The following is a 60948-nucleotide window of genomic DNA, read 5'->3' as shown; positions in this document are numbered from 1 at the left end:
GGAATAAAGGTTTAAACTATTGTATAGAATTTAACGAATGTCTTTTAATTTACGTTAAAGATCCAACCTTATGGCTAGTGATTTTTCTATTTATCACGTATTCTTTGAAAGAGAACATTTTTAGTGAGACTCCATATTTTCCACACTGTAGGGGCATGAAATGGAAAATGTGGAGTCCATGTTAGAAGTATCAATTTTTGCATTAGGAGAGACTCCGCACTCCGTCTCCGCAGTCTGCATTTTCCACCATGTCTGTTACGCCAAAATCAAAAACATCTACTGTTCCAAAATAAATAAGTACACAGAGCGTACATGTGGGTGACATAGAGGTACACAGAGCGTACATGTGGGTGACATAGAGGTGGGTAGTCACCAAATAGACGGCCAATACTTAACACATAATTGTATAATCCTGTTCTTTGTTTGTTAATAATAACTTTATTTAAATCACGCAATTATTTTAATGAAGTAAACGAGACTCTAGTCATGGCTTTGAAAAAAAAGGCACTCAAATTCATAGTTAACGCATTAAGCACCATGATATCTGGACTGGCCATGCAGCAACGTATTTGTAGTAACTTTGTAGTATGTGCAGTGACTCAGCTAACACTGGTTAAGAGGTGATAAATGCAATGAAATTCGATATGCTGATGAAAACAAAAAAAATATGCTTTCTCTCTTAAGCTAACTATAATATATAAATATATATATAAAAATATGCTTTCTCTCATAACCCAGAGGGCTCTGTGGTTAAGAGGTGATAAATGCAATGAAATTCGATATGCTGATGAAAACAAAAAAAATATGCTTTCTCTCATAAGCTAAAAACACGCTTTACAGCTCGGTACTGTATTACGATTTACAAGGAGTACGTATTGAAAAATGAAGAAATGTCTAACACTGGTGTGGAGGTGAAGTATTTTTAATAGTTCTTCTTATTTACCATTTTATGGAAGGTAGAAAGCGTTGCATGGTCACGACTTACTGTGTGTGTCTCAATCAGTGTTTGTTTATCATTTTAATAGAGACACTCTACAATCCTATTCCGCTCTCCGCATTTTTCATACTACCACAAATTTCATACACAAATGACATACCTTAATGCTAATAGTCGTCATAGGGGCGGCATTTGAATTGTAGTATTCACGAAGCAAACATGTCTTCAGGCATCTGTATTTTCAAACTACTTGTTACTGTAAATTTACTTACATTTTTAGAGTGTAAGCCAATTGACCTTAGCTATGTTTTTGATAATGAAACGATGTATTGGGGAAACAGCAAGCGATTCAATCATCCAGTTGTATTTGATGGTCCTGTAAAAGATGGCAACGAGACAATCGTTCCCTATTACTCTAGTTATGAATACGAAGCAGCTGAACACGGGGGAACCCATATGGATGCGCCGATTCATTTTGCACACGGAAAATGGACATTGGATGTCATTCCGATCGAAAATTTTATAGGTGATGCTGTTGTAGTTAATATATCAATTAAAGCCTCCACAAATCGCAGTGCTCAATTAACTGTCCAAGACTTGAAGGATTGGGAGAGTGTTTATGGTGCCATTCCTAATGACTGTATAATGTTTGTGTTTACTGGATATGGAAAATATTGGTTGAACAACGAAAAGTATTTTGGAACAAATACAACCAACCCATCATTGTATACTTTTCCAGGTAAAGTATAGTTGTTTTTCTGCCAATAATGAAAAATGTTAATCTCTCAACCTTGACCTCATATCGGAAACTAACTAGCAGTACAATATATATTATATAATTATAATTACACCGAGATATTGGCGTTTGTAGATAAAATAATCTGTTTTCATAGCTGCTTTTGCGACCAAATGTTTAATAGTAACTTTTTCAATAACCTTAACCTTAACCCTAGACTTAAACTTAACTTTTTGTCTTTGGTAAAAGATTTTCTTCAGGTAAAATAAATTTTCTTTTCAACATCAATGCTTGCATGCCTACTTCTCGAACGTTTTCCTTCTGGTGGTCAATTTTATTTTACTGCATATTTCACGTTCATTAATAATCGCTTTGATAACATCAAACAAACAAATCAAAACAAACGCCTCAATAGCTCACGAAAGAAGGTAAAAAAGTCTTTTACAATGTTAGCAAATCTTTTATTAAAGACAACAAGACGATAAGCACTTCAGAACACTACGCTTTTGTACATAAGTCATTTCTATTTCCATAAAATTTAGGAATTCACGAAGATGCGGCAAGATGGTTGGTGCAAAACCGTAAGATTAAAGGCATTGGCATCGACACACCATCAATTGATTATGGAAAATCTAGGAATTTCCCAACTCATCAAATTTTGTTTGGAGAGAATATATATGCCCTTGAAAATGTGGCTTATTTGGATCAACTACCAGCTACTGGTTATGTGGTATATTGTCTACCAATGAAGATAGGAGGGGGTAGCGGTGGTCCAACAAGGATCATTGCGATGAAAAAGGAATCTGGTGGTACAAATGATGCAAATGTTAACTCCTTACAGAGATTTATAGTTATGCTTTTGACATGTTATTATATTTTCTTTTGAACTGTATGCTTTCGAACTTCGTGTTTCTATTGACGTTTCTAGAAATAAGATTTATTATGCACTATTAATTCAATAATAAATACATCCATAGAATTTTGTAACCATCTAAATTTTCATTTGTCATGGATAAAGATTATTTCAAATCATATTACAAAAGAAAAAAGTCTCATAAAACATACAAAGTCATAATAATCAGGACGTCAGTTGGACGTCAATTTGAATATTTCTTTTAAAAGCAACTACGTTAGTGTTTATAAAGTGTCTTTTTTTGCATGAAAACATGAGTTCGTCTCATTTTGTTTGGAAATCATTTTGTTAACCGATGTTAACCAGGCTTGTTGCTTGCTTGTGCCTATAATTGACAAAACCTTGTGTGGTGCCTGTAATACAGAAGCTGTTTACCGTTAACATACGGTCGATGCTTACAAAATAACAATTTTCAACACATTTTGATGGATGAAATCCAGGGAGTTTTTTTGCGCTCAATTTAAAATGGCGAGTCGAAGATCAACGAAACGATCAAAGAAAGTCGATAATTTTCGTTCAAAATCCAAAAGTCGTAGGAAGCCACCGTGGGATGTAAGCTATTATTTTTGAATATGTTTAGAGACGAATGCATTTATATAATTTTTCTTACTTCATCATTTTTAGAGTACCATATCAGATTTGTTAGTTCATAAACCTACAAAAGAAGAACTGGTGAGTACTGATTATAAACTTTTTAAAGAATCAATGGTTGATAAATTCATTTAAAAAAACACTGTTTCAACATAAATAATTTTTTTCTCAGCAAAAAAGACATGACTTACATCAACCCATATTAAGATGTTTGCCGTGTGGTTGCCGGCTTAGAATTGCGCCAACGTATCCTCTGCGTGTCGTAAAAGACGACTAAAAGGGGTTGGTGTAAGGAAGGGCATCCTACCGTAAAACTTTTGCTCCAACAAAATTAATGGACTTTGGAAAAGAAGATATGGCCCCCAGTCCCCGGCAGCCCTTCAGTGGGCAGGGGGTGCGAAGAATCTCCGGATCGAATGGTTGTGGAAGTGTCACCCTTCGGGTAGGCACAGTGAACGTTGGGACAATGAAGGAAGGAGTGCAGAAGTGGCGGACATGTTGAAGAGAAGGAAAGTTGATGTGTGGGTTTCAGGAGGTAAGGTTTAAAGGTGAAGGTACGAGAGTCATAAAGGGTGAAGATAATGGAGCGAGATTTAAGTGGTTTTGGAAGGGAACGGAAGTGGCAGAATGGTGTTGGCTTTGCGATAAGAGGATTGGGCGAAGTCAGGAAGAGTTTCGGACAGAGTCCTGAGAGTTGATGTAGTTAGGAGGCCGATTGTGATTCGTGGTGTATGCAGAAGGAAGATTCCCGACAACGTGTATGTGAAGACAAGGGCGGATTGAGGTGATTGGATTGGAACGGTCATGTGGAAGAAAAGATACTGTGCATGGAGGTTTTGGAGTTGGTGATATGAATGCTGAAGGCGAGGCGATATTGGTTAGCAGCGAGTTGTGGGATGGTGGTAGTGAATACGTGGTTTATAAAGGAAGAAAGCAAGCTTGTAACGTATGAATCTGGTGACAGTAGGACGGTGGTGGATTATATACTGGTGAATGAAGAAGAGAGGAAAACGTGAAGGATGCAAAAGTGATTGCAGGAGAGAATGTGTGACCCAGCACAAGCTGCTGGTCATGGACTGGAGAATCAGGAAGGTGAAAAGGAGAAGGTTGAGGGTAAAGGCAAGCTATGGAAGTTACGATCGAATGAAGGGAAGCAGTGTTTCCGTGACGAAATTGCGACATTGAATGTTGAGGGTGAGACGGTGGAGCGATGGACGATGGAGAAGGGTGTTTAAAGGCAGCGGAGAAGGTATGTTGTAGAAGTAAAGGCGGTGTAGTAGAAGAACAGGCATGGTGGTGGGATCAACGAGTCAGCGAAGTGATTGGCGCGAAGAAGTTGGCATTTAAAAGGTGGAGAAAGTCGCGGACTGAAGCTGATAGGATCGATTACATCCGATTCAAGAAAAAGGCGCGAAAGGAGGTGGCTAAAGCGATAGAAAGACATCAGAAAGAGCTTCTCGTAAAAATGCAGGAGAATGGACGAAAAGCGTTGTTTAGAACTGCTAGAAGGAGCAAGAAGGAGAGGAACGATATTTTGGTGCTCCGGCGTGCAGAACCACGATGGGGAGTTGAAGGTGTTATTGGAAGACAGGTTAGAAGTGTGGAGGGCGTACTGTGACCGTTTGATGAATGTAGAATGAGTGGAATGGAGAAGTTGAAGCGGATGAAGTTTTTGGGCCGTGGGAAATAGTGACTGTTGATGAGGTGGCGGCGGCTCTGCGCAAGATGAAGAAAGGAAAGGCGACGGGACCGAGTGAAGTGGGTAGCGAAATGTTGGACAATGAACTATGCGTGAGAGAGTTGTGTAATGTAGCGAACGAGGTTTTGAGGGGCTCAAAGATGCCGAGTACATGGAGAAAGAGTCTAGTGGTCCCGCTGTACAAAGGAAAAGGAGCAGCGACGGTATGTGGGAATTACAGGACTATTAAGCTGATGGAGCATGCGTTGAAGATAGTAGAGAGTGTTTGAAAGAAGGTTGAGGGAAGTTGTTCGGATGGGGGAAGAGCAGTATGGATTCATACCGGGGAGAGGAACGACGGATGCGTGTTTTGTGTTGAGGCAGCTGCAGGAGAATTTTTGGAAAGGACAGAGAATTGTATATGGTGTTTGTAGATTTGGAGAAGGCGTTTGATAGAGTTCCGAGAAAGGTGATCGAGTACGCGCTGCGTAAGAAAGGTGTGACAGAGAATATGGTTCGGGCAGTTATGGAGACTTATGAAGGTGTTGAGGCGGTGGTTACGGAGGAAGGTGCTAGATCTGGTGTTTTTGAGGTAAAAGTTGGTGTTCATCAAGGTTCAGTCTTGTCGCCGTTACTGTTTGCTTGTGTGATGGATGTACTGACAGAGGAAGTGAGAAGAAAAGAAGGATGCTGGTGTTTGTTGTATGCAGATGACATTGTCTTGGTGGCGGAGTCGAAGCAGAAAGTCATGGAATGGTACCGAGAATGGAAAACGGCAATAGAAGTCAAGGGACTGAAAGTGAATGAGGCAAAGACGAAGGGCATGAGATGCTCGAGGCAGGTGGAGGTGAAGGACAGTGATAAATGGCCATGTGGTGTGTGTGGAAAAGAGTTGGAGTGAATTGATAATGTGGGGAAATGCGGTAAGTGGGTTCATGGAAGATGTTCAGGTGTCCGTGGTGCATTGACAAAGTAACTGATTTTGAGTGCGGGACGTGTCGAAGTGGTGGGCGAGTCGCGATTGAACGGTTTGAACTGGGTGACGTGAGTTTGGAAGGTGTATCGGAGTTTAAATATCTGGGCGATGTGTTAAATGATGGTGGAGGGTACGAGCAAGCGGTGAGGAACAGAGTTCAAGCAGCGTGGTGGAGTTTTAGAGAGTTGTCGGGAATGTTGTGCGGAAAGTCGACTTCGTTGAAGCAGAAGGGAGAATTGTATAAGGCATGTGTTAGAAGTGTTTTGGGATATGGAGCAGAGTGTTGGGCGCCGAAAGCAGAGGACCTGAGAAGATTGGCGTCGACGGAAAGGAGAATGCTTAGGATGATGTGTGGTGTAACGTTGATGGATAGGATTCGAAGTGAAGAGATTAGAGAAAGAGTTGGTGTTGAGTGTATCGAGAATTGGGTAAGGCGCCAGCGTTTGAGGTGGTTTGGGCATGTGGAAAGGAGGGAAGAAAGTGCTGAAATTCGTAGAACGTTGCATATGAATGTTGATGGAGTCCGCAAACGAGGTAGACCGAGAAAGAGATGGATGGATGCTGTGAACAGTGATATGAAGGCGATGGGTATAACGAGAGATATGGCGAGAGATAGAGACGTGTGGCGTGGAAAAATTCATGGACCGGTCAACCCCCCTGACGTGGATTAATACTGGCCGGTATATAAATGTTGTTTGTTGTTTGTTTGTATATTAAGATGTTCAAACTCACCAATGGATAAAGTTCCCAATAAATCACTTGGTGAATGATTTTATACTTCGTCTTGATTCATGCTGCCTTTTCAAGATAAAATATAGTAATGCACAGACATTTATCTGTAGGAAATGGTGAAGAAATATTTAAAACACCTGATAACAAAAGAAACATTTGGTTTTTGGAAAATGCCAGACAGACACAACCTTCCGTTTTGAAGGAGATCATGAATTCCAACAAGAAGGTTGTTTTTTTGTAGTTTAATGTTTCATGAGTGTCTGGTTTTAATTTTCTTTGTTATTTTTGTATGTAAGTGTCAAGTAACTTTACAAGTTCATTAAATTTATATAATATAATAAACTGATTATCTTACTGTGAATATTTATGTCTAATATAATGTTGCAATAACATTGTTACAGTTGCAAGAAACTTTAACGTACAGTGAAAAAAAGCTTTCGTCAGTTCCAGATATATTTGGTGATGATCCCAATGTCAGTTAGCGGTATTTCAAAAAGTAGTGAAATTTTATAACTTATTTTCAATCACCTAAACAGGTAACATGGTAGAAAATGCGGAGTGCGGATGGTGGAAATGCGGACTTCAGAGTCGTAGTGCAGAGTCTTTCCTAATGCAAAGATATACTTCAAACACCAACTGCGCATTTTCCACTTATCAATATGCCCCCACAGAATGGAAAATGCGGAGTCGCACCTCGAGCCACACTGTTCTATTAAAGTCTATGACAAAAGAAAAACATGACAGTCTTCGGTAAATCCTTTAATTTAACGAATGTCTTTTAATTTACATTAAGCGATTCAACCTTAAGGCTAGTGATTTTTCTATTTATCGCGTATTCTTTGAAAGAGGAACATTTTTAGTGAGACTCCATATTTTCCACACTGTAGGGGCATGAAATGGAAAATGTGGAGTCCGTGTTATAAGTATCAATTTTTGCATTAGGAGAGACTCCGCACTCCGTCTCCGCAGTGTGCATTTTCCACCATGTCTGTTACGCCTCCATCAATAACATCAACTGATCCAAAATAAATAAGTACACAGAGCGTACATGTGGGTGACATAGAGGTACACAGAGCGTACATGTGGGTGACATAGAGGTGGGTAGTCACCAAATAGACGGCCAATACTTAACACATAATTGTATAATCCTGCTCTTTGTTTGTTAATAATAACTTAATATAAATTACGCAATTATTTTAATGAAGTAAACGAGATTCTATTCATGGCTTTGAAAAAAAAGGCACTCAAATTCATAGTTAACGCATTAAGCACCATGATATCAGGACTGGCCATGCAGCAACGTATTTGCAGTAACTTTGTAGTATGTGCAGTGACTCAGCTAACACTGGTTAAGAGGTGATAAATGCAATGAAATTCGATATGCTGATGAAAACAAAAAAAATATGCTTTCTCTCATAAGCTAACTATAATATATAAATATATATATAAAATATGCTTTTCTCATAACCCAGAGGGCTCTGTGGTTAAGAGGTGATAAATGCAATGAAATTCGATATGCTGATGAAAACAAAAAATATGCTTTCTCTCATAAGCTAAAAACACGCTTTACAGCTCGGTATTGTATTACGATTTACAAGGAGTACGTATTGAAAAATGAAGAAATGTCTAACACTGGTGTGGAGGTGAAGTATTTTTAATAGTTCTTCTTATTTACCATTTTATGGAAGGTAGAAAGCGTTGCATGGTCACGACTTACTATGTGTGTCTCAATCAGTGTTTGTTTATCATTTTACTAGAGACACTCTACAATCCTATTCCGCTCTCCGCATTTTTTATGCCACCACAATTTTCATGCACTAATGACATTGCTTAATGCTAATAGACGTCATTGTGGCAGCTTTGAATTGTAGTATTCACGAAGCAAACATGTCTTCAGGCATCTGTATTTTCAAACTACTTGTTACTGTAAATTTACTTACATTTTTAGAGTGTAAGCCAATTGACCTTAGCTATGTTTTTGATAATGAAACGATGTATTGGGGAAACAACAGGCGATTCAATCATCCAGTTGTATTTGATGGTCCTCTAAAAGATGGCAACGAGACAATCGTGCCATATTTGTCTATTTATGAATACGAAGCAGCTGAACACGGGGGAACCCATATGGATGCGCCGATTCATTTTGCACACGGAAAATGGACATTGGATGTCATTCCGATCGAAAATTTTATAGGTGATGCTGTTGTAGTTAATATATCAATTAAAGCCTCCACAAATCGCAGTGCTCAATTAACTGTCCAAGACTTGAAGGATTGGGAGAGTGTTTATGGTGCCATTCCTAATGACTGTATAATGTTTGTGTTTACTGGATATGGAAAATATTGGTTGAACAACGAAAAGTATTTTGGAACAAATACAACCAACCCATCATTGTATACTTTTCCAGGTAAAGTATAGTTGTTTTTCTGCCAATAATGAAAAATGTTAATCTCTCAACCTTGACCTCATGAAGTTACCTGTGCATGTGATACAAGTACCGGAAACTAACTAGCAGTACAATATAAATTATTTAATTATGATTACACCGAGATATTGGCGTTCGTAGATAAAATAATCCGTTTTCATAGCTGTTTTTGCGACCAAATGTTTAATAGTAACTTTTTCAATAATCTTAACCATAAACTTAAACTTAAATTTTTGTCTTTGGTAAAAGATTTTCTTCAGGTAAAATAAATTTTCTTTTCAACATCAATGCTTGCATGCCTACTTCTCGAAAGTTTTCCTTCTGGTGGTCAATTTTATTTTACTGCATATTTCACGTTCATTAATAATCGCTTTGATAACATCAAACAAACAAATCGAAACAAACGCCTCAATAGTTCACGAAATAAGGTAAAAAAAGTTTTTTACAATGTTAGAAAATCTTTTATTAAAGACAACAAGACTATAAGCACTTCGGAGCACTACGCTTTTGTACATAAGTCATTTCTATTTCCATAAAATTTAGGAATTCACGAAGATGCGGCAAGGTGGTTGGTGCAAAACCGTAAGATTAAAGGCATTGGCATCGACACACCATCGATTGATTATGGAAAATCTAGGAATTACATATCTCATCAAATTTTATTAGGAGAGAATATATATGCCCTTGAAAATGTGGCTTATTTGGATCAACTACCAGCTACTGGTTATGTGGTATATTGTCTACCAATGAAGATAGGAGGGGGTAGCGGTGGTCCAACAAGGATCATTGCGATGAAAAAGGAATCTGGTGGTACAAATGATGCAAATGTTAACTCCTTACAGAGATTTATAGTTATGCTTTTGACATGTTATTATATTTTCTTTTGAACTGTATGTTTCCGAACTTTGTGCTTTTATTGACGTTTCTAGAAATAAGATTTATTATGCACTATTAATTCAATAATAAATACATCCATAGAATTTTGTAACCATCTAAATTTTCATTTGTCATGGATAAAGATTATTTCAAATCATATTACAAAAGAAAAAAGTCTCATAAAACATACAAAGTAATAATAATCAGGACGTCAGTTGGACGTCAATTTGAATATTTCTTTTAAAAGCAACTACGTTAGTGTTCATAAGGTGTCTTTTTTTGCACGAAAACATGAGTTCGTCTCATTTTGTTTGGAAATCATTTTGTTAACCGATGTTAACCAGGTTTGTTGCTTGCTTGTGTCTATAATTGACAAAACCTTGTGTGGTGCCTGTAATACAGAAGCTGTTTACCGTTAACATACGGTCGATGCTTATAAAATAACAATTTTCAACACATTTTGATGGATGAAATCCAAGGAGTTTTTTTGCGCTCAATTTAAAATGGCGAGTCGAAGATCAACGAAACGATCAAAGAAAGTCGATAATTTTCGTTCAAAATCCAAAAGTCGTAAGAAGCCACCGTGGGATGTAAGCTATTATTTTTGAATATGTTTAGAGACGAATGCATTTATATAATTTTTCTTACTTCATCATTTTTAGAGTACCATATCAGATTTGTTAGTTCATAAACCTACAAAAGAAGAACTGGTGAGTACTGATTATAAACTTTTTAAAGAATGAATGGTTGATAAATTCATTTAAAAAAACACTGTTTCAACATAAATAATTTTTTTCTCAGCAAAAAAGACATGAATTACATCAACCCATATTAAGATGTTCAAACTCACCAATGGATAAAGTTCCCAATAAATCACTTGGTGAATGATTTTTTATTTCGTCTTGATTCATGCTGCCTTTTCAAGATAAAATATAGTAATGCACAGACATTTATCTGTAGGAAATGGTGAAGAAATATTTAAAACACCTGATAACAAAAGAAACATTTGGTTTTTGGAAAATGCCAGAAAGGCACAACCTTCCGTTTTGAAGGAGATCATGAATTCCAACAAGAAGGTTGTTTTTTTGTAGTTTAATGTTTCATGAGTGTCTGGTTTTAATTTTCTTTGTTATTTTTGTATGTAAGTGTCAAGTAACTTTACAATTTCATTAAATTTATATAATATAATAAACTGATTATCTTACTGTGAATATTTATGTCTAATATAATGTTGCAATAACATTGTTACAGTTGCAAGAAACTTTAACGTACAGTGATAAAAAGCTTTCGTCAGTTCCAGATATATTTGGTGATGATCCCAAGGTCAGTTAGCGGTATTTCAAAAAGTAGTGAAATTTCAATCACTTATTTTCAATCACCTAAACAGATAACATGATATAAGAGACAAACATCATGTTTAATTTTCACAAAGGTTAACTTCCTGCAGCATAATGTCATGACTAACACACTGTTACATTATTCAGAAATTTAAAGGTTTTCCCAATATAACTCTTGCTCCTCAAAGAAATAAACATGAAGTTGTTCAAAATCTTGCATTCACCAGTCATCCATCAGTTGGAGCTTCCACCTTAGATGTTTTGAGTGAAAGTGTCATGGATAATATAGCATTGAATGATTGGTCTATGATTCAACAAGGTACAAATTTCAAGATCATTAAAGAAAGTTTATATTTGCTTGGTGTCTTCAATCAATAAGATGTTAATTTTATGCATTGTTAAAAACAACAGAAGAAAAATACTTTTTGCTGGGTAGCAAATAGAATTTGGGGGACCTGGGGCAAAACGTTATCCTTCAACCTATGACATCATTATATTACTCAATTGCACCTATTGTAAATAACTGTCTCAAAGTAATGTATAAACTTAATGTGAAAAAACTTAACAAATGAAATCAATGTATCAAAATAACAAACATAGAGAAAGATTCATGATGGTTTTGGGGGTTGCTCAAGTTTGAATTAGATTATGCTTGTAGGGATGCACATCCATCCACACTCCTCCCCTAAATGTATCCCTGAAAATTATTCTCTATCCCTCTGTTTCCTGTCTGTCCTGACTAATTGTTGTAATACTGACCTTTTACCATGAAGTTGACGTTACAAAATTTATTGTCTTAATCACATTTTAATAGTAAGAAACATGATTTGATTCCTATTTGTCACTAATTTATGAAAATTAATTCAACTAAGGGAAAGATGTGGAAACATTCCAACGAAGACAGTCTCAAGAAAAAGAAGAACTGTCAGAAACGTACAGGTAATGGTTAAAATTTGTGCGCATTTGGGCAACTTTGAGTTTTTAAAGAAATCTATGAAAATATCTCTACACTCATGTTAGATCTGGTATTTACCAGATTCACGCGTTTTACTCATCTTTTATTGCACAGTTTTGTGTAATTTACACAGTTTTATTATTTTGTCTTTAGTTGTGGTGAGTCTTATGAGAAATGCAACACAAGCCGAGTAAATCCTGGGAAAGACGAAGTTTGTGATAAACGTAATGTAAGAATTAGTTGACAGTTGCTTCTTTTGATATCGTCTCCTATAAAGAAATATGCATTGTGTCTTTTTCAGATAGTCAATGAACTAGAAGACGAAATGGAACGGTTCATGTTAAAAATTGACCAAGAACCAACATCATTTATTTCTGTAAGAACTAGACTCAAAGATATGCATACTTGTTCATACATATGCTCAGAAACCACGCCTGTAAATACATTTACCCAGATGCCAGGCTTGTTCATATATTTACCAAGTCTCCACGCCTGTTCATACATATACCGAGAAGCTAGACCTGTTCATACATATGCTGAGACACCAGACCTGTTCATACATATACCAAAACGCCCTGCATCTTTTCCCATTGTGAACAAGGTCGAGCATACCCTAACAAAAAACTGACTAAATTTTATCTCAAGTTTTGTTTAAAAATGGAAGTTCCGATGAGAGTACTTTGTTGCCTGCACATTTATCGTAATACAACGTTCAGCTGTGTTCCCATCAGGCTTAGAACAAACTTCTTCTACTTTATCTGTTCTATTTGCATTGGATATAACGTTATTTCGAAGTTGTCCTGTGTACATTTGTGTTATGTACGTCTACAGTAGGAATAACTTTATTACTCTGTTGTACTATATTATTGCGTTATATTTACACTGGGTCGACGTTTTTTCTGAAAATAAAATATTTTTTTACAGAAAGCAAGTATTGATGATGATATGAAAGATTTTGCAACATTCATTTTAAAATCGTTTGTAAAGATTACGGAATACTTAAGTAAGGTAAGACAAAATATTTCCTCAATGAGCAGTAGCATAAGGAAAATTTTATATTTTATGAGTTTTTAATATTTGATACAGTGTGAATCTGAGGAACAAAAGAACAAAAAATTCAAAGAGGAAATTTTATTTACAGTTCAACAGCAACAAGTATTCATAGACACACTCACTGATGTAAGTAAGATTCAATATTTTCTTTGTTATTTTTTTAAGCTTTTACTTTAAAATTTTGGTAATCTGTCATTTTTGGTAGTCTGTCTTTTTTTTGTAGTCTGTCATATTTTTGCAAGCTTGTGGATCAACTTTACTTTAATGAATGTGTCGTGAATACACAAAGATGTCGATGTAGTTTTTGAAAGGATAAATTGAGATGATAAGGGAAAGAAAGATGTACTCTTTTTTGTGTCCTTTTTAGGAAATGATTTTTTTGCAAAGTGAAAATGAAAAACTAAAGAATGAAATAGAAAATGTGAAGAATGTATCAACAAAAGCTATCAACGTATGAAACGCAGTGGAGAGCTTATTCTCTTTAATGCAGAGACGTATTAATGACTGATTTCTAAAAGATTTAATGCGCATTTTAGGTAGACGAATTATCAATAAAAGAATCAAGCCATAATAGCAATTATACTCCTGAAATATCGAAGTCAATGGATGATGGTGGCTCATTGAACAATGAACAAAATTACCATTCAGTTGCACCAATTATAACCATGCCTATAGCTTGTGGCACAAAAGCTGTCGATGTAACCCAGGCATTAGATCATAGTACCACACCTGTTAATGTAACAAAGACATTAGATCATGGTACTACACCTGTTGATGTAACAAAGTCGTTAGATCGTGATACTACAACTGTTGATGTTAATAATTTTTCTCGTCACTTCCCTCAATCGAATGTAAAAAGTATGACAAATGGCATATTTTCAAATAATGTTGAAGAACAAGATAATGAGATACCTTGTCGTCTGCATCAAATTGGTGCAAACGCCGGTAATGAGAATATCCATGCGAACATATTCAGCCACTGGACATATGAGGACAAGGGAATGTCTTGGGATAACCAAAGGACATGTGAGGATAAAACGACGTTTTCGGATAAAAAATCGACATGTGAGGATAAAACAACGTCTCGGGATAACCAAAGGAGATGTGAGGATAAAACAACGTCTCGGGATAACCAAAGGACATGTGAGGATAAAACAACGTCTCGGGATAACCAAAGGACATGTGAGGATAAAACAACGTCTCGGGATAAACGAAGGACATGTGGGAATAAGGAAATGTCTCGAGAAAATATTATAACATCACCTCTATTTTATAATTACGCCAATCCAATCAGTGCGAATAAACTCGATACCAAAAATACATCAATCACAGTTAATGATAAAGGATTTCAACAACCGTGTGTTTTTATTGGTCGAAATCAAACAAACGCTATTGGTCGCTTTGATAATGCAGGTATAATTTCATATTTTATAAATAAAGCACATGACATTGCATTGTGTTTGTAAGTAAAACATATATCATTCTTGTTTATTGTGTTGTAGTTATCCTTAGAAAATGTTGTTTAAATATTGGGCAAATGTAATGAGAAAGTTTTGTCGTAATTGATACACCTGTTCTTGCCGAAAGAAGAATATTAAATACTTAATTACATTATTACCAGACAAAGAGAGTGCCCAGTCATCGCAAACTTCGCCATTTTTACCGTATACTGATGAGATGTCTACTTGTCAAAGATTTCATCAACCAAAGCATGTCTCGATGTGGCATGACCAACGGTAAACTACGCTGTTTTTTCATTCAATTGTTTTAACTTTATTTACGGCACTATATATATTTAACACTATGTTGTATGTATATTTCATTATGTCGTTGTTCTATTAAAGTTACTATCATGAATTATATAATTTTGTAGAAGTTGCACCAAAACAACAGATATATCTCGTAAATCTTTGCTGAGTAATGTAAGTTAACAATGTTGAAAGATGACATTTACATTGAAATATGTATTATCATTGCGAAATATTTGTTTTTAGAAATCTGGTAATGGTTGGTTTGCTCTTTCTTCTCATGTCAACTGCAAATGAAGAAATGGGTCCGTGGTTATTCTGGAGTGAGAAGAAATAACTGCGCATGCGTATAATTGTGTTTCAAACGCGTTGCTAGGCAACAGCTAAGCTAAGTTTATGTCTTACTATAAAAATTTTTCATTGTTGTCCTTCACGTACAGTCTTCATTGTTGAAAAAAAGAAAATATTGAAATATGAGGTAGCAACAGGCAGCGAACATGTATAAAATTTTTAGATTTTAAGTCCTCCAACATTTCTTAGTGAGTCGTTTATGAGAAATTACTCTTGATAAAGTGCATATATCGTAGCAACAGCAAACAATTCAGCGTTTTGATAGGAAGATGAAGCAAAATTATCGGTGATTGTATTCCAAAGACAACGACTGCCAAACATAGCATTTCCTAAGATTGAAAATTTAATCTCTCCCAAGTTAACAATACAAATCAACTTGAATCTCTGAAGATCATAACATGTTTTCACTTCTCTCTTTATTTCATTGGACAAACTTTTGCTTATTTCCTTTCCAAACGTTGAAGAGTATTTGGTGTTTTTCAATCGACGCTCCAATATTTCACTGATCTTTAACTCAGCCATTATGACAGGAAAAATGTTCTCTGGTCTCGTTATAAACTTCCCAACTTGTCGAATTCTTCTATCATGCTTTTGTGTTGAAGGAACTTCTCTGCTTGCTGTTGTTTTTCCGTCGCCTGAGGTAAGATTATATCTTTCATTATTTATACCGAAGATATTTCTATGAAAATAACTTTGTTGAGGAATATCATGATGAATTATTGCCGTAGTACCAAAGTTTTCACGACGATTTTTATGAGCAACAAGAAACTGTGCTCGACGTTTCAATTTGATAGCCAACTTTCTAGTTCGTATCATTCCTATAAGACTAGTCTTTGCTGGAGATCTTTGCATTTCTCGATGAATGTTATAGTTATTCATTGTAAAGAAATACAGGACATCTATTTTCCGTTTCAATTAAACAACAGTTAACGAAATATTTTGTAATGGATGTAATTTTTGTTTCAGCATTTATAAAACTGTTTTAGCAGGTGGCCATTTGTATAGACCACATACAGCTGCAATTTTTCTTAGTGACATTTTGGTGTTTAAAATGATTTTTAATAAAGTTTTGTAATGTGGCTAGTGGTACATCTACCCTAGATGGGCGATGGCGATTTGATATGGCCCAATGAGAAATGTTTAGCAGCATTAAAGTTGGGCTAAAGTTAATCCAACTTCAACACTTTGGTGTGTGCAAGTTACTTTATAAACGACTGCAGTATTGACATATTAAGAAAGAACAGACTTTTGCCTATGAAATGTCATATTGTTTGTTGCATGGGTAGAAAATGAAAACATATGCCAAAAGTGGGAGGCCTGGGGGTATGGTTTTCCTCAATTTGAAGGACACTCATTGGCGATTTCTGTTGACAATTTTTACAAGAGCAACTTTCTTTTGTTATCTTGTCAAAAGGTGTTCAGTTGAATCTTATCAGCGAAGTTTCTTTCCATGCTTATTTGACGCGCTTGAAGAAAGCTGTCTGCACTTTGCTATCTGTTCACATGAAGCAACAAGTTATAGCTATTTTAAAGTGGAATCATCGTCATGAACTTAACATTTAAGAAAATTAGTAACGATAACATTTTTAGGAATGGTAAAAACTGGAGAGATACTTTTCTCATGTACCCCCCGTGATAAGTGGGCAACGTAACTGGTGGATATCAACAAATAAAATCCAGAATGCAAAGATAAATTTCATAAAATTAAATCCCTGTGATTGCTCCAAGCTCCACTCCGTAATGACTTTCCACGTTCTGTATTTTGTAGAAAAACTTTAGTGAAATGTCAATTTTGGCCTCAGCGATTACGTAAGATCTTTTATTCTTACATCACTGAATAATTGAATGAGGAGTGATGTTTTTGCGCATACGGTGGACTGGATCGAGTAATTATGCCACGTTTCCGTTGCTCACCGTCAATGTGTTCTCGATGATCATGTAAACGTATTCCACTCCGTCATAGATTGTAAACGTCGTTATTTTTATTCAATTTGATAAGTAAGCTCAATGTCTACAATGATTCCCGTACGTATAAATGATGGCGATAAAAGCGATGAGTATAAACCTGGAATGAACTTCAGATCAAAGCTTCTGCTGTGGATTAGGTATATTTGAATATTGTGTTGTTCCTATCGAGAAGACTTCAGAGTCAAAAGTCTTTGAATCATCGCTCGATTGTTAAACTTTATTTTCATTTTTTAGGCAAATATTCTCAGATGATAGTTCAAGAAATTTGTTTTGCTTTCTTTTACTGAATCTGTCGTTTGCGTTTGTTGAACTGGCTTATGGAATATGGACCAACAGGTTGTTTTCAAGGGGGCTGATTACATGAGCCCGGGTAGCCGCGATTCAGCGAAGCGATAAATGATTTTGGCAAATGAAAAAATTAAAAACTTATCATCATTTTAATCTTCTTGAGCATTTTCATAATATTCTAACTTTATAAACGCGCAAAGCATTTAAAATGAAAACAACTTATTTGGCATAATTCTAGAATTACAACAGGAATGACTTGTTGCGCGTAACGAACAGTTATAATTTTCTCGCTTGAAGTTTTGACTCATTTTAATGCTTGGAAATCATTTCACCCCTCGCTGAATATTGGTTAGCCGGCATCATGTTAACAACCTCCAAAAGTGTGCTTGTATTACTGAAAAGAATTAGTTTACGATTGCATAATTTTGTTGCTTTCTATGCATTAATAGTTAGGTGAACATGTAACATCTTATTGAATCAAAACTTACAAAATTGCCTACTATTCCACCACATTTATCCTCTATTTGACAAAATTATCTATGAGCACGTGGTGTTTTCATCATTTGTCTACCGTAGAGCTTATATCCATATAAATTGAAAATGAATTCTACATGTTTTCACAAGACTTATCATGTTTATTTTCTGATATACGTCCACATGTTTGGCAGTTCCATGTTTAAATTTACTTGATGATAATCTTTCAAAATGTTTTCAAAAAAACTATAATGTATTGAAGGAAAGAGAATATTAATTTGAATGTTGCTCCAAACTATCTATTCTGTATATTCTAAATGTGTTTATTTAAAACAATATTTATGGTAAAAAATTGCGTTATATTGCATGTCTTATCTGGTGTAATGTTCGTCATATTCATAAATATTTCAATTATTGAAAACTAAGCAAACTCCTAATACAACACTTACATTGATGTATTTAGGGAGTTTTAGTGAGTTTTTTCTTGTTGAATTTTAAATCATTTTAAATGAAAATCCCTGAGTCATCACCATGTCTGCCAACCACCAATATAAACATTTTAATGTCCATTATGTGGAATTGAGCTTTAATGAAATAAAGATGAATAGTATTTTTTATTTCTTTCTAATCAAATAAATCTTCATATTTCAGTCTTGGTTTGATATCTGACTCATTTCACATGTTCTTTGATTGCACTGCGCTTATGGCTGGAGTGGTTGCTTCTGTAATTTCGAGATGGAAGAAAAACGAAAGATATTCTTATGGGTATTAGTAATTGAAAACGTTAATTTTTATTTGCAAATGGTGCATTTATCTTTTCCTATTGTTTATTGAATGAAAATTTATTAGATATGTACGAGTTGAAGTTCTTGCAGGATTTGTCAATGCACTTTTTCTTTTATTCATTGGATTTTTTATTCTTTCTGAAGCAATGGAGGTAAGAATCAATATTATCGGGTATTTGCTTGTTGTAATGTGTTATTTCATATCTTCTTTCTGATGGTTTGTTTCCACAGAATATGCATACTTAACCCCTAACTCACTTCCCTCAGGAAATTGAAATATCTCTCTTAACATCAACGCTGCTGCTTATGCTTCCAAATGTATTCTCACATTTAAGTTTCTCTTGTACGTAAGTATTAAGGTTCTTTCTCATCTTTCAAAGTATAAATATGTGCACTCACAAAATGGCCAAGTCCTTCTACATGTTAACATGTGCATAAAACAAATAGAATTGTGAAGAAATTTTGTGTTTTGTGTTTGATATTTTACTTGTTTTTCTTTACATTAGAGAGTATTTCATCCTCCTCATGTTGAGCACGAGAGATTGTTTGTTATTTCTGTTCTTGGTTTTATTGTAAATTTGATTGGGATTTTTGTTTTTCATCATGGTGGAGGTAATTATACATACCCAAGTTCACTGCATACTAGAATTTATACATTATTCAAGTAAAATTACACGTACAAGTAGTCATGAATGTTAATTAAGTTTAAACTATGCTTTTGACAGTTTATACTTTAAGTATACATTATGCTGTGTAGAATTTATGTATTAAGTGTAAATTTGTGGTTTTCAGCTCTCTAACATAGTTTTTTAACATTGTAGATTGTCATGGACACTCACATGGTGGTGGGAGTCATGGTCATTCGCATGGTGGTCATTCACGTAGTCATGTTGAACATGAACATTCCTTTGCCAACTCCTTACAACATAATCATTTGCATGGTGGTGAAAATCATGGTCATTTACATGGTGGTGGAAATCATGGTCATTCACATGGTGGTGGAAATCATGGTCATTCACATGGTGGTGAAAGTCATGGTCATTCACATGGTGGTGAAAGTCATGGTCATTCACATGGTGGTGAAAGTCATGGTCATTCGCATGGTGGTGGAAATCATGGTCATTCACATGGTGGTGGAAATCATGGTCATTCACATGGTGGGGGAAATCATGGTCATTCGACTGGTGGTGAAAGTCATGGTCATTTACATGGTGGTGGAAATCATGGTCATTCACATGGGCTAGGTATGATTATACTGTGATATTTATGATGATTTGACATAAATCTTGGCACTACTTACTTTGTTTGTTTGTTAAATCAAATTTATTGCAACATTGTTTTTATTATGTATAAAGTGATTTGTCACTTGCTGTCAAGGCTTTTGTGAAATAGATAATTTTCTTTCAGCATTACTTTATTTTACAAGTCTTTTTGTAATGACAATAGAATTGTCAAGTTTATCTCAATTCAAATGTATGCTTTCAATATGGAATTTATGCAGGTTTTGGTGATTCAAATCATCTTGAAGATTTACCTTCATCGAGTAATCAAATCATTCAAGGTTTGTTATTTCAATGCTATTCTTTTTTGTTCATCTTCAGCTAAGCTTAGAAAATCTCAATACCAAAAATAATGAGATTGTTATTAGTACATTTCTAAACATTAAAGCTGCCAAAATTGGAAATATTGGAAATCAGAGACAACACCAAATGTTATAATGGATAATAATAGCTGAAATTTTTTCAAATTTTTTTTATTGCTTTTTGTGTTAATTTATTAAAATACATAGGTGTTTTTCTTCATGTATTGGCTGATACTCTCGGAAGTGTTGGTGTTATCATATCTGCTGGACTTATAAAAATGTTTGGTTAGTTTTTTGGTGCAATGAATCACATTATCCTTAATAATTCACCTTTGAAAGAAATGAATTATGCTATTGAGTATAAATCCCAATCTATTAATGTTTTTTATCATATAAATATGAGAATTTATGAAAAAAGAAACTTAAAATTGAGCACTTAGTAAAGATTTAGATTTCTTTCCACTGTTCCCTGCCATTTAGTAAATATCTCTGTTCTTTGTATTTTTAGCATATTGTTGGCATAGATAAAATAAACAAATATAATTTCAAATAGCACTCATGTTTGCCAGCCATTTTTATCCACAGTTGCTCTCTATTGTACATGTATTCATGTCATAGATCAACATATGTTTACTATCCATTGTTATCGTCCATTGTACATCATGTTCCCATATTTACTGTCCACATTTGTCTTGTTTTTTCTCTATGAAGGATGGATGTTGGCTGATCCAATCTGTTCGTTGTTTATAGCAGTTTTGATAACAATAAGGTGATGTAGAATAAATTGTGTGAACTGTGAAAGTTTCAGTCTGAATTTGAGATTGTTGTTTTTATGCACCCAGTTGTTACAAAGTGTTTGGTAATGTGTTTTTTTTTAAAGTGTGATTCCTTTATTGAAAGAGTCAGTGGGAATTTTGATGCAAAGGATTCCACTTGGTTTAGAAAAGGACCTGCATTTAGGATATCAACGAGTAAGAACTAAGAAAATATTTTGTCATATTTTTAGACATTTAAAACTTTGCTGTGACTTTGTTCATACAGTTCATTATAAATTTTGTCAGTTTGCGAGTTTTGATGTTCACTATACACTGTCATTTTATACACTGTGTATTTAAGAATTAGGCACTATTCCAATGGAACTGCATTCTTTCCTTAGTAATATTATTTACTCAAAGATTACTTCAGTTCCTTTTGATCTATAAAACTGATATAATGTTGAGTTATTCATTATTATATATATATATACGTACATGATCTTTATAATCTATATTCCAGTCTATATAGTGTGTATGTGCAGGTGAAGATATTTAATCACAACAGGTTCATATATAATGTTTTATAATGTATATAGGTTTATCAAATAGAGGGTGTTCATAGTATTCAAGATCCTCATTTTTGGACATTGTGCAGGTTAGTGGCTATGATACCATTTTGATATTTTTTTGAAGATTTTGAAGATTTGTCAATAAAACATTGATATAATTACAGCTTTCAGCCTCTGTTTGAGAAAAGAGTCTGTTCTTGAATTGAACATTGGCAGCCAAATCGAGTTCATGGCACTCTGATGATATATATTAAGTTAATGTTTTGATGTTTTTGAAATCGCTGAAATTCTTGCGTCTCGGTAATGATAACGTAGCTATATGTCGATTTCATACACACACACACACATTTATCACGATTTGTAAGAGAGTGTTTTCTTCTTCGTTGGACTCCTTTCATCAGGACCACGTTCACTATAACTTATATACGTTTTTATTTGAAAACGCAACTTTTCACTAAAGACTTGCATCTGATGATTTCGCCTACTGAAAACGTTACTTTTCAAAAACGCCTTTAAGAATGAAACTTGAAAACGCAACATGATCTTATACGTCTGGACGTGTAAAAAGTAACTTTTTCACTTTCTAAACGCTTGTGTACGTACCTCGCAAATGTTGGATCAGCGCTTTTGAGCAATAACAAAATTGAAGATGGCAACCGACCAGCATTTTTGTCGGCTTTATTGTTAGACATTATATAAAACCTTACAGCGTTTTTAAAAACAAATTTAGCGCGTTTTAGTATCAAAATGATTTAGATAAACAGCAGCTATGTATTGTTTAGTTATTGGCGTCGCAATCTTGCTCTTACATGCGCGTATAAAATGACATCGTCGAAAACTGCTCACTGTGTTTAATTAGCAGGCTCAGCTACGCCACGCATGCGCCTTAAGCCAAAGTATCTTGTGGAACAAGCAAAAATGCCATGCATAAAAGCAGTAGCGGATCCAGGGTTAGGCAAAATAGTTATAACCGCTAAAGTATTTAGTCATGAATTTTTAAAAAATACAAATAAACCAATCAGTAAGTTGTAATAATTTATTTTGCCTATAGCTGAATCCGCCCCTGCAAAGCGCTACGTGTGGACGTAATTTATTTCAAAAACGGATAGAAAAAGTTGCGTTTTCAAATAAAAACGTATATACGTGAATACGTGTCCAATCTTCTATGAAGAAATATCGCACTTTTCATAAGAGTGTTGCGGCCCTTTGATATATGATAGTTTTATGCTGAAAATTTTATCTTTTAGCATTATATTTTTGCTTCATTATAAACCATGTTTAGAAAAATGTGTATTGCAAACTTTTTAGTGGAATTTGGGTTGGTAACCTGCGACTATTGGTTGCACCTGCCACTGATACGCAAAGAATCTTAAGTCAGTGTCATAAAATATTTTCTCAGGTAGCTATATGCATATATGAAATATTATTGTATTAATTATTGTAAAGTTTTACCCTATAACCATTCAACTCGTACTTGCCTACGCATTGGAAAGTCCATTGTTAAAGACCATATACAAAATGCTTTGTTATCTCAAGAAAATAGGTAAAGGATGAATGAGGAGAAGTATGAGCCACGTAGGCTTAGTTTCAATGTCAATTTTTCACTGCGACAAAACAAAACTTTGTGAACTGAACTCATAAGGAATTACTGTATCTCTAGAAGAATTTTTACAAAAATAATGTATTTATTTTTGTGTGTCAAAGCCTGTTACATTTTGACTGTAAATTCATGATTTCTAGAGGAAAATTTTGATAGTCTGTATGTAACCGCCGAAAATACAGTAGAATCGCGATAACTACAACTTTTAGATCGAATTTTTTGTTAAATGCAACGAATTTTAATTTCCTTTGGTCAAATCTCCCTCTATAATACGAACTGTAATATCATAACTCTCAAGGGTGGACATAAAGGCATAAATTTAACAACTTGAACGTGTAAACACTAAAAAACTAGAAATCGAACCATTTATATACATTCAAAACAGGTTCAAAGGTTCATAATGGACAATTTGTCCGAATGGCTCTAAAATTTTCATATTACTGAATTAAACGTATGCACTTGTTATATCTTCAAAGTATTATACGAAACTTGAAAGATCTGTGTACGTCTTTGTTGTAGCTTACAAAAGCACGTGAACAGTTCAACTGCCACAGTGTTCGTATTTACCGAAATTTATCGATTTTCCGATAGCTCAAATAATTTTCATTTCCTTTAAAAGTTGAGTTATCGTGCTTCTGCTATATTTTTCATTTAAAAACGTATTTTTACTTAATTGTTGAGTCTTCTCTTCTTTTTCCTCCGTTTTAGCTGGGTGTCAAGCAACTGTATGTACAGGTCGAGTTTTCATCTTAACGTATATAAATAGTTTCTTTTGCGAGATAGAATGTAGATTTATCCACAAGAAATTATTTGTACAAAGAAGTGGTTGACAGTGTACTTCAATTGCATGATGATTCTATTTCGTAAGAGTAAAAAGATTCTTTGATAGAATTCTTAATATTTGTTAACAGTGATATTTTCTGATGAAGAAATGCTATTATCCAAGTTTTACACTATTGCTCATCATCAAATATAGTTCATAAGTTGGAAGATCTTATGAACCCTTGCAAAAATGTATTAAGTTAATTCAGTTACTTTTGTTTAAGTTAATAAGTTTGGTTATTAAAGTTTTTACCTCATTCAACGTATCTAAAATTGAAAAAAGTTATTAATTTTATGTTTGATGATTTGAATTTATATCCGTTGACCAACGTGTTGTATTCTTTATTGATAAAGCGTCGGTTCAATCGTAATCGTCATAAATTTCATCCCTCCCTGTTTCATCATTATCATTAGATAGCAAATCACGCCCCCCTGGAATTCTTTTTATTGCTTTGGGTGACCTCTGCAAATGACCATCACTATATGGACGACGACTTCGACCGTCACGTGACTCCGTCATGTCGTTTATTTCTTTGATAAGCTGCCGTATTTCTTCATTTTGGCGATAATTTTCATCCATTGCAAAGGATATTTCCTTTCTTATGTTCTTTCTTAGTGTTTCTATTTCCAATCTTTGTAATTCCATCTCATTTTTAATGTGCTTTTTTAACTCAGACATGTCTTCGTGTGTTTTCTCAACAGGAAAGCGATAGGCTTTTAATGCTTTGTTTTCGTTTATTTTTTCTCCAGTCTTTGATTCCCTTAGTTTTTCGTCGAGTTCCAACTCGATTTCACAAATTCTTTCATCTCGACTTTTAAGATGCATCATCGTCATTGTTTTTTGAACTTTTCTTTCTATGTTATCTAATTCTTCTTGATACTTTATTTCGGCGAATCTTTGCAGCAGCTTGTGCCTTACGTCACGTTCTACTTCATTTAATCTCATACCGTCACTCATGTCTCGTTGAGGTTCCTTTTTTAAAAGTGAAAGCTCTCGACGAGTGTTGGCTAAAACTGGAATTCTGCTTTTTGCAGGAAGTTGGCGGTGATTTCGGGGACTTAATTGAACTCCTTCTACAATGCTATCCTTATCATAACTTGATAAATCTATTCCTGATTTTTCGTAGTTTTTCTTTCGATTCAATTTCTTCCCTCTTTCTTCTAAAATACCATATATAAGTTGGTAAACATCGTCTTTGTCAACTGAACGTACATGACACGCGTGTGTATGGAAAATTTGATCATATTTGGTGTTTGGAACATTTGCTGCGAACTATGTTGAAATAGTGTTTGTATAAACTGAATAAAATAACTATAACATTGCAAGGTATTATTACTCAAAATATTATAAAGTTATTTCAATCGTCAATGAAGATTCATTGATGACCGATTAGACAAAATCTAACCTTCTGGTAGCTTGTATGTTCTTTTTTCGCTAGGAAGATTGATGTTTTTCTTTTCATAATAATTCCACTGTCTTTGCAAAAAGTTTGCACATGAATTACATACTGGTACACGACCATAACTGAACCAGTGGGAGTTCTCTTCGTTTTTTAAGTCTTCCAGCACTGGGAAAAAAGGCCCATGAAGACGCCAACGATAAGACAAGAGTTTTATTGGTCCTGGACTTGGATTATTGCAAGAAATACATATTCTCTCACGAAATATCGATCCAGCTATCATTTTTATTGAACGCGATTCGTTTCAAATGGAAGTGTTTGCTCATAAATTAAGATTCTGCAAAGTCTGAAATAGATGATATGTCTGTAATAATTGAGATTTCAATGACTGTACAAATATAGGATTAACTCGAAACGGACCCTTGAACTGGATGCAGAATACTGTCAACAATTTATCTTTTGTTTTTCTGTTCTTCGTTGTCGCTGTATCGATTACATATAAAACAAGTTCTACTTCCAACTTTCATGTTTAAGTTTTTTAGTGATCAAAATATTTAGTTTGAGTGGACGAAGTAACCTTGACGATTATAATGACGAATGCTGAGGCTATTGTCATAAATTGTTCTAATTACTATCCCACGCCGGTTAATAAATTAAGTATTATTGTACTATAAAATATAGCACCTGCAAAAATTCTTATGATGTTTTAGAGTTTTGATACAAGAAGTACAACGTTAGAACATAGCATGGCAAACAATCTTGAATGCGTTGAGGGTTTTATGTTTGCCTAAAATCTCTTTACAATAATTATTTTTTATAACTAGAGAAAGGAAAAATAAAGCAGCTGTAATTATTTTTGTGTTTTATTACCCTCTATTCATATGCAAATCTTTGCCAAATCTATCGTTCGAAAATCAGAGGCTGCCTGCACGAAGACACTAGAAATAGTCAAAAGGAGATTTGGCCAAAATAAAAAAAAATGTCCATCTAAACAAAAAATATCGTTGATCCATCAGGGAGTATAGATGCCATCGACGATTTTTTTCAAAATCCAGCTAAAAGTCAACATTGTATAGGTTTCTTCTTACATAGGCTTTTAATGAATGTTATCTAAATGTCGATCAATTTTGTTTTTGTGCAGGGTATTATTAGGAGATGTTGTTTATTTCCAATTTAATTAGTACTGCAATGCTTGTAAATCCTAGTGTTGTATGTATAAAATTGTTGAGCGACCTACGAACAGCTTCAACTGGTAGTTTATGAGCTGAAATTCGAATTCTCATTTCATTGTTCAGTAAAAGATTCAATTCATTTATTTTGGAAATAATGGCAAAAATTCTCACGCCTTTCTGGTGATAGTACTAAACTTTTAAAATTGTTTTCGATATCAAATAACTGAAGTAAATATGAGAAGAGTCAGGAGACACTGACATACAAAGTACATTTTATTAACATGTTTGATTAATTGATAACAGTTCAGGAGAAGAATGATAAAAAAGAGTTTCAGAAGAATATCAGCCAGTTCGAACTAATCAAAAAAACAGCATTAAATATCGTTAAGTATAGAGCTTATGTCATAAAAATGAGTACTTAACGTTTGACTAAGAAAATTTCTCAACCAGGGGAAATCGCGTAAAGATTGGTAAGCGTTTGAAACTGGAATTTTAGACTGTGCTTGAATGATTACAATGTAAATACTCTAACCTGATTGGTTCAAGGACCCTGGAAAGTCGATAATTGGAGAGAAGGTAATATTTATATATGCATGCTCTACTTTATTAGTTTTTATTAAGGTTAATTGTGAATTAGCCATTGGCATTAACCAATCAGAGTCATTGAGTTCTATTAAATTTCTATAGTTGTGGTGAGAAAATTGGCCAGATCAGAAACGCACAAAAGACAAAATATTGCAAAAACTGTAATTCTGTAATACAAATCTAAAGAAAACGGGCCCCCATCTTCGACTCGGGCAGATTTACTTTCGGCTTCAAAAAAGCCTTCAATTTTTACTAGAAATTTTGTCTAATAGTTGCGCTATCCAGTCTTTCAGATCAGTGGCATTAACCAATCAGAGCTCGCGAGGACTGGGTACAAGCTTGACGGGAAAAGCAAGAACAGCATTGTGAGACAGAGGCAGAGTTTTGGGATATATTTGTTGGTTTGTCTTTTTTTTTATTTCATCGTTTCATTTCGATTTTTTGACTTCATTGTATTTTCTTTTATCCTACGAAACAGATTTCAATAGTTTATATTAGAAGGATGAGTTTGTTAGATGATTACAGTTCGTCCTCGGAACGAAAGGTAAATTTCTTGTTTGTAAAAAAATGTTTTTTATACGGTGTTGATAAACCCACAAATGGGATTAGAAATTTAGGTTTGTATGTTGGTAAAGCTGAATTACATTGAAAGATATAATGATCGTAGCATAACATAGAAGTTGATTTCGTGTGTCAGCATTCAGTTGTTTCTTTGCTGTTGTTGATTTACACTAAGACCATGATGTATTTTGTTCAATCTTGTGCTTGTGTTGGATCTTTTGTGATAATCTACATTGACCTGTTTTAAATTCGACGTTGTGACTCTTTTATATTAAAGTTTGTTTGCGCATGCAAAATGCTTTCCATCATGTTTATAACAAACACAAATGAACCAACTATTTGCTAATTTTAATGTAAATTTCTTTGCTTTATTGGATGATGCGTGTATTGGAAACAGTCATAGATATATTTTTTCGTGTAATTGCATGGAATAATGCTGCTTACTGGAGAGTGTATGGGTGCTCTTTTTGACAACCTTTCAACCTTATTATGTTATCACATGTGAATTTGATAGTTAGCTCCTCATACACACTACATTTGTTAGTTTTGGTTTGGAATTTGTTATTTGTCGTACATAGTATGAATATAAATTTCTCCCCAGAGATTTTCTTCTTTAACGTCCTTGGCAACATTATGAAATTTAGTTCTTAGAAGAAATACAAAAGAAGCTCTTTCTTCATGACTTTTTACCCCTATTGATCAAAGTTTTTATTGGTCAAGTATCAGCTATTTTCTTTGATTTTTGTTTTATATAACAAGTGTTTAAATAGCAAATATTACATAATATAATATACTTTTCATTATTTTGTAATGTCTATAAATTTATTCCTTAATGCCGCATTGAAGCTTTACATTAAAGAAGAGTTTATAACAACAAGATATATCTAGCTTCTTCATTAAGTAGAAATTTTGTTATTAGAGATTTAATGGTTTGCTTTAAGTTCAATATTTTTCAACCACATTATCTTCTATTACATTAGTTAAGGTAGTCCTGTACTTATTTAATGAACAAATTGTCATCTTCATTGGTATGAATTTGAATTTGAAGTCTTTCCAATATGAAGTTAATTTTTAATGTCATTAATAATTATTAATGTTTGTTAGCTCCATTCATGCCTACTTTGTCATATCTATCACTTACTAAACAACATTTCCCATTATCTAGATGAATTTACTAGATTCAAAATATGGCTTGATGAAATATTTTGCTTTGTCTTTTGCTTTTAGCGACCTTCAGATGGTTATTCTAATATTGATGAAAACTTTGGTATGAAAAGGGTGAGTGAGTCTTTTTTTACCTTTAATTTCCATTAAAAAAATTCAGCAATGATTGAGTTAAACAAAGTTCTTTTGTATTTTAACTTTTTTTATTGATTTGCTAATTTTTCATAATTAGGTTATGTAGGTTTCTCAATGTTCAATGCATAACAAAGTTTGAGGAACATGCTGCAGTTAGCAAATTGCTTTAACGATGTTGAAAATTGCAATACATAGATATTCAGAATGTAAAAATTTGTATTACAGTATATTTATTTTCATTGTTTTTGATGCATGTGTATTTCTAATGTTAAAATAATATATAAGAAGTCTAATTTATTTTTGGAACACAGAAATTTTTTCAACATCTTTAGCATTAGGTTTCTCTCTTTCATTTCTTCACTTTGTCGTAATTTTTATTTATATCAGATGAAACAAGACGACAACCCTCCATCAAAAGTTCTTCACATTAGAAATCTTCCTGATGCTGCAACTGAAGCTGATGTATATTGTTTGCTAATTATCAATGACTTTAATTTAGCATAAAGTATTGTATCTTGTAGCAGGCTTTGAAAGCAACAGTTTGGTGGACTATTATGTACTCATTGGTTTATTTGATCATCTAAATTAACAATTTAGATTCTTCAACTTGGCATTCCCTTTGGCAAGATTGTAAACATTTTAAAAATTACAAAAAGTAAAGGAAAACCACAGGTTAGAAATATGAATATCTACATGTGTTATTAAAACAACTTTGTTTTATGGATTTTATGACAATTTAAGTTTACTTTTTTGTTCTTTTTAACACATTGATAATAATGTAATTTCTGTTTATGTTTTTTTTTGAATATGTTTACAAGTTCTTTTGTTTCTTTTTAAATTTAGGATGTAGTAATGTTTGTTTTTGTTTTCTTTTGTAGGCATTTCTTGAAATGGAAGATATAAGTAAAGCTGAGGCGATGGTAAATTTTACCAATTCACACCTGCAAAAATAAGGCAAGTTATAGTTTTATTTTATCATGTTTTATGGCAATGTTTAGTACCTGTAGATAAAGTGCTAGGTGAGTTTATGTAATGTTCGTAGATGTAAATCCTCCAGGTTTGTAGAGTCCTGAGAAAGACTGTTGATGTTTGTTAGCAACAGTCGTCTTCAAAGTCAATAGTGAGGTTGCTGTTATGGTAATTAAGATTTACGCACTGAGATCAAGGAAAATTGTGTTTTGTTTACTATGGATGCCATTAATACACCTTTCTGAAGGTAGACACATGTCAAAAATATGAGATCAAATTACAAAATTGACAATCAAATGGTCGGACATAGTATGTACAATAGTGGACAAAAAAATGGTTCAGAGATGTTTTTGAGTTTTGGGGCTTTTTTGAATCTGCTCATTAATAAAGGTAGAGGGCATAGCAGTAGATATTAACCAATTTGGGTTAGAAAAAAACATAAAGATTAAAGATTAAAGATTGAAGGAAAGCTTGAATACTGGCATGTTGTTGCACTAAGGACTTTTTTGTTGTGATTTTTGCGGGACTTAAGAACATCCAGGACGGATTCCAGCTGCATAAAGTGCATAAAATGGGATTTTAAACTATACCTATAAATTTAAATGTATAAAATTACAATGACGCTAAAGGATAACATAAAACATTGTCTTATTATGAATATGTGTAATTGTATTCCAAGAAAGTCATGAATCTCATCTGGAATCTCATGATACATCGAATCATAAATATTATAAAAATAACAGTTAAAACTTCGGACTTGCAATTTTCTTTGCTCGATGCAGCTAAAACCGGGACTTGATATTCTTTGATAGGGTGGTTTCTTACAACGAAATGCATGACAATGAACTTGAACTTGGACAGCTGCTCAAGTTGACTGTGCATGATCAAACTAACTGCGCATGCGCAGATGATTTATCTGAAAATTTGTGACTGTGTGAGCTAATTACTCCATAATTGTTACTAGTACATACAGTTGGTCGTTGCCATGACCGTGAACTTGGAGAGTTGTTGCAGTTGACTTTGCATGCTCATATTAATTCTCAATTTGTGACAGAGAAAGCTCTGAATTTGTTGCTTGTTTATGCACTTAGCAAATTTTCAATCATATATTTTGACACATGTGTTAACCGTGGAAGGATGGTTTAAGGAGCAACAAAACAAGTTGTTTCCAAAGATTTCAATCAATTTTTATTATTTCTACCAATTTTTAAAAAGAACACTGACAACAATGTAAATATATGAAATACTTGCTTTCCTAAAAGAATATATAAGGTAAAAATCTTATTGGATTTTGTTGCCAAAAATTCCCATGTTTTTCTTTTCAAGGTCAGATGCTGACCACAACTGGCAAATGTTGTATTTTCATGTGACGATAAACATAATTTTGTCATGAAGTGAACAGCTTAAAAGAAAAGTGAACTTTTACAATTCATAAATAATTATATGATATATTCACATTTTGTTTAGAGGATCAAATGTTTATGTTCAATATTCATCACATACTGAACTTAAAGTTGAGAAGCAGTCTCCTGCAGTAAGTAAAAAAATTGATGACCATGCAGTAATATCTGATATGTATGTATTAATTATAAAATTTGTGATAAATGACTTACACTTGCTGTAATGATTTATAGAAATGTAGTGATCTGGTGATATAGAAATGTCGTTACATGTTTGTTGGCGTTGATTGTCCTTGTCAGTCAACGGGATTGTCCTAAGGTCCCTTGACAATCAATGTCTTCAAACATTAACTATACTTTGGCTCAAATCATTCACTTTTATAAAAAATAATTTTTTTACAGGTTACAGCACTCCTAGCCGCAGCAGCCATGGCATCCAGCACATATTCATCATCTGGTGATCTCATGTCTATGTTGATGGGAGAAGATTCCAAGATTGGTGTAATGGCTAGTCCCAATAACAATGGTGGTGGTCTTCTTCCAAATCCCACATTGTTCCCAAACAACTCTTCATCTGAGAATGTTAGTAATGTTTTAAGAGTTGTTGTGGAAAATATGTTATATCCCGTATCTATTGATGCCTTACAACTGGTAAGTTTGTGTTTGAATGATGCTTTAAATATGAAGAAAACATAGTTCAAGTTTTTGCATGTTTATTTTATAGATATTTTCCAAGTATGGAACTGTGGTAAAAATTGCTATTTGTACTAAAACAAGTATGTTGCCTGTATTTAACGAGTAGCTGTAGATAATTTATCATAAGCTTGTTGATACAGTACATATGTACATGTATCATATGATGTTTATTATTATATATGGCAAAAGCATCACTTCCAGTGAAATAGTGCATTTTGATTGGCTTAGAAGCATCACTTCTGGTGAAATAGTGCACTTTTATTGGCTTAGAAGCATCACTTCCAGTGAGATAGTGCACTTTGAGTGGCTTAGAAGCATCACTTCTGGTGAAATAGTGCATTTTGATTGGCTTATAAGCATTTTTGACAGTTCATTTCTTTCTTTTGATGGACCTTACAAAAAAGTAAACAAATTTTAGACTTTCAATATCCCAAAGAATACTGCAAAAATCCAAATTCAAAATAAAAAATCACTTATGTATGAATATGAGTCGAATTAATAACCGAGTGCGAGGTCTATACGGAGAAATATCGGACCGATGTTTTTTTGTACAGAGGTCCGATATTTCTCAGTAAAGACGTTGAAAGCGAGGTTATTAAAAGGTTTATTATAAGGCATTAATTGACCTGAAACGAAGCTTGCTTTCTTTCTTGTCCTTGCTATTTTTTACCGGTTGGCTTTCACTTTTCTAGTTTTCCTCCATAAAAAATAAATCGTTTCAAATTGTATCGTCTGGATGGTTTTTTAAGTGTTTTTCCTTAGAATCACATTTGTAAATGGTTTCTTGTTTCGTTTATTTTGCGTTTTGCCATTTGCATTTCGAAGTTTGTTTATATTTGACTGTAAAATTGCGCGTTTTGGACCGTGGTCGATTACTGGAAAATAATGGACCGGCAAAAATGTTTCTGGGCCAATCAAAGCGTGCTATTTAGCCGGAAGAGACGGTTCCGATATAATAATTTATGTTACTGTTCTATGTTTCTTGTATAGAAGAATTTCATGCTGTAAACAATGTGTGGTTTGTTTTGGTTTTCTTTAAAAACAAAATGATCCATGCCTAATGATAAAGTTTTTAACTACCCTACTTGTTCAGTCTTTACCAAGCAATATTGAACCGAAAAAACATTAGTTTGATATTTCGGCTTGAAGACCTCACGCTTGGTTGATGTACCGACTTAGTTAAATAATATCGACATTATTGTGACAAGAAAGATATATTTTTGATAGACAGGCATGTGGGACACAGTATATGTTTTATTTGTCTACTCTTTTGCCTTTAATTTATTGTTCAACTAAGTGGACGTGTTTGATTTCGTTATCATTCTGTTGCATTCTTATCATCCCGTTAATTTATGCATTTATTTTTCATTTTATGAATGTTATTTAGATCAGTTTCAAGTGTTTGTTCAATATTCAGATCATGTTCCTGCTACTGCTGCTAAATCTGTAAGTTCAAAATAACCATAAAATTTACCATGTCAACTTCACATATGTTTCCATTGTTTGCAAAAAGAAATACCTTTTACAAAATACGCAGTTATTTAATTTTTTGTTACAGCTATTCATTGAAGAATTTCGTTGTAATCACAGAATGCATGTGTTTCACGTGCGCGCATATGTTTGCTCGTCAAGTGTTTCACTTGTTTCGTCACGTGACATGTACCACGTGTATGCTTGCTTGCTCTTCACGTCACGTGTTTCACGCTTACACTTGTTTGCTGTAATACTTCAATAATAATGGCTTAAAAGAAGTGTACAAGATGAATAATTTCTTGTTTTTTTGTCCTTCATGTATGTACTGTACAATCAAGTGACAAAAACTCTTCTTTACTTTTCTTAAAAAAGCCAGATAACAACACGAACTTTCATAGTCCAGCTCAACACACCTCCGCTTTTGTTGGCTCCACTAGTTCGTATACTGTAAACTTCTCAAAATGATTTATGTTTTATTGTTTTTAGGCGCTTGATGGACAGAACATTTACAATGGATGTTGCTCTATGAAAATAGGTTACTCCAAATTCAACAATCTCAATGTAAAATTTAACAACGACAAAACAAGGTATGATTTTCACCTTTCATTCGTATGTCGTAAATAAATTGATTGTAATAACATTTTATATCATTCAGAGATTTTACGCGACCCGACCTTCCCTCGGGTGAAGGTCAACCATCATTTGATCCAAATCTTGGCTTATCCGCTCTAGGTAACTAAATGCAATGTTTTGATCTATTTTAAGCTATTTTTTATATTCAGTGATTTGTATTTAATATTGACAGGGGCTGTTTTGAGCAACCCGTTTCTTGCTGCCAGTGCAGCTGCTACTGTGCCAAATCTTGGATTGTTAGGAGCTGGTAATATGCTACAGGGTAACAAAAACTTATCCTTATCTGTCTTGTTGATAGTAAAATAATTTGGTTTCATCTGTTAAGTTTCTCAGATTAAGGAATCGTGTGGTAATGTAACTGTATTTTGTCTGATTTTTTATCTATCACATTGAAAATTTTGGGTGTGTTTTTTTTTGTTTTTAGGCATTGGAGGAAATCAACAATCTGATGATAGACGAGGTCGTCGACGAGATAATGATGATCGCGATAGAAAATCTGTTTTACTTGTCAGTGAATTAAATGCTGAGGTTTGTATCTGAAATTCTTGGGTTAATGAATACGATATTTGTTGATATACAGAATTCACCTTGTATCTTATGAAATTAATTTCTTTTTAATATCTTTTTTTTTAATCTTCCCTTTCATGAAAAGCAAAATTCTTACACAACTTATTTTGATGCATTTTTGCTCTTAATTCTTTATTTCATAGATTTATCATTGATGAAACATAACATGTGATGTTTGAACTAGATTCGTTATCTTTGATGACTTCATTCTACTAACTACTTGAACTTATTTATCTTTCTTTAATGCGCTGGTTTTTGTTTCATCCTTGCTCTGTTTCTACCAACTTTATCCTGAATTCATTAGAGGATCAAATGTGACGACCTTTTCATACTGTTTGGTATGTCCACGCAAGTCCCTAAGTACCACGGTTTGATCTTATATGTTCACTGTTCTCCGGTTTTTTCTTGAGTTGACAAATCGTTCATGCGTGCATGCTATGATTCTTTACTTTCAAAGCTGTTTTCTTCAATGACGAAATTTCTTTCTCTCGGGGTTTCTAAAAAATATTTCCCTTCAAATGTCAATACATTTCAAGATCGACTTGTTATTTAATTACTTAATATTCTTTTAAATTATTGTGCTGTTTTATCTACTTTGTTTTGATGACACTATTACTTATTTAAAGAAGGTTTTTTCTTGAAAATCTACAGGTTATCTTAAGATATTGTTTGAAGTCCGTCAACTTTATTGACGTTGAAAATTGTGTTTGCCTGAAATTAGTTTTTCCAATCAAACTACAAAAAGTCCTTTCAAAAAAAAATTCCTGTGAAAACGTGAAAGCATTTTTCTTATTTATTTATACCAGGTGCTTACGGTGATGTAATGCGTGTAAAGATTCTCTTCAATAAACCTGACACAGCTCTTATTCAATTCTTTGATGCTTATCACGCACAAACAGGTAATAATCTCTCTTGTACAAATACTCCTTACATTTACGTAATATGTTATTTCAAACTAGCCTGGGTTTCCTTTTATTGCTATGTGCAGAACTCAAAAGAACGGCTAAGTTGTGTACTTACGGTTTTTGCTCGCTTATCAATACACAGATACTTGAACACAGATACTACAAAAAACATGAAAAGTAGTTTGTTTCGAGATTACAGATTCTTGTGTTAGACGTTATAAGCGCTTTACCACAGTACTTTTGTTGAAAACGATAAAATGTGGTTGGTCCAAATAACCGGCAAAGTGAAACATTGATGTCCAGCAAAGTGAATGAAGCATTTTGATTGGTCACGCCTAGTCTGAATGACACGCTGTTTCTAATTGACGCCGCATGAATTTTCTCGCCATTTTCGAAACTTATTCACCGACCAAATGTTTAGTCTAGAGAAACTGGATATTGTTAACTGTGCGTATTTTATTTTATTTAGCTCGGGAAAATTTGAATGAAGTTCGCTTTCAAGGGAAAAAATTGAGAGTTAGTACATCAAAACATGATAACATCAACATGCCCAAACGAGATTCTGAGGTAGTTTATAAACATGAATCCTATTCATTATTTGATATGTACCAGTTATTATATTAAAAGCTTTTTTTCATCCTGATGAGGCAACTCATAGTTCAAATCATTTTTTATGCTAATTTTGTGATGTTTTGTTGCAGCTTTGGATTTATGTAATTATTGTTAAATAAATACATAATTAAAATATCCGTCATACTCTACTCGTTAAGAATATATGTATTTTAACAAAATATTAAGAAAATATTTATTTTTCAGTTAAAATTTTTTATTATTACCAGGGTGCACATCTTACTCAAGATTATTCGCGAGCCGCTGGTCATCGCTTCAAACAACAAGGCTCAAAAAATTATCAGAATATTTTCCCCCCCGGGAGAGTCCTTCATTTGTCCAACATCCCGTTAGTAATTTTGGACGTGATTTTAAATTTAAATGAAGATTGAGTTAGTCTATTTTACTTAAAAACGAGAATTGTATGTGTTTTAGTGGAAGTGTCACTGAAGAGGAGCTAAAGTCTTTATTTAAATCTAAAACTGAGGGAGAAATGACAAAATTCGAGTTTTTTACGTTAGTACCTACATATTTTGTTATACCAAAAATTAATTTCACAAAAAGCAAGTTTACAAGTGTGTTTTGATTATTTTAAACACAGGAAAGAAGTTGGACGAGGAAAAAGAATGGCTTTAGTAGAGATGGCGTCAGTTGAAGAAGCTGTGCAAGCTTTAGTAGTGAGTAAACGTTTTTTGTGGTTGGTACCTACTTTAGGCGCTGCACTCTCAAAATCTTACAAGTTTGACTCGCTATTTTATAAAGAAAATATTAATTCTACATTCAAAAACAATAAATTGTGTCAGAGATATTTGTTTTTGTTTTCCTATTTTTTGTTCCATGTCAAATGTGATTACATGTGTTTTTTCTATTCAGGATCTTCATGATTATCCAATTGGTAACGATAGTCATCTCAGAGTATCATTCTCAAAGAAAACGTTGCGCTGAGTCTGAGTTAATATAAAGAAATATAAATCATCTTTTCATCGTTTCATCTTCAATTTGTAAGAATTGTAGATTGTTAAGTGTCCATCATATATTATTGTAAGTGTCCGTCGTACATTAGTTTTTTTAGTCAAAAAAATCCCTGTAAATAGCATATTGGTCATTTTTAATATCTTATTAAACTTTTGTGTTCAACTCCAATTTTTTCTTTTTTTTGTCGAGTTTTGTTTTCCAGATAATTTCCGCCCCTGTTGTGTCTTTGCATATCAATGTTGTCAACACATAAAACAAAGAAAACTATTGTAAATTATTCTTTGCTTGTGCACCGTAAAAATGCTTGCGTTAAACATGTCACTTCTCCCAGCCTTCCCATGCATTTGACCTTAGCTGATGTCTCATGATTTGTAGTATTTTGCTAATTTTTAGGTCGCTTCATCACATGTTGTGATAATTGAGAATCCTTTTCAAGAAATATAAAAAACAACTCCAGTGTTTCCTTACAAGAGGACACATTGACTCTGACATTTAGTTTGAATTGTCAATTTTGGATAAATTGGTATTTTGCTTTAAATATTATCGCCCCAGTTCTTTTTTACTTCATGAAACAGCTAAAAATCATTATTTCCATTGTATTGTTTTTTCTACAGGAGAGATTGATTATTTCAAAAAACAAATAAAGTTGCATACACTTAATAACAATATAAAGAGTGAAACGCAGTACTTGGGATCAAACACCATTGAAAATTGGTTTGAACATTACATTAAATGTTTAAATACGACAAACTCGAAGTTGGTTTCAGTAAAAACCCCATTGTCTATAATCGAGTGATTTTGTTTGCTGAGGAAACAAGGTACTTTATTTACGTAAATTTACAATTTTTTATTATAAGAGAAAGTTCGTTTTACGTTATTTAAACTTTCTATAACTGTGTCAGGTCATATCTGAAGAACTATTTCGAAATATATTTCTGGCTTTGGCAGTTGTTTTTGTTGTCACCATGGTGATTATTGCAAGCCCAGTGACGTCAGTGTTGGTGTTTGTATGTGTTGTTTTAACAGTGGTAAGTGGAAATTTTTACATTCATTCATATTTTCACCATGTGTGTTTGTGCAAAACTTGAGGAAAATATGTGACTGTTCAGAAACATCTGCCTGTCGTTGATCATTACGATTTGTGTGAATTATTGGCTGGTAGCAAAAGGGTTGGCAATTGCAAGATAATTTACCTTAAAAGTTGTTCATTTTCAGAGTTTTTAGTTCTATGTTATTTTTGTATGCATAAGGATCCGAGACTCATTTTAAAGTGGTTGTTGTATCAAAGAAATTTGAAAATCTTCCTTTGATTAAGGTTATTTTTTTATTTAATAAAAATCTTGTCTTCAATCAAGGTTTTGACTAAAAAAACAAAAATGTCTTACATTATTACTAGAGGCATAGATTGGTCAACGAAATTCTTGCAACTGAATTATCCACTTCAGTTCATGCCTTGTCCATACAGGTAATTGTACTTTACGAATGATAAAATAATTTGGTTCATTATTTATACCCACGCTTGTGTTATTCACTTTGTGTTTTAGGCAAAAACACCAACACAATGGGAGAAAAGTGAAGGTAAAGTAGCAAAATCACCGCCATGTTTAGGAGGTGCAGGCAAATAATAAGATTAAAGTTATCAAAACGCAATTTTCGCCTTTGCGAAGCAACAAATTCTGATTTTAAGAAGGAAGAAAAGCTCAAACCTCATTTATAAATGCGTATCTTAACTTATTAAATATTTCACTCAAATCTTGTATAAATATTAGGTAGTAAAATAACGTTATTCTGTATGGAAAACTTTTTGGTATTTCTTACTATTAGTTACTAAAATATCTGCGAAGTTTTTATCTCTCAAAAAAAATCCTCGCAACGCAACATCGTTTTTAGCCTTATGTTGTTGTGGTTTACGTTGATCAGACAATTGTTTTTTTGTATTGCGTTGTTAAAACTCATTGAGACGGACTTTGAAACTTTTAAGTTTCATTTCGTTAAAAAACGTTTAACATCTTTATTTAAAAATCTTATTAAAAAATATGCTTATTTTAGCTATATACCTTCGGTTCAACTTCATGGCATAAAAATTTCACATCTCTTTAAAAGAAAGTCTACAAAAGTTTTTCGTGTCTTCTACAGATCATAGTTAGTTGATACAGAAATGATCACACGAGTTTTGGTTGATTTTGGTTGATGTGCAGAAATTTCTTTGTCTTAAGTCATACAACTTTATATCGAATGACGTTACGTTTTTTAATTTCAAGTAAAAGTTTTTCTATTAAATAGTTGTACGTTTTCATTTTGACTCTGTCACTTTGGGACTGTACTGTAACGATAATGATGATCCAGCTTGTTATTATAAAGTTTATTATAAGTTATATTAAGTTTTTCAAAAATTCAAATCATGCCACAGCCTATGACGATGCATGTTTTTGAATTTTTCTAATGTTGACTTTCCCCTGTTCATGTAACATAGCATTGCACAATAATATCCTTGTCTACTCACGTGCTTCCTTCATGATCCTTTGTTGTATTGAAGTGTATTTAAACAAGCGTCGATGCAACAATAAAAAACGTTTGGGAGACAAAACAGTACATAGTGATATTTACATCTTATCTGAATATTTATGTCACCCGAGACCAAGGAGTTTGTAGAAGTTAATGATCTTGCTTGATGCATAGCACTGTGTTAAGGACTTTATAAGTCCATCATTTCTTGGATTTAGTTATTAACTGATAATGTATTAATAGTTCTTTTGCCACAAATGCTTTTGCATATCCTCCCACGCGCCTAAAGACAATTGCCGTTTTGAAATTTGAATGTTAGTTATTCATATTTTATTTATGATATATTCATACGATAGCGATAAGGGTGAAACAAAACATTGTATCGACTGCTTATTCCCAAGATATATAGACCATTTTCATCGCTACTGCGACCATTTGTTTTAGAGTATACTTGCATTTGATCTTTCTTTTGTAAAGGTAAATTTTACTTGTCCATTTTGTTTTTGACATGCATTCTAGAAATCTAGAATTAATATAGAACATTGTATATTTTTAATTTATGATGTAAATATTGTTGAATCCTTCCTCAAAATATTCGACAAAGATTCTAAATCCTCTTGTTATCTCTGTCGGCAGAAATTTTACCTTAAAAACTATGGGGAGAAAATTAGTGTTGTTCAAGTTTCGTCTTTTAAGTAATAATCATCAAAATTATTCTATTAGACATCCATGGAATTTTGCATTCAATAGAAGTAGAGTGTTATTTTACTTCGCATTCAACATAAGAAGATTTCTTACAAATTATATTAGCCATCCTTGGAAGTTTGGATTCAAAAAAAGTAGAGTTTTATTGCAAGCTTTAAGTTTTTAGTCTTATTGCGTTTTGTTGGTTACATTTGGCTTTTGTCTCTTGCTTGTAGTCTTGAGCTGGCAATTTTGTTATAATCTTTGTCTTTGTATTTATTTTTTTTGGTTTAAGTGAAATTAAGTTTTTCTAACGATAGAAAACAGAAGTTGTCAGGAATGTCTGGATCTAGTAAAGAATCGAAGAGCCAGTCTAAAAACTATCTACAGAATTTAAGTAATGTCATAAATGGATTCTTGGAGAAAGCATTTTACAGGTAGATATTAAAGAATGAAGACAACGAAGATGCTTGTATTGTCAGCTTTATTTTGGCTTTATTTTATTCGTGAACATCCATGGCTGTACTACCTTTAGCTAGTAGAGCTACGAATATAGCTTGCTACCTGCTGTTCAGTTTATCGATCTAACTTCAGCAACACTTTAAGTTTTAAGGTGCAAAGAATTAAATTTTACCTACTTAATTGGTTTTAAGGCATTTTATGTGTAAATATATCCAAGAACGTGTAATTGTAATTTATTTTAGTTTATCCTAGGTCAAACATACAACAAGATTTTTGCGTCGTTAATACGTAAAACAAAAATAATTATATAATCATTCACGTGAACCGTATGCTGCTCACGTTTTTGTATCCAATAGGTGTTATGAAGTAACCTCTACGGATTCTAACTTTCATGTTTGGTTCTTATTTTCATATTTTTTCACTGTTATTTGGTCCTCAAAATTAAAGTTTAATGTTTTTTTTCGTTACGTGTCTTAGTCCTAGATTTTGATCACTTGTATACATTGCATGATTGTCACGTGTATTGTTACATGACGTCACTTGTGTTTGTGCAGGAGTGCATGTTACATAACTGTATTTGTCATTTAAGAAATAGGAAATATTTCCAAGTTTCTACGGAGTTATAAAATCACGTGGGAAGTGCGAGTGTTTTCAAGACATTCGAGTTTCTCCCCAAACTGATTTTAATGAAATGTTGTTGATATTTTCGCCGAACTGAGCTTGACAAATCAACTCAATCAATTAAAGAGAATTTGCGAATTTACATTTTAGAGCAAAATTAAAACGTTTGTCTGAAATTGGTCTGTTTCGCACTACCATATTGCTATTTTATAAAATAAAAGATGTTTACTGTGTTTGCACAGACTTATGCAAACCTTGGAGACGTTAGTGAGAACTCTTGAGCAGGTGTAACCCTCGACCTTCAGTCTCAGCTTGCACTGATCTGCTCTCGAGTTCTCCCAAAGGTCTCCTTGGTTTGCATAAGCCTGTGCAAACACAGTAAACATCTTTTTTCTCTTATTTGAAGAGTTAGATCATCCAACAAGTTCGAGTCCTTTAGTCAGTAAATCTATTACGTAATTTTCGGCTTTGTGCATAATATATTACTTTGCCATAAGTTGATTAATGACCTGATATAACTACCATTTATAACACATGGAAATTCGTTACATTTTTTAGAATTGGTAAAACTGTTGGTGCCAGTCCTTGGGTGACGTTAGGTATTACTTTAATTGTATGTGGTGCTTGTCTGGCTGGTTTACTCAGATTCGAACAAGAATCTAGAGGTGAAAAATTGTGGGTACCACAAGACTCGCAAGCTCAAAAAGACAAGAAATGGGTCGAACGAGAGTTTCCTGAAGAATCTGCTCCAGTTCATTTTATTTATGAACAATCTAATGTCCTTACTGTTGACGTCATTCGCAAGGTACCAAGTCTCTTAAAGTATCTATTACTTAAATTGTTATATCAAAATGTCCAGTTATTACCTAGCTTCAAGATAACCGCTTTAAATGAGTCCTACGAGATGAGCTATGTAACCTTGAAGGGCTGTTTTTTACCTCTGTTTTATACTCAAAATTCTTGCCCCACATTAAGAGGTGGACTTTCACAGCGCGCCTTGACGACAAATACAGTCTACAGAATGGCTGGTTAAAAAAACCAAAATAGTTTTGCTCTTTGCTATTTCACACTTATATGTGCGTGAGCTTCCGTTAATCCCTTTTATCGCCGCCATACGCTAAATTTTTACCTCCTGCTGCATTTTAATGGACAATTTGCAGCTCCACAAGACAAAATTTAGGTTGTCAATGATGACATCTCACTGTAGGGCTCATGTATACAGCCTCTTAAATGTATGCGATCAATGTAAAACGAAATTTTATAACAGACAAATTATAAAACTTCTTTTGATCCTTAGATGTTGGAAATACATCAAGACGTCGTCAACATCACTATAACATTTGAAAATAAAAAACTGCAATGGAAAGACATTTGCTTCAAGTTCGTATATGTCTTTAGATTTAAAGTATAATTAGTTCTACAGCTTGTACGATGGTCAATCAGCATTGAATTTTAACATTTATATTTATAGAAAGGGAGATAAGTGCTCTCTACGATCGATCTTGGAATTGTGGGATTTTAATGAGACCAAAATAATGTCATTAACTGAACAGCAAATTCGAAATGATATAACAAACAGAGGACCTTTTAGGTATATGTTAGTTGCTGTCTTTTTATACACTATTGCAAAATATGCATATATGTAACGGTATAAACAATAAAATACATTATGTCAATATTTTCTTAATAGTCCATATTCTGGAAGTCCGTTCAATCTTGAACAAGTTCTAGCCGATATTCAGAAAAATCCAGACGAAAGTATTAAAAGTGCAGGATTTGTGAAAACTTCTTTTTTTTATAAACGACTTCCTGCTTTGGTTGATCCTGAGGATAATGTAAGTCAATTAAAGTCTATATTTTATCGTATTTTATTACATAATGAATTCTTTTCCACTTTCAACATTTTTATTTATTTTTTCAAGGTTGATCCACGTGGTAAAAAATGGGAAGAAAAATTTCAAAGAATTATGGAGAAATATAACATTAAACTGTATACGACTAGAAAAAAGTAGGGATTAATAAATTTCTTTTCTTTGAAAACTTTGATGATAAAAGTATTTTGTTCGTTGAAATTTTTTAACTAAAGCCGAGAAAACCAAAACTAACAACCCTAAGATCACTTTAACAACAAATGGCATACGTATATTGTGTTTCCAAGGCTTTTATTTCCTGTCATGAAATTCACATTTAGATTTGCTGAAGTATCTTCTGATGCCATTAATGGTGACATCATTTTACTTTCAAGTGGATATCTAATTATATTTGCTTACGTCATAATAATTTTGGGGAAATTCACACGACTTGAGATCAAGGTATTATTTTATTGTTTGTTTATCTGTAATATTTCAACCAATCATTTTAAATCGTTGCAAATTCTTAATTTTTGTCAATGGACCTGAAAACAACTTATTCTGCAATAATGAAACTGCTTGTTCTGGGAGTAAAAAGTTTGCCTTGCCGTATACTTATAAGCAGATTATGTATTACATAAATTCCTAATTTCCTTCCACAAAACGGAAAAATGGAGTGTTTCATTATTTTAATGTGGAGTTTGTTGCGTTTTTACCAGATAATTATTTAACAAATATTTTTGTAGACAGCGTTAGCTATTGACTTCATATAACTGCATTGAACGTTGTGTTGCAAAATGATTGTATTTTAACACAATTAATATTTAAGCTCCCAACATTATCGCATGACATGGGTAATCTTAGATAACAAAGTCACGAGGCAACTTTTTCATTGGGATATAAGAAAAAATTGAATCACAACCGCTTTAAGTACCGGCCATTTTTAAGAAAGAGTTGGTCCAAAAATTTTTAAATGTAAAAAATATACATAAGTTACAAATCATTTATTTTCCATGTACAGGCATGGCTTGCTCTTTGTGGAATAGTTAGTGTTGGACTGTCAGTTGGTATATCCATAGCTCTCTGTAGTGCTTTTGGTTTATTTTATGGTCCTGCTCATACAACATTACCTTTTCTACTTCTTGGTAATTATAATATGTTTGCACAATCGTCAGCTTTAGTCGCAAAAAGATAAAAAAATAATGAATTATATATTATTTGTAGGTATTGGAGTAGATGATCTATTTGTTATCGTACAATCGTGGTCAAACATTAGACCTGAAATTCATAAGACAAATTCAGTTGCGGAAAGAATTGGTTTAACTTTAAAACATGCTGTAAGTGAAAAATTCAGCCAATATCTCCTACATAAAACAGAATTGATTTAAATTATACAGTTATTACATTTGAACTTAGTTCAATTTGAGGTAAATTTTCCAGTTGATTATTTATTCTTTTTCTTCTAACTTCGTTCGTTAAGGTTGTTAAAGCCCTCCGTGCTATATTCATAAACATCAAACTGTTTTACATCAAATTGTTTTGCATTGCAGGGAGTATCAATCACCATTACAACATTTACAGATCTTATAGCTTTTCTCATTGGAGCAACAACGGTACTTTTCATCAATAAATTACCGTGAATTAAAACTTATCTTTATGAAACATTCGATAGATCATTAACTGCTAACAGGAATCGGCTGCGAATGCATTGATAACATTCTCTATTGATGGCATTTTTTTGATTGCATATAAAGTTTCTCAGATAGCAAAAAGCTTAAATTAAAAAGGACCATTTAAAACAATAAATGTGAATTTAGAGATAACAAAGTGTAATTATTGTGAAAGGAAGATGACACCTTTTTAATTCGCAACCGACTCATGATGACCAATTTCGATGGAGCTACTTTTCCTTAACCTCTTGCAAGTTTAAGTTGTGTTATGAGTTGTATATGACTGTTTGTTATATTTTGAACGACTAGATAATTCCTGGTCTTCGATCATTTTGTTTCTACGCTGCAGTTGGTAAGTAGAGTTGATACGAAAAAATAAATGACGTTTTTTGTGTGTTCTTATAGTATTGAGACGCTTCAAATTTTTAGGAATTTTTTGTGACTATGTGCTGCAAATCACCTTCTTTGTGGCCTGTTTATCTCTTGATGCTCGAAGGTAAGATATCATTTAATTTCTGGTAACACAATCTCTGTAATTATTATAATCTTTTTGTTAAGAATTCAATTCCCGCTTTCATAAGATGTCATTGGCAACAGTGAATCGTCCAGTAAATTCAATCTTCGTAATTTGCATATTATTTAGAATTGACAAACGTCGCGATGGTTGTGGTCTCTGTATTATTTTACCTCAGGATTATAAACCAAATGAATGTGGGCAGAAAAGTTATTTACAAATGTTTTATGAAAAGATTGTTGGACCGGGTGTTGTCAAGTTACCTGTAAAGGTATACTAATTTAAAGAAATGGAAAATTCTCTTAATATTTGTGTCTTCTTCCGTTTTATTAAAGGTTTTCTGACTTGATGTAAAGTGTCTAAGCGTGTAATGTTTGTATCTTGATCAATAAGTTACACGTTTTTTGACAAAAACCAAATACCAGTATAGCTTTATTCTTTTTTATCTCTTATCTTAAATCATTCATTTTTCAGATCATTATACTAGTAATTGCTGCTGCACTCCTTGGTGGAAATATTTATGGCTCACTGCAATTAGAACAGCAATTTGAATCCAAATGGTTTCTTCCTGCTGGAACAGTTGTCAGAGATTACATGGACCTTAATGAAGAGGTAGTTTATTGAATTTCCTTTTTTAACATGATCCTTTAACTTTGTAATTACCATATTTTTATTGAGACACTGTCTAAATTTAATTTTTTTTCATTTGTAAGAAATTTGTGCAAGGTGGTGAACCGATAGCATTTTATACTGGTGAGTTTAATGATGAAATACTTGTATCGTGTTGTGAGCAGTGTAAAAGATGAAATATTTTTCGAAGCTATAGATGCATGTGATTGATGAATCATATATTACTGGGATATCGTTTGAAGATAGAAATTCTTTTGGATTTTGGAATGTTTATCGTGTTGGGATTGTTATAGAATTTATCTTTACATACAAAATTTGTCAATTTTGGATAAATTTGAAATTTGCTTTATTTATCATCGCCCCAGTTCTTTTTTCCTTCATGAAACAGTTAAAAATCATTATTTCCATTGTATTGTTTTTTCTACAGGAGAGATTGATTATTTCAAAGATCAAATAAAGTTGCATACACTAAATAACAATATAAAGAGTGAAACGCAATACTTAGCATCAAACACCGTTGAAAATTGGTTTGAACATTACATTAAATGGTTAAATACGACAAACTCCACGTTTCTAAACACTACAAGTAAGTATAAAGAAATTCTTTATGATTTTAAGCTGACAAAATTATTTCACAAGTTTTCATTACCTTATAAGATGATTTAGAATTGACAGTCAACAATAAAAAGGTCTTCTACGAAAAACTGCGAGAATTTCTTCAAGGTGACGGAAATCGTTTTCATGACGACATTCATTGGAAAAACAACACTAACACTATAAAGGTTTGTCTTGTTTTAGAAAATAGTTTATGCAACTAATATTGTTGGATTGACTAATTTCCTCATTCTAGGCAACTCGAATACGTGCATTTCTAAGAATTCTTAGAAAAACGCAAGATCAAGTGAAAGCAATGGATAAGTTTCGAAGTTTGATAGAAGGAATTGGTTTCAGGGAAGACCCCATTGTCTATAATCGCGTGATTTTGTTTGCTGAGGGAAACAAGGTACTTTATTTACGTAAATTTACAATTTTTAATCAAAAGAGAAAGTTCGTTTTACGTTATTTAAACTTTCTATAACTGTGTCAGGTCATATCTGAAGAACTATTTCGAAATATACTTCTGGCTTTGGCAGTTGTTTTTGTTGTCACCATGGTGATTATTGCAAGCCCAGTGACGTCAGTGTTGGTATTTGTATGTGTTGTTTTAACAGTGGTAAGTGGAAATTTTTACATTCATTGATATTTTCACATGTTTACATGTGCATAGTCATGCATTGTGTATCGAACATTCACTAACGCTTGCCACGGATACTGGATCTTCATTCAATGGTCAACTTTATGTGTTTGTCAGTAGAAAAGAAAACGAAAGGTTCTTTAAAATAGTTCAATATATACTTTCTAACAATGTTTAACGTTGTTTTTATATATTGTTTGTCAAATTATTCTCTAGGTAGATGTTGCTGGATTGATGTACTTTTGGGATTTAACTATTGACATAGTTTCAACTATTGTGCTTATTATTGCTATTGGTTTATCTGTGGATTACGCATCTCATGTTGGACACACATTTTTGATAAAATCTGGTACAAGAAAAGGTGACAAAATATGTTTAGCATCTCTTATTAACACGAATGAACAATAACATTGCCAAGAAGAATTCCCTACTTTTGAAATGGCATATTTTGGACATAAAACTCAACGGACACATTTTTTACCAATCAGCTTTCGTTTGAATCAATTGTGGACATCCTGTGAAAATATTAAAACCAAACCAAATCATATCCATAAAATCGTTAGCTGTTTTCTCATTTGTTTTAAAATACATGTTTGTGGCTTTTATTAAAGTACAAACAATTTTAAAATGGAACGAATGTCTAACGAATGAAAACCTTTATATTCAAATGAATTTAGAACTACTTAAAGTTCACAATTTCATTATCAGTATTCACCACATTAGTTTTCTTTATTAGAATTTCTAGCACCACTATAGAGAACAAACAGTAAATCAACACTATTGAATTTTTTGTTCACGCATGTCTTATTACGCACGTGATTACCATAGTAACAGTCAGAAATTTCTTTGTTGGCTAGAGGAACTGCATCATGTTTATTCATTTTTACATTAATTTATATGCATTTTATAACATTAAAGTGATCTATGCTTTGTTTCCTTACATGATTTTTGATTTCTGGAATTTCTTGCAGAAAGAACATTAAAATGTACCGATAGGTCCAGCGGTATGGAATGGTGTTTTAGACATTTCAGCGATTGTCCCATTGGCTACGTCAAAATCTCACGTATTTATTACGTTTTTCAGGGTAACTTTCGTACATACTTTTTGTTATTGTACATTGTGTAAATTTTATATTTTAAATTTTCCAACAATTTGTAGATATTTTAGTGTTGTTTTATTTGGTATTTTCGGACTTTGTGCATAACCATATCCACTTTGCCATAAGTTGATTAATGAAAGTGATATAACTACCATTTATAACACATGGAAATTCGTTACATTTTTAGAATTGGTAAAACTGTTGGTGCCAGTCCTTGGGTGACGTTAGGTATTACTTTAATTGTATGTGGTGCTTGTCTGGCTGGTTTACTGCAGATTCGAACAAGAATTAAAGGTTTAAACTGTGGGTACCACAAACTGCAGCAAGCTACAAATTATGACATAGAAATAAGAGTAGGTCATAGATTTCAAGAAACAATTCTGCTCCAAGTTCAATTTATTTATACAAATTTAATGTCCTTACTGTTGGCGTCATTAAAAAGGTACCAAGTCTCAAAAGTATTTTAAATTTTAAACCCAAATCAACTTGCTAGAATATGGCCAAAAATTATGGTTTAAAATAACTTCGTGTTTTTTCCCTTTTGTTTTCTTCAAAATGAAGCCTCACATTCAAAGAAAATTTGAAGGAAAAACTTTGACAACAAATACAGTAAATTTGGTGGCAAACCAAAATAGTTTTGCTTTTGAAACACAGCGTCTACTTTTGGCGTTGAGCTCTTGTTGCATGTCTTTTCTTTCCGTCATAACTGAAACTTAATCTTTTATTCCATAAATATTCACTGAACAATTTCAACGCTTCAGGGAGAAGGGCAATGTTGCGTTTAGGAAAATTTTCACCACAAGATGTAATCGTAGTTGTCAATAGCGAGATCTAGTCCTTCCTGTAGATCTCATTTAGAAGAGCCCCCACTATTTTGTAAATAATGTAAAACGAAATTTTATAAATGACAAATTTATAAAAAACTTCTTTTGATCCTTAGATGTTGGAAATACATCAAGACGTCGTCAACATCACTATAACATTTGAAAATAAAACTGCAATGGAAAGACATTTGCTTCAAGTTCGTATATGTCTTTAGATTTAAAGTATAATTAGTTCTACAGCTTGTACGATGGTCAATCAGCATTGAATTTTAACATTTATATTTATAGAAAGGGAGATAAGTGCTCTCTACGATCGATCTTGGAATTGTGGGATTTTAATGAGACCAAAATAATGTCATTAACTGAACAGCAAATTCGAAATGATATAACAAACAGAGGACCTTTTAGGTATATGTTAGTTGCTGTCTTTTATACACTATTGCAAAATATGCATATATGTAACGGTATAAACAATAAAATACATTATGTCAATATTTTCTTAATAGTCCATATTCTGAAGTCCGTTCAATCTTGAACAAGTTCTAGCCGATATTCAGAAAACCCAGACGAAAGTATTAAAAGTGCAGGATTTGTGAAAACTTCTTTTTTTTATAAACGACTTCCTGCTTTGGTTGATCCTGAGGATAATGTAAGTCAATTAAAGTCTATATTTTATCGTATTTTATTACATAATGAATTCTTTTCCACTTTCAACATTTTGATTTATTTTTTCAAGGTTGATCCACGTGGTAAAAAATGGGAAGAAAAATTTCAAAGAATTATGGAGAAATATAACATTAAACTGTATACGACTAGAAAAAAGTAGGGATTAATAAATTTCTTTTCTTTGAAAACTTTGATGATAAAAGTATTTTGTTCGTTGAAATTTTTTAACTAAAGCCGAGAAAACCAAAACTAACAACCCTAAGATCACTTTGACAACAAATGGCATACGTATATTGTGTTTCCAAGGCTTTTATTTCCTGTCATGAAATTCACATTTAGATTTGCTGAAGTATCTTCTGATGCCATTAATGGTGACATCATTTTACTTTCAAGTGGATATCTAATTATATTTGCTTACGTCATAATAATTTTGGGGAAATTCACACGACTTGAGATCAAGGTATTATTTTATTGTTTGTTTATCTGTAATATTTCAACCAATCATTTTAAATCGTTGCAAATTCTTAATTTTTGTCAATGGACCTGAAAACAACTTATTCTGCAATAATGAAACTGCTTGTTCTGGGAGTAAAAAGTTTGCCTTGCCGTATACTTATAAGCAGATTATGTATTACATAAATTCCTAATTTCCTTCCACAAAACGGAAAAATGGAGTGTTTCATTATTTTAATGTGGAGTTTGTTGCGTTTTTACCAGATAATTATTTAACAAATATTTTTGTAGACAGCGTTAGCTATTGACTTCATATAACTGCATTGAACGTTGTGTTGCAAAATGATTGTATTTTAACACAATTAATATTTAAGCTCCCAACATTATCGCATGACATGGGTAATCTTAGATAACAAAGTCACGAGGCAACTTTTTCATTGGGATATAAGAAAAAATTGAATCACAACCGCTTTAAGTACCGGCCATTTTTAAGAAAGAGTTGGTCCAAAAAATTTTTTAAATGTAAAAAATATACATAAGTTACAAATCATTTATTTTCCATGTACAGGCATGGCTTGCTCTTTGTGGAATAGTTAGTGTTGGACTGTCAGTTGGTATATCCATAGCTCTCTGTAGTGCTTTTGGTCTATTTTATGGTCCTGCTCATACAACATTACCTTTTCTACTTCTTGGTAATTATAATATGTTTGCACAATCGTCAGCTTTAGTCGCAAAAAGATAAAAAAATAATGAATTATATATTATTTGTAGGTATTGGAGTAGATGATCTATTTGTTATCGTACAATCGTGGTCAAACATTAGACCTGAAATTCATAAGACAAAGTCAGTTGCGGAAAGAATTGGTTTAACTTTAAAACATGCTGTAAGTGAAAAATTCAGCCAATATCTCCTACATAAAACAGAATTGATTTAAATTATACAGTTATTACATTTGAACTTTGTTCAATTTGAGGTAAATTTTCCAGTTGATTATTTATTCTTTTTCTTCTAACTTCGTTCGTTAAGGTTGTTAAAGCCCTCCGTGCTATATTCATAAACATCAAACTGTTTTACATCAAATTGTTTTGCATTGCAGGGAGTATCAATCACCATTACAACATTTACAGATCTTATAGCTTTTCTCATTGGAGCAACAACGGTACTTTTCATCAATAAATTACCGTGAATTAAAACTTATCTTTATGAAACATTCGATAGATCATTAACTGCTAACAGGAATCGGCTGCGAATGCATTGATAACATTCTCTATTGATGGCATTTTTTTGATTGCATATAAAGTTTCTCAGATAGCAAAAAGCTTAAATTCAAAAGGACCATTTAAAACAATAAATGTGAATTTAGAGATAATAAAGTGTAATTATTGTGAAGGGAAGATGACACCTTTTTAATTCGCAACCGACTCATGATGACCAATTTCGATGGAGCTACTTTTCCTTAACCTCTTGCAAGTTTAAGTTGTGTTATGAGTTGTATATGACTGTTTATTTTATTTTGAACGACTAGATAATTCCTGGTCTTCGATCATTTTGTTTCTACGCTGCAGTTGGTAAGTAGACTTGATACGAAAAAATAAATGACGTTTTTTGTGTGTTCTTATAGTATTGAGACGCTTCAAATTTTTAGGAATTTTTTGTGACTATGTGCTGCAAATCACCTTCTTTGTGGCCTGTTTATCTCTTGATGCTCGAAGGTAAGATATCATTTAATTTCTGGTAACACAATCTCTGTAATTATTATAATCTTTTTTGTTAAGAATTCAATTCCCGCTTTCATAAGATGTCATTGGCAACAGTGAATCGTCCAGTAAATTCAATCTTCGTAATTTGCATATTATTTAGAATTGACAAACGTCGCGATGGTTGTGGTCTCTGTATTATTTTACCTCAGGATTATAAACCAAATGAATGTGGGCAGAAAAGTTATTTACAAATGTTTTATGAAAAGATTGTTGGACCGGGTGTTGTCAAGTTACCTGTAAAGGTATACTAATTTAAAGAAATGGAAAATTCTCTTAATATTTGTGTCTTCTTCCGTTTTATTAAAGGTTTTCTGACTTGATGTAAAGTGTCTAAGCGTGTAATGTTTGTATCTTGATCAATAAGTTACACGTTTTTTGACAAAAACCAAATACCAGTATAGCTTTATTCTTTTTTATCTCTTATCTTAAATCATTCATTTTTCAGATCATTATACTAGTAATTGCTGCTGCACTCCTTGGTGGAAATATTTATGGCTCACTGCAATTAGAACAGCAATTTGAATCCAAATGGTTTCTTCCTGCTGGAACAGTTGTCAGAGATTACATGGACCTTAATGAAGAGGTAGTTTATTGAATTTCCTTTTTTAACATGATCCTTTAACTTTGTAATTACCATATTTTTATTGAGACACTGTCTAAATTTAATTTTTTTTCATTTGTAAGAAATTTGTGCAAGGTGGTGAACCGATAGCATTTTATACTGGTGAGTTTAATGATGAAATACTTGTATCGTGTTGTGAGCAGTGTAAAAGATGAAATATTTTTCGAAGCTATAGATGCATGTGATTGATGAATCATATATTACTGGGATATCGTTTGAAGATAGAAATTCTTTTGGATTTTGGAATGTTTATCGTGTTGGGATTGTTATAGAATTTATCTTTACATACAAAATTTGTCAATTTTGGATAAATTTGAAATTTGCTTTATTTATCATCGCCCAGTTCTTTTTTCCTTCATGAAACAGTTAAAATCATTATTTCCATTGTATTGTTTTTCTACAGGAGAGATTGATTATTTCAAAGATCAAATAAAGTTGCATACACTAAATAACAATATAAAGAGTGAAACGCAATACTTAGCATCAAACACCGTTGAAAATTGGTTTGAACATTACATTAAATGGTTAAATACGACAAACTCCACGTTTCTAAACACTACAAGTAAGTATAAAGAAATTCTTTATGATTTTAAGCTGACAAAATTATTTCACAAGTTTTCATTACCTTATAAGATGATTTAGAATTGACAGTCAACAATAAAAAGGTCTTCTACGAAAAACTGCGAGAATTTCTTCAAGGTGACGGAAATCGTTTTCATGACGACATTCATTGGAAAAACAACACTAACACTATAAAGGTTTGTCTTGTTTTAGAAAATAGTTTATGCAACTAATATTGTTGGATTGACTAATTTCCTCATTCTAGGCAACTCGAATACGTGCATTTCTAAGAATTCTTAGAAAACGCAAGATCAAGTGAAAGCAATGGATAAGTTTCGAAGTTTGATAGAAGGAATTGGTTTCAGGGAAGACCCCATTGTCTATAATCGCGTGATTTTGTTTGCTGAGGGAAACAAGGTACTTTATTTACGTAAATTTACAATTTTAATCAAAAGAGAAAGTTCGTTTTACGTTATTTAAACTTTCTATAACTGTGTCAGGTCATATCTGAAGAACTATTTCGAAATATACTTCTGGCTTTGGCAGTTGTTTTTGTTGTCACCATGGTGATTATTGCAAGCCCAGTGACGTCAGTGTTGGTATTTGTATGTGTTGTTTTAACAGTGGTAAGTGGAAATTTTTACATTCATTGATATTTTCACATGTTTACATGTGCATAGTCATGCATTGTGTATCGAACATTCACTAACGCTTGCCACGGATACTGGATCTTCATTCAATGGTCAACTTTATGTGTTTGTCAGTAGAAAAGAAAACGAAAGGTTCTTTAAAATAGTTCAATATATACTTTCTAACAATGTTTAACGTTGTTTTTATATATTGTTTGTCAAATTATTCTCTAGGTAGATGTTGCTGGATTGATGTACTTTTGGGATTTAACTATTGACATAGTTTCAACTATTGTGCTTATTATTGCTATTGGTTTATCTGTGGATTACGCATCTCATGTTGGACACACATTTTTGATAAAATCTGGTACAAGAAAAGGTGACAAAATATGTTTAGCATCTCTTATTAACACGAATGAACAATAACATTGCCAAGAAGAATTCCCTACTTTTGAAATGGTATATTTTGGACATAAAACTCAACGGACACATTTTTACCAATCAGCTTTCGTTTGAATCAATTGTGGACATCCTGTGAAAATATTAAAACCAAACCAAATCATATCCATAAAATCGTTAGCTGTTTTATCTTTTGTTTTAAAATACATGTTTGTGGTTTTTATTAAAGTACAAACAATTTTAAAATGGAACGAATGTCTAACGAATGAAAACCTTTATATTCAAATGAATTTAGAACTACTTAAAGTTCACAATTTCATTATCAGTATTCACCACATTAGTTTTCTTTATTAGAATTTCTAGCACCACTATAGAGAACAAACAGTAAATCAACACTATTGAATTTTTTGTTCACGCATGTCTTATTACGCACGTGATTACCATAGTAACAGTCAGTAAATATCTTTGTTGGCTAGAGTTGGCTAACTGCATCCAGTAATATCTATTTTTTATACATCAATTATATATGCATTTTATATACATTATGAAGTGATCTATGCTTTGTATTCCTTATTCTGTGATTTTTTGTTTGATTTCTGGAATTTCTTGCAGAAAGAACAATTAAAATGTACCGCGATATCGGTCCAGCGGTATGGAATGGTGGTTTTAGTACATTTTTAGCGATTGTCCCATTGGCTACGTCAAAATCTCACGTATTTATTACGTTTTTCAGGGTAACTTTCGTACATACTTTTTTGTCATATTGTACATTGTGTAAATTTTATATTTTAAATTTTACAATTACAATTTGTAGATATTGTTTGGTGTTGTTTTATTTGGTATTTTCCATGGACTTTTTTTCCTTCCGACCATTTTATCCATTATTGGTCCTCGTCCTTATGATTCAGCTGAAGAAATCGAAAGTTCTTCCTCATCTGGACATGTTTCACCGAAGAACAAGAAAAATGAAAACACTCCTAGCGTTCCTTCACAAACAAATCAAGGAGTTCAGGTTGAAGATAATGTTTCCAATGGTCATCCTTTAAAACAAAAAAATGCTCTCGAACAAAATAATGCACCGGTTCCAGTCGTTGAAATGTATTTTTAGGCATGCTTTATATTTATTGCACATTATAAAGATTAAAGGCATTTATTAACTCGTATTACTGCATAAACCTGCAGAAATTGTACATAATTATGTTTTATAGACATATAAGAGTAGGTCATACCGATTTCAAGTCAAACAATTCTTCATCACAAGTGCAATAATATAATTTATACAAATTTACATGTTTCATCTTATACTACAAATGGCGTCTTATTAAAAACACAGCACTGTTTCAAAATATTGTTGGGAAATTTTAAACCCAAATCAACTTGCTAGAATAATGGCCATGAAAACTATGGTTAAAACATAACAATAGCAGCGTTTCCACTTTGAAGGAAATTCCCTTTTTGAATGAATTTCTTACAAAATGAAGGAAATGAGATTCAAAGAAAATTTGAAGGAAAAAACTATCAGTAAGAATTACGGTAAATTTATTGTGGCAGTAACTCAAAATAATTTTTGCTAAATGAAACACAGCGTCTACTTTTGGGCACTTGAGCAATTGACACGCAATTTGTTTTTTCTTCCTAAGTTTCCCGCGTATTCATCAAAACTCTATAGAAACTTGAAAAATATTTTCTTTTTCTTAAATATAATACAAAATCAATGATTAGTGAATCAATGTGAGCAGAGCAGCCCCCTGTGAGTTGAAGATGCTTAAAAGATTTTAATAATGCAGTCTATCGATATGCAATCACAACATCACGAGAAATTATAAATTTTTCTGTTTCCGTAGAATGAGTTCTAGTTTCTCATTCCTATTTACACAAACAATTTAAAAACGCTGTTAAAAAAAGTTTAAAAGGTGTTTAAATGCTTTATATTTTTTTAATCGTAGAGTATTCTACTTGAATTTTTTAAAAATCTCGTCTTGCGACAGCAGAACAAATGACGAATGTAGTAGTCGTACATATTTCAAATCCGAAACTTTTTAGTGCGTGCAGCCGTTCATGTAACGGTCACAAAATACAACATCTGCAAAAGTTCTTTGTTGCATCTTCAAACCTAATTACATATTGATACTTGTCAGTTTTTAAGTTACGTGGAAACTAGAGTTTGTGTATTTTCACAGATAAACTGTTGGCATAAAGCAGATTGTTTTTAGTGGTTTTCAAAGGTAAGGAAAATACGATTATTAGCTACACAATGATTATTCTGGATAAGAATGTACGAAGATATTTTTCTAAACAATTTTAACAAAGTACAATCGCTGTAATTACTGACGGAGACACTTTACTTTAAACATCATTCATCCATTAAATGACGCTTTATGAGATGGACTTCATATGATTGAAGCTACTTTTGTTATAAAGTAGCATTTAATGTGCAGTTTCTTCAAAATGTTTATTTAAAAATAAGTTTAAGTACTAAACTACGAGTTGTATTATTAGTAGTAGGAATTTATACTTTAGGGTATAAATTTTTTCTTGATTAAAGTTTAACAAGAAATGCTTTTACTAACTTCCTCCTTGTCTTGATCAGCCTGACGTTTCTCTGTACGATGCTCGCTAGACATACGCTTTTTACTGGGTTGAGGGCCTTTTTACTGGGAAAAGATCGACGGTACTGCATCCCGCTTCAGTCGTTTTTTTAAAGGTTGCCATGGTGTAAGTTTCTGTCTTAGGTTCGATTCAAAACAATCGGGAGCAAAGTGCTCGCTGCAAACGTAACAGTATTGGAGAGGACGTAGATTTTCTCTCCGTATTCTAGCAATCCATGCCTTTTGACGGGAGGGGTCTTTCGGAATAAGGTGGAAGCTAACACCTGAAGATTTCGACTTCAACGAATAATTTGTACAACCCGGAACACAACAATTGACCATTGTCGCAGAATTCGCTTAGTTCGTCCAACAAATTGATCTGCACTCTGATTTTTAGTTATGGAATTTTTATTAAAAAAGAACTACGACTTTTTTTATCCAATAACAACTCCACTGCGTAGTCTCTAGTTTTACTTCTATTTATACCAATGGTTTCGTGCGTAGGAAATAAATTTTCCTCCCAAATGTGACTTAAAAAAGGGAAATTATGTACAAATAATTAGGAGACTATAAGTTCATACTTTACGTCTAGGAAACTACACCAATTCTATGCACGAAAGGCTATTTTTACAATGGTTTTATGTAGGATTATTTTCTAACCATAATGAATCTAAATTACACAACCATGTTTATTATTATTCAATGTTTATTCAGGGCAATAGACTGGTTTCACATTCGTAGAAACTGTTGTTAAGGTTGAATTCGGAGGACAAGCAAACGAAGCAAACGCCATTACCGCACAGTTTCCACACAAAGAAACCTTCGTATTTTTTAAAAAATAATATTAATCGACATTCAAGTTCTATATGTAGTGCGGAAACTGTGCGATAATGGCCTTTATGGATGTGAAACCGTTCTATTAAAACAGAATACAAATAACCAGCTCAATACTTGCATGTAAGCTATAAAAGTTGCTTGTGTATATACCTATGAATAAAAAATTCTGACGTTTCGAAAAGAAACATTTTGTGATTAGGAGAAGCATTTTGACGCAAGTTTGTTATGACTGTGCAATGACTTTACATAAAGCTTTGAACAGCAATTGACGATTGACGTCATATACAAGCCGCTGACATATTTCTGCTCCCACGCACCGGATGCCCTAGCTGCAGCATTTCAATTCATTTTTTGTGAAAATATTGAATCAGACAACAAAAAATTGCCGCATATTTATTTTCACGGGACTGACAAAGTTTTAAGACCAACATTATGTGAGGGTGGAGTTCCCCTTTAAGGAATCAAAATTTCTTCAAAAAGTCTATTATCTTCTACGGATCATAGTTTAGTTACAGAAATGATCACACGAGTTTTGGTTAATTTTAGTTGGTGTGCAGAATTTTCTTTGTCTTAAGTCATACAACTTTATGTCGAATGACGTTACGTTTTCAATTTTAAAGTAAGTTTTTCTATTAAATAGTTATACGTTTTCCTTTTCACTCTGTCGCTATGGAACTGTACTGTAACGATTGTAATGCCAAATTATCGATATTGCCTACAAACAACCGCACAACTTAATGGCCTTTTTATACTAGAGACGCATAATGCATCTGGACGAACTTGGACAAGAAATTTTTGTTCGTCTGGTTATGCGTGTTCCGTGTAAAGACGGGTACAAGACGCATTATACGTCTAGACGAATAATCCATTGGTTATTTGTGTCTGAAGACGAAGAATCGTACATAGTTTGTCTATACGTATAATGTGTCTGTCTGTATAAAGACGGCACTTAGATGAATAACTCAATAAAGTGAGAGAGATTATTCGTCAAAAATCAATACGTTTTTCGCACAATTATCCAGTTGTTCGTCTGATACTTCGTTGGATAATTCATCCCGTTTTTATACTAAATGAATAACAAAGATGACGCATTATGCGTCTCCAGTATAAAAACGGCCAATGAATCAACAAAAACCACAAGGTTTGCATGTGAAAGAACTTAGTATTTTTTGTGGAATGTTATGTGAAAGACCTTTTTTCTTCTTCAATATTGACGCATTATGTAATAAGAGAAGACAAAGACAATATTAATTATGTCATGTCATATACATTGATAGCAAATTTTTCAATTTATATGTTTTATTTATATGATTTGTCGCCACCACAATCTTCACTTAACGTCTTTTCCTTTCTTTTGTGAGCTTATAACAGTTGGGACTTGGGAGTACTGAATCAAAACCAGCAACAAATTCTTTTCTTTTACAAATGCTTTGATTGCCTGTTGCCTCCCACGCGGATATGTAAAGACATATGCAGCTTTAAAATTTTAATGTAAGTTATTAATATATTCATACATAGCGTAATAAAAGTTGAAACGAATTTGCCTCAGGCTCACTAAGTGCTCGTAAACATTGTATCGACTGCTTATCCCAAGATATATTGACCACTGTCATCGTTACTGCGGCCAGTTTTTTCAACCTATCGAATATTTTTCTGTTGTGAAGGTAAATTTTATCATCTATTTTGTTTTTTACAAGTGTAGAACATTGATATAAACAAGAGAATAATCTCGTACATCACGAAAGATATATATTTTTATTTTATAATGAAATACTGTTATAAATCATATCTCAAAACTTTCAACCAAGCTTTTGAACCTGGATTGGAAATCTCGGTTTACTCATGTTTCGTGTTTTAAGTAATAATCATCAAAATTATTTTCTATATTAGCCACCCATGGAAGTTTGCATTCCTTAGAATTTCACCGCAAACTTTAAGTTTTCATTCTTATAGATGACTTGCCTTATTTACGTTTTGCTGGCAGACAGATTTGCTCAAGTGCTTTTATACAACACTAGAGCAACAATGCTTTAACTCCATTTGGAATTTTCTGCCAGCCGGCTTAACATAAACAATGCAAGTCATCTACTGCGATTTGTTGCTAACAGCAGCAAAGCCAGCCTGTTTTACTCCAACAATGCAAATATATTTTTGTGTTTAATGACTGCAAAAACAATAAATGGAATTCATTTTCTAATAGTTTTGTTAAAAAATTTGCGTTGTAGGAGTAAATGTTCGGCTGTCTTTGCCACTGTTTGCTAACTAACGTTTTATTGTCAAAATTGTCAAATGCTGTTTTGGTCACTTGCATGTATTCATGAGCTTTTTTGCTATATTCTTTGTACTTTTTTTTATTCTAGTGAAATTAAGTTTTTCTAACGATAGAAGTTGTGAAGAATGTCTGGATCTAGTAAAGAATCAACGACCCAGTCTAAAAACTATCTACAGAAATTTAGTAATGTTATAACAGGATTCTTGGAGATTACATTTTACAGGTAACTATTGAAGAATATAGACAACAAAGTTGCTTCACTTGCTTGTATTGTCTGCCTTATTTTATCTTAATTTTTTCGTGAACATCACATGCATGTTTTGCTTTACAGCATCGAATGTAGCTACCTGCCGCTCAATTTTATATTCAAAACATTTTCATCATTCTAACTACTTTTAAATTTTTAGTTTCAAAAAATAAAATTTTACAAACTTCACTGATTTTATGACGTTTTGAAATGTAAATATATCCAAGAATGTGCAAATATGATTTATTTTGGCTTATCCTAGATCAAACAAAAAAGATAAGTTTGCAGTAATATCAAAACATTTTTGCGTCGTTAATACGTAAAACCAGAATAATTATGTAATCATTCGCACGTGAGCCTTTTGTTTCTCACGTTTTTGTATGCAATAGATGTTTCAAGTAGCCTTAAAGGAACCTAACTGTCA

General features: G+C 32.9%; 10 protein-coding genes across 12 annotated transcripts in view; 9 read left to right on the top strand and 1 right to left on the bottom strand.

Moving 5' to 3' along the window:
• The first annotated feature begins 1130 nt into the window (after positions 1–1130).
• Positions 1131–2733, top strand: LOC124452528 (isatin hydrolase-like). The gene is made up of 2 exons (XM_047003120.1): positions 1131–1676; positions 2216–2733. The coding sequence occupies exons 1-2, from the start codon at positions 1157–1159 to the stop codon at positions 2557–2559; spliced, it is 864 nt and encodes a 287-aa protein (XP_046859076.1). The 5' UTR covers positions 1131–1156; the 3' UTR covers positions 2560–2733.
• Positions 2734–8426: 5693 nt separating this feature from the next.
• On the top strand, positions 8427–10049 carry LOC124439160 (isatin hydrolase-like). Its single transcript, XM_046989392.1, has 2 exons — positions 8427–8970; positions 9532–10049. The coding sequence occupies exons 1-2, from the start codon at positions 8451–8453 to the stop codon at positions 9873–9875; spliced, it is 864 nt and encodes a 287-aa protein (XP_046845348.1). The 5' UTR covers positions 8427–8450; the 3' UTR covers positions 9876–10049.
• A 170-nt stretch (positions 10050–10219) lies between these two features.
• Positions 10220–15487, top strand: LOC124439150. Its single transcript, XM_046989381.1, has 16 exons — positions 10220–10454; positions 10527–10574; positions 10666–10744; positions 10825–10940; positions 11116–11187; positions 11349–11520; positions 12074–12140; positions 12310–12385; positions 12458–12532; positions 13081–13164; positions 13243–13335; positions 13577–13660; positions 13746–14622; positions 14831–14945; positions 15083–15131; positions 15204–15487. The coding sequence occupies exons 1-16, from the start codon at positions 10332–10334 to the stop codon at positions 15252–15254; spliced, it is 2181 nt and encodes a 726-aa protein (XP_046845337.1). The 5' UTR covers positions 10220–10331; the 3' UTR covers positions 15255–15487.
• LOC124439166 (dynein light chain Tctex-type 5-like) lies at positions 14959–16223 on the bottom strand. Its single transcript, XM_046989405.1, has one exon. The coding sequence runs from the start codon at positions 16185–16187 to the stop codon at positions 15516–15518; it is 672 nt and encodes a 223-aa protein (XP_046845361.1). The 5' UTR covers positions 16188–16223; the 3' UTR covers positions 14959–15515.
• Positions 16224–17193: 970 nt separating this feature from the next.
• LOC124439222 (zinc transporter 7-like) lies at positions 17194–24342 on the top strand. Of its 2 annotated transcripts, XR_006946319.1 has the most exons (14): positions 17194–17413; positions 17511–17612; positions 18690–18803; positions 18888–18975; positions 19330–19435; positions 19645–20067; positions 20325–20384; positions 20613–20690; positions 21117–21174; positions 21286–21376; positions 21757–21815; positions 21894–22029; positions 23038–23128; positions 24038–24151. XR_006946319.1 is itself a non-coding variant. In XM_046989452.1 (13 exons), the coding sequence occupies exons 1-13, from the start codon at positions 17316–17318 to the stop codon at positions 24080–24082; spliced, it is 1413 nt and encodes a 470-aa protein (XP_046845408.1). In that variant the 5' UTR covers positions 17207–17315; the 3' UTR covers positions 24083–24342. The 2 variants fall into 2 exon arrangements, 1 of the variants encoding a protein (XP_046845408.1); XM_046989452.1 differs by lacking the exon at positions 21894–22029 and having other exon boundaries at positions 17207–17413; positions 24038–24342.
• A 3270-nt stretch (positions 24343–27612) lies between these two features.
• LOC124445748 (polypyrimidine tract-binding protein 1-like) lies at positions 27613–37563 on the top strand. The gene is made up of 21 exons (XM_046996536.1): positions 27613–27709; positions 27787–27852; positions 29097–29147; positions 29556–29630; positions 29766–29840; positions 30047–30117; positions 31605–31671; positions 31940–32188; positions 32262–32313; positions 33621–33679; positions 34193–34293; positions 34362–34438; positions 34512–34601; positions 34764–34867; positions 35211–35244; positions 35713–35805; positions 36281–36378; positions 36651–36769; positions 36856–36936; positions 37022–37097; positions 37294–37563. The coding sequence occupies exons 2-21, from the start codon at positions 27811–27813 to the stop codon at positions 37363–37365; spliced, it is 1686 nt and encodes a 561-aa protein (XP_046852492.1). The 5' UTR covers positions 27613–27709; positions 27787–27810; the 3' UTR covers positions 37366–37563.
• Positions 37564–38317: 754 nt separating this feature from the next.
• On the top strand, positions 38318–39305 carry LOC124438129 (bolA-like protein 1). Its single transcript, XM_046988125.1, has 4 exons — positions 38318–38423; positions 38646–38710; positions 38792–38860; positions 38940–39305. Exons 1-4 carry the CDS (start codon positions 38405–38407, stop codon positions 39018–39020), a joined length of 234 nt encoding a protein of 77 aa, XP_046844081.1. The 5' UTR covers positions 38318–38404; the 3' UTR covers positions 39021–39305.
• Positions 39306–40237: 932 nt separating this feature from the next.
• Positions 40238–48116, top strand: LOC124434692 (patched domain-containing protein 3-like). Of its 2 annotated transcripts, XM_046984587.1 has the most exons (21): positions 40238–40377; positions 40905–41021; positions 42226–42472; positions 42965–43047; positions 43139–43258; positions 43358–43502; positions 43590–43675; positions 43859–43979; positions 44539–44662; positions 44742–44854; positions 45068–45130; positions 45497–45539; positions 45617–45683; positions 45831–45972; positions 46176–46313; positions 46415–46454; positions 46759–46917; positions 46989–47113; positions 47182–47334; positions 47419–47544; positions 47782–48116. In XM_046984587.1, exons 2-21 carry the CDS (start codon positions 40924–40926, stop codon positions 47971–47973), a joined length of 2385 nt encoding a protein of 794 aa, XP_046840543.1. In that variant the 5' UTR covers positions 40238–40377; positions 40905–40923; the 3' UTR covers positions 47974–48116. The 2 variants fall into 2 exon arrangements, with proteins under 2 accessions (XP_046840543.1, XP_046840553.1); XM_046984597.1 differs by lacking the exon at positions 40238–40377 and having other exon boundaries at positions 40751–41021.
• Positions 48117–48829: 713 nt separating this feature from the next.
• On the top strand, positions 48830–55868 carry LOC124445647 (patched domain-containing protein 3-like). The gene is given in 20 exon segments (XM_046996430.1): positions 48830–48972; positions 50030–50138; positions 50226–50311; positions 50495–50615; positions 51177–51300; positions 51380–51492; positions 51706–51768; positions 52135–52177; positions 52255–52321; positions 52470–52611; positions 52815–52952; positions 53054–53093; positions 53395–53553; positions 53625–53749; positions 53818–53853; positions 53856–53969; positions 54053–54178; positions 54416–54560; positions 55193–55314; positions 55395–55868. Coding segments are annotated over 20 exon segments (2310 nt in total). The 3' UTR covers positions 55689–55868.
• Positions 55869–60378: 4510 nt separating this feature from the next.
• LOC124434675 (patched domain-containing protein 3-like) overlaps positions 60379–60948 on the top strand; it is an 8934-nt gene continuing 8364 nt past the window's right edge. Inside the window, exon 1 of the mRNA XM_046984562.1 lies at positions 60379–60500. Coding sequence (XP_046840518.1) covers positions 60403–60500 — 98 coding nt within the window. The 5' untranslated portion in view covers positions 60379–60402. The remainder of the gene's footprint in view (positions 60501–60948) is intronic.

The sequence above is a fragment of the Xenia sp. Carnegie-2017 genome, unplaced genomic scaffold (assembly GCF_021976095.1).
Source record: "Xenia sp. Carnegie-2017 unplaced genomic scaffold, XeniaSp_v1 HiC_scaffold_1, whole genome shotgun sequence".
Classification (NCBI taxonomy): domain Eukaryota; kingdom Metazoa; phylum Cnidaria; class Anthozoa; order Malacalcyonacea; family Xeniidae; genus Xenia; species Xenia sp. Carnegie-2017.
The sequence above is the reverse complement of the archived record's forward strand: the minus strand, read 5'-3'. Positions and strand labels throughout refer to the sequence as shown.

What these genes read in the sequence shown, in the direction of transcription:
- LOC124452528 (XM_047003120.1), top strand. Translation starts at nt 1,157, where the DNA reads ATGTCTTCAGGCATCTGTATTTTCAAACTACTTGTTACTGTAAATTTA. An exon ending in ATCATTGTATACTTTTCCAG is followed by an intron (nt 1,677 to 2,215) that starts GTAAAGTATAGT and finishes CATAAAATTTAG; the next exon opens with GAATTCACGAAGATGCGGCA.
- LOC124439160 (XM_046989392.1), top strand. Translation starts at nt 8,451, where the DNA reads ATGTCTTCAGGCATCTGTATTTTCAAACTACTTGTTACTGTAAATTTA. An exon ending in ATCATTGTATACTTTTCCAG is followed by an intron (nt 8,971 to 9,531) that starts GTAAAGTATAGT and finishes CATAAAATTTAG; the next exon opens with GAATTCACGAAGATGCGGCA.
- LOC124439150 (XM_046989381.1), top strand. Translation starts at nt 10,332, where the DNA reads ATGAAATCCAAGGAGTTTTTTTGCGCTCAATTTAAAATGGCGAGTCGA. An exon ending in TATTTGGTGATGATCCCAAG is followed by an intron (nt 11,188 to 11,348) that starts GTCAGTTAGCGG and finishes TACATTATTCAG; the next exon opens with AAATTTAAAGGTTTTCCCAA. An exon ending in TCATAGACACACTCACTGAT is followed by an intron (nt 13,336 to 13,576) that starts GTAAGTAAGATT and finishes TGTCCTTTTTAG; the next exon opens with GAAATGATTTTTTTGCAAAG.
- LOC124439166 (XM_046989405.1), bottom strand. Translation starts at nt 16,187, where the DNA reads ATGAATAACTATAACATTCATCGAGAAATGCAAAGATCTCCAGCAAAG.
- LOC124439222 (XM_046989452.1), top strand. Translation starts at nt 17,316, where the DNA reads ATGTCTACAATGATTCCCGTACGTATAAATGATGGCGATAAAAGCGAT. An exon ending in AAGCTTCTGCTGTGGATTAG is followed by an intron (nt 17,414 to 17,510) that starts GTATATTTGAAT and finishes TTCATTTTTTAG; the next exon opens with GCAAATATTCTCAGATGATA. An exon ending in TTCTTTCTGAAGCAATGGAG is followed by an intron (nt 18,976 to 19,329) that starts GTAAGAATCAAT and finishes TCTTTACATTAG; the next exon opens with AGAGTATTTCATCCTCCTCA.
- LOC124445748 (XM_046996536.1), top strand. Translation starts at nt 27,811, where the DNA reads ATGAGTTTGTTAGATGATTACAGTTCGTCCTCGGAACGAAAG. An exon ending in AAAACTTTGGTATGAAAAGG is followed by an intron (nt 29,148 to 29,555) that starts GTGAGTGAGTCT and finishes TATTTATATCAG; the next exon opens with ATGAAACAAGACGACAACCC. An exon ending in CTTCATTTGTCCAACATCCC is followed by an intron (nt 36,770 to 36,855) that starts GTTAGTAATTTT and finishes TATGTGTTTTAG; the next exon opens with TGGAAGTGTCACTGAAGAGG.
- LOC124438129 (XM_046988125.1), top strand. An exon ending in AAAATCTTCCTTTGATTAAG is followed by an intron (nt 38,711 to 38,791) that starts GTTATTTTTTTA and finishes CATTATTACTAG; the next exon opens with AGGCATAGATTGGTCAACGA. An exon ending in TTCATGCCTTGTCCATACAG is followed by an intron (nt 38,861 to 38,939) that starts GTAATTGTACTT and finishes TTTGTGTTTTAG; the next exon opens with GCAAAAACACCAACACAATG.
- LOC124434692 (XM_046984587.1), top strand. Translation starts at nt 40,924, where the DNA reads ATGTCTGGATCTAGTAAAGAATCGAAGAGCCAGTCTAAAAACTATCTA. An exon ending in GTTTAACTTTAAAACATGCT is followed by an intron (nt 44,855 to 45,067) that starts GTAAGTGAAAAA and finishes TTTGCATTGCAG; the next exon opens with GGAGTATCAATCACCATTAC. An exon ending in ACCGATAGCATTTTATACTG is followed by an intron (nt 46,455 to 46,758) that starts GTGAGTTTAATG and finishes TTTTTTCTACAG; the next exon opens with GAGAGATTGATTATTTCAAA.